General features: G+C 36.9%; 9 protein-coding genes across 18 annotated transcripts in view; 3 read left to right on the top strand and 6 right to left on the bottom strand.

The window, feature by feature from the left end:
* The window catches only part of LOC141619168 (mitochondrial import inner membrane translocase subunit TIM22-4), a 3,470-nt gene extending 628 nt beyond the window's left edge, over positions 1-2,842 (bottom strand). The window contains exons 1-3 of the mRNA XM_074436192.1: positions 2,432-2,842; positions 1,964-2,154; positions 373-445 (exon numbers count right to left, since the gene is read on the bottom strand). Of these exons, the coding sequence (XP_074292293.1) occupies positions 373-445; positions 1,964-2,154; positions 2,432-2,591 (424 nt within the window). The 5' untranslated portion in view covers positions 2,592-2,842. The remainder of the gene's footprint in view (positions 1-372; positions 446-1,963; positions 2,155-2,431) is intronic.
* Positions 2,843-3,854: 1,012 nt separating this feature from the next.
* Positions 3,855-7,283, bottom strand: LOC141619166 (uncharacterized). The gene is made up of 5 exons (XM_074436190.1): positions 6,973-7,283; positions 5,664-5,768; positions 4,879-4,935; positions 4,675-4,763; positions 3,855-4,559 (listed from the first exon to the last, which is right to left on the bottom strand). Exons 1-5 carry the CDS (start codon positions 7,192-7,194, stop codon positions 4,469-4,471), a joined length of 564 nt encoding a protein of 187 aa, XP_074292291.1. The 5' UTR covers positions 7,195-7,283; the 3' UTR covers positions 3,855-4,468.
* Positions 7,284-8,657: 1,374 nt separating this feature from the next.
* LOC141619165 (uncharacterized) lies at positions 8,658-12,629 on the top strand. The gene is made up of 5 exons (XM_074436189.1): positions 8,658-8,997; positions 9,160-9,297; positions 11,272-11,326; positions 11,753-12,006; positions 12,295-12,629. The coding sequence occupies exons 1-5, from the start codon at positions 8,705-8,707 to the stop codon at positions 12,368-12,370; spliced, it is 816 nt and encodes a 271-aa protein (XP_074292290.1). The 5' UTR covers positions 8,658-8,704; the 3' UTR covers positions 12,371-12,629.
* A 239-nt stretch (positions 12,630-12,868) lies between these two features.
* On the top strand, positions 12,869-17,218 carry LOC141619164 (GTP-binding protein OBGC, chloroplastic). Its single transcript, XM_074436188.1, has 6 exons — positions 12,869-13,917; positions 14,571-14,844; positions 15,069-15,360; positions 15,632-15,791; positions 16,176-16,284; positions 16,779-17,218. The coding sequence occupies exons 1-6, from the start codon at positions 12,902-12,904 to the stop codon at positions 16,899-16,901; spliced, it is 1,974 nt and encodes a 657-aa protein (XP_074292289.1). The 5' UTR covers positions 12,869-12,901; the 3' UTR covers positions 16,902-17,218.
* Positions 17,219-18,624: 1,406 nt separating this feature from the next.
* On the top strand, positions 18,625-32,292 carry LOC141619161 (protein ALWAYS EARLY 3). Of its 8 annotated transcripts, none has more exons than XM_074436181.1 (20): positions 18,625-18,888; positions 20,030-20,151; positions 20,732-20,830; positions 20,973-21,035; positions 21,879-21,956; positions 22,520-22,709; positions 22,858-23,123; positions 23,213-23,585; positions 23,800-23,874; positions 24,126-24,379; positions 24,480-24,533; positions 24,777-25,106; positions 25,201-25,379; positions 26,234-26,516; positions 26,664-26,903; positions 27,941-28,102; positions 28,484-28,612; positions 28,777-28,995; positions 30,300-30,545; positions 31,890-32,292. In XM_074436181.1, the coding sequence occupies exons 2-20, from the start codon at positions 20,047-20,049 to the stop codon at positions 32,052-32,054; spliced, it is 3,510 nt and encodes a 1,169-aa protein (XP_074292282.1). In that variant the 5' UTR covers positions 18,625-18,888; positions 20,030-20,046; the 3' UTR covers positions 32,055-32,292. The 8 variants fall into 8 exon arrangements, with proteins under 8 accessions (XP_074292282.1, XP_074292281.1, XP_074292283.1 ...); XM_074436180.1 differs by having other exon boundaries at positions 18,634-18,888; positions 24,477-24,533; XM_074436182.1 differs by having other exon boundaries at positions 18,634-18,888; positions 20,027-20,151.
* Positions 32,293-32,467: 175 nt separating this feature from the next.
* LOC141619162 (protein LATERAL BRANCHING OXIDOREDUCTASE 1) lies at positions 32,468-36,804 on the bottom strand. The gene is made up of 4 exons (XM_074436187.1): positions 36,489-36,804; positions 34,538-34,785; positions 33,198-33,525; positions 32,468-32,827 (listed from the first exon to the last, which is right to left on the bottom strand). The coding sequence occupies exons 1-4, from the start codon at positions 36,705-36,707 to the stop codon at positions 32,567-32,569; spliced, it is 1,056 nt and encodes a 351-aa protein (XP_074292288.1). The 5' UTR covers positions 36,708-36,804; the 3' UTR covers positions 32,468-32,566.
* Positions 36,805-40,636: 3,832 nt separating this feature from the next.
* LOC141622548 (uncharacterized) lies at positions 40,637-43,434 on the bottom strand. The gene is made up of 8 exons (XM_074438580.1): positions 43,263-43,434; positions 42,999-43,145; positions 42,312-42,430; positions 41,671-41,763; positions 41,396-41,498; positions 41,246-41,320; positions 41,063-41,158; positions 40,637-40,899 (listed from the first exon to the last, which is right to left on the bottom strand). Exons 1-8 carry the CDS (start codon positions 43,350-43,352, stop codon positions 40,840-40,842), a joined length of 783 nt encoding a protein of 260 aa, XP_074294681.1. The 5' UTR covers positions 43,353-43,434; the 3' UTR covers positions 40,637-40,839.
* A 2,707-nt stretch (positions 43,435-46,141) lies between these two features.
* LOC141622549 (transcription factor bHLH25-like) lies at positions 46,142-48,395 on the bottom strand. Of its 2 annotated transcripts, none has more exons than XM_074438581.1 (4): positions 48,300-48,395; positions 47,812-47,853; positions 47,123-47,350; positions 46,142-46,683 (listed from the first exon to the last, which is right to left on the bottom strand). In XM_074438581.1, exons 2-4 carry the CDS (start codon positions 47,836-47,838, stop codon positions 46,612-46,614), a joined length of 327 nt encoding a protein of 108 aa, XP_074294682.1. In that variant the 5' UTR covers positions 47,839-47,853; positions 48,300-48,395; the 3' UTR covers positions 46,142-46,611. The 2 variants fall into 2 exon arrangements, with proteins under 2 accessions (XP_074294682.1, XP_074294683.1); XM_074438582.1 differs by having other exon boundaries at positions 47,812-47,856; positions 48,300-48,392.
* A 14,631-nt stretch (positions 48,396-63,026) lies between these two features.
* On the bottom strand, positions 63,027-67,760 carry LOC141619157 (transcription factor bHLH25-like). Of its 2 annotated transcripts, none has more exons than XM_074436176.1 (4): positions 67,644-67,760; positions 67,212-67,267; positions 64,419-64,649; positions 63,027-63,386 (listed from the first exon to the last, which is right to left on the bottom strand). In XM_074436176.1, exons 2-4 carry the CDS (start codon positions 67,233-67,235, stop codon positions 63,312-63,314), a joined length of 330 nt encoding a protein of 109 aa, XP_074292277.1. In that variant the 5' UTR covers positions 67,236-67,267; positions 67,644-67,760; the 3' UTR covers positions 63,027-63,311. The 2 variants fall into 2 exon arrangements, with proteins under 2 accessions (XP_074292277.1, XP_074292276.1); XM_074436175.1 differs by having other exon boundaries at positions 67,212-67,264.
* Positions 67,761-68,982: the final 1,222 nt, after the last annotated feature.

Here is a 68,982-nt window from a genome sequence, read left to right as displayed (position 1 = left end):
CACAAGTGTTATTAACATTCAGATACGTAACACAGAAGAATATAATGACGGCCTCACAGGGGACATATACTGTTTTAACCCAACACTACTCAGCAACCGAACCTTAACAAGGCGATCTTTGGCTCTATACCCCCAATAAATATACTTTTGTTGATCGATCACATTAATAAAGGATTTGACCACTATGGAGCAAAGAAACCACATTAGTAGGGTGGCACAATGATTAATGGATATTCCACCATGCTTTGTAAACCATTGCACGAAATACCAATTACAAACTACGCTAAAGAATACCTCGTAACAACTAAAAGTGATCATCAAACAACCATATAGGGAAGAAGACAATTAGAAGAATAAAATAGAGAGGCCAACCTTTTGCAGCGAGGGCACCACCAGTGACGCATCCAGCAACTGCTGAATTGGTCGAATCATGTTTCGCCCGCCACTGCAACCGAAATAGTAATGAATAGTGCGTAATTTGTGAGCAGTTAAAGTTAAGGCAGACATAAGCATTATACAGTCGAACGAAGAAGGAAGAATGAACCTTTTCGATAATACATTCAGACGCAGAGAACATTAAACCCATAAGCAGTTAAAGTTAAGGCAGACAGAAGCATTTTACAGTCGAAGAAGGAAGAATGAACCTTTTCGATATACATTCAGACGCAGAGAACATTAAACCCATGAGCAGTTAAAGTTAAGGTAGACAGAAGCATTTTATAGTCGAACAAAGAAGGAAGAATGAACCTATTCGATAATACATTCAGACGCAGAGAACATTAAACCCATGAGCAGTTAAAGTTAAAGCGATGAACATTTTACACAGTCGAACGAAGAAGGAAGAATGAACCTTTTCAATAATACATTCGACGCAGAGAACATTAAACCCATGAGCATTAAAGTTAAAGGCGATGAAGCATTTTACGATCGATCGAAGAAGGAAGAATGAACCTTTTCAATAATACATTCAGACGCAGAGAACATTAAACCCATGAGCAGTTAAAGTTAAGGCAGACATAAGCATTTTACAGTCGAACGAAGAAGGAAGAATGAACCTTTTCGATAATACATTCAGACGCAGAGAACATTAAACCCATGAGCAGTTAAAGTTAAGGCAGACAGAAGCATTTTACAGTCGAACGAAGAAGGAAGAATGAACCTTTTCAATAATACATTCAGACGCAGAGAACATTAAACCCATGAGCAGTTAAAGTTAAGGCAGACATAAGCATTTTACAGTCGAACGAAGAAGGAAGAATGAACCTTTTCGATAATACATTCAGACGCAGAGAACATTAAACCCATGAGCAGTTAAAGTTAAGGCAGACAGAAGCATTTTACAGTCGAACGAAGAAGGAAGAATGAACCTTTTCAATAATACATTCAGACGCAGAGAACATTAAACCCATGAGCAGTTAAAGTTAAGGCAGACAGAAGCATTTTACAGTCGAACGAAGAAGGAAGAATGAACCTTTTCGATAATACATTCAGACGCAGAGAACATTAAACCCATGAGCAGTTAAAGTTAAGGCAGACAGAAGCATTTTACAGTCGAACGAAGAAGGAAGAATGAACCTTTTCAATAATACATTCAGACGCAGAGAACATTAAACCCATGAGCAGTTAAAGTTAAGGCAGACAGAAGCATTTTACAGTCGAACAAAGAAGGAAGAATGAACCTTTTCGATAATAGATTCAGACGCAGAGAACATTAAACCCATGAGCAGATAAAGTTAAGGCAGACAGAAGAAGAATGAACCTTTTCGATAATACATTCAGACGCAGAGAACATTAAACCCATGAGCAGTTAAAGTTAAGGCAGAAGCGTTTTACAGTCGAACAAAGAAGGAAGAATGAACCTTTTCGATAATAGATTCAGACGAAGAGAACATTAAACCCATGAGCAGTTAAAGCTAAGGCAGACAGAAGCATTTTACAGTCGAACAAAGAAGGAAGAATGAACCTTTTCGATAATACATTCAGACGCAGAGAACATTAAACCCATGAGCGCAAATGTCTTGCAGTTACTCCAACTCCTGGTACCCATCTGCTTAGCAGTATAAGCGAGTTGCTGTCGGGTTGTCATTGTATCTTGCATAATGGGATTGTCCAACGCTGCGAAAAAAATTCCCATCATCACTCCAAGTCCTCCTCCTACAAAAACCGCCAAACAAATCAACCATCACAACACTATCCTCCAACTACACGGTGCTAATCATTTGTTTACTTTTGATTAAAATACCGCTCACAAATAATAAACAGAAGGAGTAACATAAATAGCGGACTAAAACCAAAGAGGACTTTCGTCGAACAGTTGGTGTGCATTACCAAAATACATTTCCACCTACCTCCCCCACAGCTATACTGTGACGGGTATTTTGAAAAACGTAAACAATCAAATGGAACGGAGGAAATAATAAAATTGACGGACCCATAACACCACTCATTACGCTACGAACAGCGCAATTGTTCCAAATATCTTGTCCACGAATTTCCTCAGGAGTCATCATATGAAGCTGCTCAACTGGGGGTTTCTCCACTACTGCTGCTGCTGTTGTTGCTGCTGATTCTGCTCCGCCATTGTTGCTCATCTTCAATTTCTTCTTTTTTTACTAAATTTGTAAGCTTAAAGTCAATTTTTTTGCAATTCAATTGAATGAAGTTTCAAAAAGCTTGAATTTGGTAGCTTTGGAGCGTTAATGGCGGAAAAATTGAGAATTTGATTGAGTGCAATTGAAAGGAAAATTAGGAACCCTAATTATTTGGGGAATTTAAGATTTTAGTATCTGGAATTTTGATTTTGATTTGTAATTCATGGAGTTGTCTTTTAGCCCAAGTCATGCGAGAGTTGGGAATTGTGAACGGCACTTGCACATGGGTGAGTCGATTCTAAGGGACGGGGGAAGCCCGTCTCGCTGTTTGGGCGTAATGGGCTAAACTTTTTTGTGCATAGTGTCGTTTACGAGTCGTCTCGTTCATTAATTTGCCTAATTGCTAGATGTTGTCGACAAATTATGTGGCATGTCGACTTTTTTCCAATTTTTCCACCGTTGACTTTAACAACTCACTTTTATCTTGTGTGTTTTCCCTCTTCTATTCATAATAAAGGCAATAACCAACTAATTATTAATAATGAAACAATTCAACAAAGTTACACAAACTTAGCAATAGACCTAGACGGTGGGCCGGTTTGGGAGTGGTCCGAGTTGGGAGGGGGTGAGTCCGAGCCCATATCAAGGGCTGGGGTGGCGGGCTAGGGCAGGACGAGTTTGGAGCGAGCCGACCCTGAACCAGTCCTACTAGACATGGATTAGTGGGCCACGACCCCACGTAGGTTGGGAGTGTGGGATGGGGCCTAGGGTTTTTGCGAGCCGGGCTACACCATTCACAACTCGAGCCCGGACCGATGGAGATCACGGGTTTTGCGGACTGAGGAGAGATGAGGCCCGATTTGAAGAGCGGGCCAATGTGGGCACGGATGGCCACACTATTGTCCAAATCTAGTTAGCACTTGGTAGTAATAATATAATAAATTCACAAATTTACCTTACACGAAATAGTTAAACGAGTAAATTGTATCAACACATTATACGTTTAAAATAATTACAAGAACATATTTTATTTATTTTTTAAATAAATTAATCTAGGCCCCGAATGCAAGAGACCCATGTTTGAGCTTGACCGAGACATATAGCAAGAACCCGAACTTGGGAGATCCACCTATGAATTCGTCTCTTTCATTTTAGCATTATTTAAAACAGTTGAGAGTATCATCTTAACTTAAGACCGTAAGACTTTCTGTAAATTGTAAACTAGCACAAGGATAATAACCAATACTGGATATAAACACAAGATTAGTGAACAAACATAGTCTGTTATCACCAAGGCTCGAAATTATACAAAAATTATCGAGATAAAACACATGCCATATATTTTATACAATCTAATCCGATAACCTAAACTTGTAGCCTCCGACCCTCAGATAATCAAACCATACCTCAAAAACAACTCAAATGCCATATATTTTACACAATCTAATCCGATAACTTAAACTTGTAGCGTCCGACCCTCAGATAATCGAACCATAACTCAAAAACAACTCAAATGCCATATATTTTACACAATCTAATCCGATAACTTAAACTTGTAGCGTCTGACCCTCAGATAATCGAACCATAACCCAAAAACAACTGTTGGACTTCTTACACACAACCAACGAGACGGTTTATAGTAAACTAGTACACGGGCCCTGTTCCACTTTCCTTATCAGCATCGGGAATGCTGGAGTAACGAACGATAACATTCGACAAATTCCATCCCCAATCCCGCCTTCGCGACACTTTCATTCTGGGCCAACGGTTTACCCTTACATAGTTATCCCGAGTGATTCCGCCATCAACAGTAACACTAGTCACAACGGTGTACATACTCTCGTGACCACCCCATACTTTGTCTCCAGGGTCTGCACTTATACTCCCATCTTGATGAAAATAGCGACGTAACAGAGGACCCTCACCGGTCCAATATGGGTCGATGGTTCTCCAATAAGCTGGCGCAGTCTGACATTACATACGAGAAAGTGATTATTAGTACATGACGATGTTACTTAAAATTAAAGTAATTATTATTTCCTGGATGAAATAGTTTTAATCAAGAAAGTGATTAAATCGGTACCTGGTTTGAGTTTTGAAAACCGTTACTCTTTCCATCCCGAGATAAACGACCATTATCCAAAGAACCGATAAGAGTACATTGGAAGTGGCCTGGATATCATCATCACAACAGGAAATTCTTAATTTTATAACAAAACATCTATAGACGGAAATTCGATCAGCCGAATACAAAACTTATTCAATTCAATAGCTCTGATATATGTACCTCAGTAAAGTGGAAATTCCAAGCATGGTCACATAGATCATCCCGAGTTATACGAACCTATCAGTACGTAGGATTCTATTAGTATGACAATGATAGACGGAAAAAATGAGAGAAGAGTAAAAACGTATAGAGAAATTTTGCTTGCTTTTAAACTAACTCAATTAGCAATACGTATAGAAGCCTATTTATAGGCATCAGTGGCGGAGCCAGGATTTGAGGTTAGTGGGGACAAACAATTTCAGCGAGGGCGAACAAGTAATGCTATAAGACAAACTCGGAGAAAAATCGGAAATTTTAGCTAAAATTTGGGAGATTTTCATTTTTCAGCGGGCTCGCCCCCCCCTCCTAATTATAAATCCGTCACTGATACGCGCGGATGTACATGTTTTACATCATAAACACTAAGAGTCTAAGAGACTGTTTTCGGATGATCCATTAAGAAGAATCGTATCATGAAGCATCCAACTAATGATAACACTATAATACGATACAAATATGGAAACTTTTGCGCTGTTCCATCTAAAGCCGAAGAATACTACTCCATAGCCATAAAAAAACAGGGATAATGATAAGGCGTCACCGGGTGGCGCCGAGATTGGGCGTCACCCTCTTACATGCATTCTTTATTGTAGGGGTCCCCACTTATTGCATGTGAAAGAGTGGCGCCGAAATTGGGTGTCACGGGTGGCGCCAACTCATTTTCCAAAAAACAGAAAGACCAGAGTGCACCTACTACAAAAAGCTTAGTTTACTAAAAAAAAAAGAAAAAAAGTGAAATAACTCACCCGCTTACTATCAACGACTGCACGAGAGTAGCAAGCCAACTTGGACAACCCCGGGAGTTTTGAACGCCGTGGTATGTGGGCTTTTCCGACCCATAGTTGCTCACACTGAGATGAAGTGCGAAGATATATATATATACCTCTTCAAGTAATCCTCAACTTTCATGGAAAAAAGCTATAGTATTGTTCTACAATCATGGTTAATTTGCATGCAACATGAATTTACCTTAAAAGCATTACGGAGTATATTATAAAGGAAAATGAAAGGGCGTCACCGGGTGACACTCAATTTGGGCGTCACCCTCTCACATAGGGTGAGTGGGGACCCCTTCAATTAAAAATGTATGTGAGAGGGTAACACCCAATTTGGGTGTCACCCGGTGGCGCCCTATCACCATTTTTAAAAAAATTATAGGTTTTTATAAAACAAGAAAAAATTTAGAACAAAATAAAAAAAAAATTGATTTTTTTTTTTGTGATGAGGAAACCCGCAACCACATAAAATATTAACCAGCTTGAAGTCTATTAGGCATGGATTCATACCAATAATGCTCCACAAGATTTTGCTCTTGGAGAGGCTTGAATCTGGGTCTCCTGGGAATTTCTCCTGGGAGTTGATTTTTTTTCCTTCCTACTCCGTATAATTTTTCTTGAAAAAAGTTACTGTTAATTTTTCTTGGAGAAAGTAAAAAAAAAAAACTCAGCCGGGTTATTTCAGTCTTTTAGTCTCCCATACGGAAGTATCCGCTTCTATCTTAACTCTTAAGATATCCTACTCGAGCATATAAAACAAGAATATTTTTTTTTTCTTTTCATTATGTTTTTGTCTTATTCATACACTATTTAACTCGTCTTAAATTTAAAACGGATTACTTCCGTCTGTCTTAACTCTTAAGATATCCTACTCGAGCATATAAAACAAGAATATGTTTTTTTTTTTTCCTTATGCATTATGTTTCTGTCTTATTCATACATTATTTAACTCTTCTTAAAATTAAAACGAATTACTTCCGTCTGTCTTAACTCTTAAGATATCCTACTCGAGCATATAAAACAAGAATATGTTTTTTTTTTCCCTTATGCATTATGTTTCTGTCTTATTCATACACTATTTATTACTTCTGTTTGTCTTAACTCTTAAGATATCCTACTCGAGCATATAAAACGAATATGTTTTTTTCCCTTATGCATTATGTTTCTGTCTTCTTCATACATTATTTAACTCGTCCTAAACTTAAACGGAAAAGTCTTAAATGAAAATTTGTGTATTTCAGTAAAAACGAATGTTTAAGTAAAAGAAGAGAAGAAATACCACAGGAGACCAAAGAAGGTCAGAAGACGAAAGCGAAAACCAAGAGCGAGAGACAAGGAGCGAAAGCGCCAAGCTGTTTGCATCCAAAAACTCAAGACATCTCATCATTAGATCCTGACCTAACACCTCTAACGGATCAAAACCCGTGTCAGCATTAAGCATCTTACCTCGACTATTATTTCTCATGGTCTCACCTATCTCACCATGCATGCATGCATCCATTCAGATATATATAGTGTGTGAAGATGAGACAATGAGGAAACTTAGTTGCAGAACGGAAATAGATAACAATTAATCGGATTGGTGGAATATACCGTATATTACGGACAACATTACATTGTCATGCTTACTTGGATAGGTACCAGGAAGTTGTGATAGAGCCTTTTTTTGACACGTGCTGAATTTTTAGGCTTCACAAATAATCGCCGTCCAATTTTTGCATGTGTTGTGGGGCCCTTGGCCCGTGGGGGTTTACGACTAAGGGACACCGCTTCGTCTCTCGGGTCATAAATACAAATACAAATTGTGTTGTCAAATGGTCTTAAGTTAGGTAGGGGTAGAGATGGCAACGGATCCTGGACTCTATCCAGATTCGTGGATCCGGATCCTGATGGATAGGATATGGATCTTAATTTTCGGACTCCTTGGATATGGGTTGGATATGAAACCACTTATTTGAAAATGGATTTGGAAAATTTGGATCCGTCGGATATGGATTCAACGTTGGTGTGGCGGATATGGATCTGGATCCTATCGGACCCTACCCAGATACGGTCCATTGTCATCCCTACTAACACTACACAAACACAGTACACAAGTTGTAAGACGTAGGGGTGATCAATTTTAGGTCCGGCTCAGACTATTTGGTCTGGATTAGAATCGGGCCGAATTTTTAGGTCTGGTCCTCGATTCACATTGTTTTAGGTTTTGGATATCGGGCCGGTCTTTGGTTCACAAAACTCTTACTTCCGATTTTTAAGTCGGTTTGGTCCGATCTTAGATCGATGCTTAGTCCTAGCTATCAAAACGAGTCAATAGTCTCAAACTCATTTCTTCTATTGAACATTTGAACCCATAGCTAGGCTAACCTTTTACTTGTGCCACTTGAGTGATTCAGTTTCACGGCAATTTGATCAATTGTAGCGAGAGACAAATGCACTTGATTGGACCCGTTTTACCAAAAGATAAATCTAGCCACGGGTCGGGCTCACCCATTGAGACATCAAGCCCTTACACGGCTCGTGAATAAGGCAGCTTGGACTACAAGGGATGTGACCCAGGCCCGATTCATGGGGATTTTTACACGGGTCAGGCTGGCGGGCCTCTACTACTTTTCGTTTCGCCCCCTAAAATGGTGGGCCAATGGGCGGGCCAGCCTCAAAATATGGAGCTCGTACCCGGTCCGTGTATGGGACAACCCTAGCAGGTCAAGGGTAGGGCTATATGGATTGGGGCAAATTTGACCCGTGAGCCGGGTCGGGCCAGCCCCAACCTAGCTCATAGGCCACGTTTTTCCAAGCCTAATTCCCCGTCTGCCATGGCCCGCCTCCCCATCGGCTAGCCCAACCCATCCCAAGCCCAGCTCAAGCCTGAGTCAAGTTGGTCAGGTCCGCCTCCTCACCAACTGATTCAATGTCAAGTGAGCTAAACATAACCCGACTTGACTCGATTTCCGTGACTAGGACTATATATAAACTCAATTAAATTTGAACACGCTGAAAAACCCAATCAAATGGAGAGCTCTAAATCCCCAACACCATCAACCACCACAAAAACATGCCCAATATGCCTAACCGCCATCACAACCACCGCTAACGCCGCCGTACTAACCACCTGCTTACACACATACTGTCTCCGTTGCATTCTCCAGTGGTCAAACTACAAGCGCAATTGTCCTCTTTGCATTTCCCCCTTTGATTCCTACTTCTCTTCCTCTTCTTCTTTTCGCCGTCGCCACCGTCTTCCTCCTATTTCTCCTCCTCCTCCCCCTCCTACGCCTCCGTCTCGCTCTGTCGCGGTTCAGAGGTCAGTGGCGGAACCAGGATTTATAGTTAGATTGGCTCTATATAAATTGAAAATGATTATTTTTATTTCACATTTTACGACTTTATCAGCTAAGCTAGTTGAAAAAGATTATTTTATTTGATTTATTAATTCGATTAAAAATGTTGAATTTTTGTGATTCAGGGTAATTAGGAGGACAAGGGAAGTGTTTAATGCTGCGAATCGCCGGTCCAGACCGGTGCCACGTCTGCGGTCGTTTAGTCGGGTGAGGTCGGGTTCTGGTGATGTTATTCAAGAACGGGTTATTCAATGGCGGGCAAGGTAATTTTGTTGATTGTTGCGTTTCTTTGAGGTTCTAGTTATTGGAGTACTCGGTTTCGATCATTTGTTTACCTTTTTTGTTATTTGTAAGGACTAAGGTGTATTTTAATCGAAGGTAAACAAATTAGTTGGACGGAGTGAGTACTCTTTTTTGTAGTGCAAGATTTTAGGTGCTTAAATATCGCTTTGAGAGAATACTTGGTGGATGATGAATAAGTTGTAGGCTGTGAGTAGAAAATCTGGTAATTTGTTAATTTTGCTCGGAGTGTTTTAGTTTTGGAAGCGACTGGTGTTTGATTATTTCGTGGCGAGGGAGGGGGGGAGCATACATCCTTGATGCTTGGTCTTTGATTCATTTGTGGTGTTTGGTATCGACATCTTTGAAAATTTAACAGAGGTTTGAATTAATAGCAGTGAGTTAGGATGAGAGATTGGAAAGTCTAGAATTGCCTGACGACTTCTTTTAGAAATGCCTGAGCTTTGCTTTGAGTGCAATTAATAAGTTTTGTTATAGGGGGAACATTGTACGATGAGTCGATGACCAGCAAACTGTGGATGTAATTGGTTAAGTGATACGATTCCTGGTCAGTGCAAGGATCAGGAGTCGAACACGGGTGAGCAAGTTCATGTGGCATCGTTGGCATATTGTTTAATGAAGGTCCAATATCAAGCTAGATGGTGACGGGTTTGTTAGAGCTGAGTCCGAATTATAGGAAGTAATTTAGTTGAATAAAAACTGATCATTGATCAGATTTAGTTGTTAGGTTAAATGTGATAGATGAACCATCTCAACCAAAACCTTAAGGTGATGGTTGAAGCCCAACTATTATAATTATTCCTATTACGCTCCCTCACTCAAATGCCCGTTGGGCTTGAAGAGTGGCTAGTTGTGCACCGGCTCCCCCGTACCGTGTGTTGGGTTTCCACTTCGAGTTTTTGAGGAGTTTTGAGGTTGTCAGGATTTGAACCCGTGACCTTCGGTCACACTGGCTCTGATACCATGATAGATGAACCATCTCAACCAACGCAAGTTATTTGAAACGATTAGTTATTTAAGGATTGCTTTGTATTCTGTTTTAGGCATTGAACATTTAATAAGAATTCCAGAAAAAAAAACGATCAAAGGTTTTGATCAAAACTTCGATTTGAGATTGCACTTCAAATCTCCGTTTAGCAATCGAACAAGGTTCGTTTGTTAGGCACCATTAGTTTGCATTCAAGGTCGAATAAAGAACTAAATATCCTGTTTTATTTCGTTAATTACTGTTAGTTTGTCACGCTTATCACGTCTGGCAACATACTAGAGGAATGTAATACTTTGTTAAGGTGAACGGAGAAGACATATTTGATTGGGTTGGACTGTTGGTATCAGCCGTTCTTTTGACTGAGGTAGTAGCTTAGTGAATGGTGATATTGGCGTCAAACTCATATAGCAGTGAATATAAATGAGAGGTTCAAGCACGCATAATTAGATTTTGAGGAATGCTGACACCAAGGTAAACAAAGCTACTACCTCAGTAGCAGAGAGAACCCGACCCGAGAACGGGTGTAAGGCTAGTGAAGAAATCTAGGCCAGCATTTTTCATTGTGGTCTACCGATGAAATTTGATTTTGAGGAATGCTGACACCAAGGTAAACAAAGCTGCCTGCAACTCTGCAAGTAGCTAGACAGTTTTCAGGCTTTTTTTCATTGTGGTCTACTGATGAAATTAGATATTATAACATTACTTTTCATTACATCTGAAAATTTATTACGAGGTCTATGCAACTATCTCGGTAACTCATTTTTAACTGTTTAGTCTTGCTGAAACGCAACCTTGTAGAGGTTATAGGTTATTAAAATCCCCACAGTTGAAGGTTTTCATACTCTTCATTATCAAATATCAAGTGTAGTTCATCGGATTTTGTCGACAATATTGATTGGGAGAACTCTTTTCATGTTGCTCATGCTTTTCATTTTCGTGGTTTTGACAGCGTTTACAAGTGCGGCTTACGTGCTGTTCCTTTCCAAGAAAGAAATCTTAAGCTGGTATGAATAGCACTTGAGAAGTTGAGAGTACTTTTCTGTAATGTTTCACACTTAACTGATTTGTTATTGTTTTATTCAATTAAATTAAGTTCATACAATATCGATCGAAAGGTCCTAAAAAGGTTTGCAATAATGACATTTTCGCTCACCACAAATGATGATGATTTTAGAGATTTTTGAATGTTCAAGTTACAGTATATTTCAATCTCAGTAAATAGGTAGAACCTTTTATTTTGCCTGTAGACAGGCTTTTTAGATGATTTGTTTTTGTACTTGAGTATATAATCATATAGACGAGCTTCATGGTAAAATACGGTTCTCCCTTCGAGACGAGTGATATAATTATATGTTGGGAAATAGTAATTGCTGCATGGAACATTCCTTACTGTCCAAAATCTAATGCATGTTATTTCTTTCATAAATCAGAATGGATTGATGAATAGTTGCCATAGAGAAGAGATCCTGCGAAGAATCGAACCATGGATTCGGAGGGAGTTGCAAGCTGTTCTTGAAGACCCAGATCCAACTGTCATTGTTCACGTGGCTACGTCACTGTACTTGTCGAGTATTGAGAAGAAGCCTAGGGTGCCCTCATCTTGCAGTGATGAGGAAGACACCTTTCTTTCTCCATTGAGACCGTTTCTGGGTGAAATGACCAACAAGTTCTGGCACGAGCTTAGGTATTTTACTAATAAACAAATATGACTAATACCTAGAAACTTGGGTTGTTTGCTTAGACGATCGTTTTGGTAAATGACACCGTCTGTCCAAATCATTTGTTTACATTTCATTTTTCTTTGCGAGGGCATTTAAACAAATGTATACATATGATTGAGACGGAGGGGATAGTAAACTACTGTACTACTCTTTGTAACAAATAAATTTGCGCTCTTATTCTTGTGGTTTACGGAGTAGAGAAATGTAATGTGGCGGCTAAAGTTTTACTGACGAATTGGTTGCGGTTTCAGATGCTTTGCTGAGAGCTGTTTTAACATGGACACCTATGATGAGGTAGTGGAGTATAGGAACACACTGAATTGCTGAACAATTAAGGACATTGATCTCGGCTTTAACTATAGAGATCCATTGGCGGCCATCTTCGCTTCAGCCGTAAGCCTCTGAGCCTCAGTCGTAAACTTCAACTGCAGAAAGCATAATAGGATGAACCGGTGAAAAAATGGAAGCAAAGGATGAGGAGATGTACCATATATTATAGGCTTTATAGCCTAATTGTAAATTTGTAATCCGAAACCTCCTTTAGATTGAGTTATTATATGATTATATCTACGGTTAGTCTTGTGCAGAATATATAATACGCAGTAATAATAATATTAATTTTCTTCCGTAAAAGTGTATGTTCTACAAAATTTGATTGTACTAAAAAAAAAAAATACGAAATACATCAAAATAAATAAATTACCAAGTATTTGCAAAACAATAAAGCTATGAACAAATACGTGGTTACAAACTAGCACAAATGTCGAGAATTTAATCAACAAAAATAAGATATTGTAAAACCGTCTCACCTTACTTAAACACAAGCAGTTCGTTAGACTTAACAGACTTATCGCAAAAATGTCATCCTCTTCAGTAACCATATCCTTCTCTCCGTTCGCTTTATCTCGAATCAACAATAAACCTCGCAAAAAACCCTACCAAAACCCTAATCCCCAAATCAATTTAAAATCAAAATCAAAATCCAATTCCAAACCCAAATCAAAAACCCTTACATCGGACGATAAATTATCTTCATTTTCGGCAATTGAAGCTACTTCATACACTCGTTTACCGCCGAGAGAAGATTTTCTGGATTCTTCGATTGTTGATGCGTATAATGAGATTACAATCTCTGATTCAATCGTCGTATCGACAATTGAAAGTAATGTAGTGAAGAAAAGTAGCAATTTGGATGAATTTGCTGGGTTTGATTATGGTGATTATGAGCTTCCGGACGAAAATGTCGATGAAGACGAGGATGAGGAAGAGGGAAATTACGATTCGAGTGATTACGAGGATGAAATTGTGGGAGAATTGGACGAAATTGAGGAAATTGAGGGGTTTGAGGAATTGGGGTTAGATGATGATGATGATGAAGAGGATGAGGAGAAGGATAAAGGGGTGCCAGCAGTGATGAGATGTTTCGACAGAGCGAAAATATACGCGAAAGCGGGGAATGGAGGGAATGGGGTGGTTGCATTTAGGAGGGAAAAATATGTGCCATTTGGTGGGCCATCAGGAGGGGATGGGGGAAGAGGTGGGAATGTATATGTGGAAGTAGACGGGGCGATGAATTCGTTGTTGCCATTTAGGAATTGTTGTCATTTTAAGGCGGGGAGAGGAAGTCATGGGCAAGGGAGGAAGATGAATGGGGCTAAAGGGGAGGATGTTGTGGTTAAGGTTGCGCCAGGGACGGTGATTAGAGAGGTTAGGGATGATGGGAGTCATGGGGAGGTGTTGTTGGAGTTGTTGTATCCTGGACAAAAAGCTTTGCTTTTGCCTGGTGGACGCGGTGGTAGAGGAAATGCTGCGTTTAAGTCCGGGTTGAATAAGGTTCCTAAGATTGCTGAGAATGGTGAAGAAGGTCCTGAAATGTGAGTTCTTGCTTGTCTTAGATGCTAGGGTGTTAGAATTGAGGTTTAAGCATGTGATTTTGTTTTGTGAAGTATACTTTGTGTTATGATGGATGCAAAAAGGATAATTAAGAACGTAATTAAAGAATGTGTTAGCTACGTCCATAGGCACAGTAGAGTAAAGCTTTATTGATTGTAGGAAATTACAGAATAGAGTTAGGTTATGACCTGGAGAGTTTATATAGTACTCTCTAAAACAGATGCGGAAGGGGACTTGACTGATTCATGGCATATTCCGACACTTTGGATGGAGAGATTTCGCGCCAAATGGAGGGAAGATAATTCCCTTGTTTGGTTAGCAATAAGGTTGGAGGGATTCGATCCCTTTTTCCGTAAGCCAAAACTAAAATTCCTACGATATAGGAAAGATTTGGAGGGAAAACTCTCTTGATTCCCTGATCAATTCTCCCTTCCCTGAGTTCTCTCCATTACCATTCACTCACTCCTCTTTTTGTATCCAAAGAAAGGGTTACTGTTTCTGTGGAAAGTTTCTTCCTTTTACATGGTTTATTACTTCTACAGTTTTTTGTGTTCTTTCACTTGGCAAATCATGTTGCGTTCTTTTGGTTAAATAAATGTGACATCAAGCTGAGGATGGTGTAATTATGCATCAGGTGGTTGGAGTTGGAGCTGAAGCTAGTTGCGGATGTTGGAATTGTTGGTGCTCCAAATGCTGGGAAAAGCACACTTCTTAGTGTTATAAGTGCTGCTCAACCAAATATAGCAAACTATCCTTTCACTACATTGCTTCCGAATCTTGGTGTCGTTTCATTCGACTTTGATGCTACAATGGTTGTAGCAGATTTACCAGGTTTGCTTGAAGGTGCTCATCGAGGTTTTGGTTTAGGCCATGAATTTCTGCGGCACACTGAAAGATGTTCTGTCCTGGTAAATAAATACTGAAAGATTTCCTGTTCTTATGCATATCCTTCGTTTACCAAGAGATCGAGAGTGTGGATTGTGTATTATATTATTAGGGCTTGGTCAGACATTCCGTAACGTTTACGTATGTAGTAATTGGTAGTAAGTTTATGCCAGGCCTGCTTTCATTTCCATGCTTAAGCTTCTTTCTGCCTTTGCTCATTCGAGATTTGAACTGCTATTTGTGTCAGGTGCATGTTGTCGATGGTTCTTCCCAGCAGCCGGAATTGGAATACGATGCAATTCGTCTTGAGCTTGAATTATTTAACCCTGAACTTTCGGAAAAGCCTTATCTAGTCGCCTTTAATAAAATGGACCTTCCAGAAGCATCTGAAAGATGGGAGGCGTTCAGGGAACACTTGCTAGCAACAGGTGTTCAGCCTTTCTGCATGAGTGCTATTACTCAACAGGGGACGCGTGAAGTAGCATGTGCTGCCTTTGACCTTGTGCAGAAAATCAAGGAAGCTAATAAGGAGGTTGAAAGTAAGGACTATTGTATGACCTTGTGCTATTACTGTAATTATCTCGTAGTTATCAGGAGATATCAACATGAGTATTTGACCCTCTTGAATCCTCTGGCATCTCGGATTTTCTTTTAAATTTGCATTGTGTGCTTTACGTTTTGATAGACAACGACACAATGTATTACACTTTTACTCTAGCACGGAGCATTTAGAAAAAGATTTTATTCGTTTCACAAAATGTACGTACATATCTTTGGATCACTAACATGTGAATGCTGGCTCTTCTTCAGGTTGGGCTCCTGCTGTTAATCTCAACCACGTGGCTGAAAAGATAAAGAAGAGACGAGCTATCCCTATCAACGATTATACAATAACTCACGATAGTAGCTTAAAGACCTGGCATGTAATTGGAGATGGGTTAAGGCGTTTTGTTCAGATGACCAACTGGCGGTATGATTCGATAATATGTGCTTCTGTCTGATTGCATTTTTTATTTTTCAATGACAATGTAATTAATAGGGATAAACGTCTAAATTTTGGAACACAAGAATGGCTCAACATCCTTGGCTGCCAGTACAAAAAATCTGATTTTTTTTTTGTTGCCTCAAGCCCTCAAACTCAAATAGTTGGGTTTAGCTGAGATCCTACGCGATTTAAGTTGGTAAAGTTTTCGCAGTCATGTGAATATGACTATTTCAGTTAAATATTGGACTTAAAAGTCCTGAGTAATACTTTTGATAATGTCTTTATTCCATCTTGAATTAATTTGGCTCTAAAACTTAGTTGTTGCATCTCAATGCTATACAATGTTCTCAAGATATTGGGTTGGAGCAGGTACGTAGATTCTGAGAAGAGATTCCAACATGTTCTGGAGGCCAGTGGTGTCAACAAAGCTCTTAATGCTCGCGGTGTGAAGGAAGGTGACAATGTCAATGTGGCTGGGGTATGTCGCCTCACTTCTTTTTACCGCCTTAATATTCTTTTTAGATTGTGTTGATGGTGTTATTGGCGTCAATAACTTGATTAAGCCACCTGGCAACACCGCAGTGTCTTGGTTTCTGTCGGCGTCCTTTTTTTTTTTTTTTTTTTTTTTTTTATCATTCCTTTCACTTTGGGATTCATTACTCTTTGGTTCTGGATTATGATGGAATAAAGCAAAATGGCTCACTAAAGTGGCTGCGCTTCTTTCTCTTGTGAAGTAGTGGTCCTTCGATGCAATTCTCGACGCAATTTTCATCTTGGGTCATTCGGAAACAGCCTCTTTGTGTTGCTAACACAAGGGTAAGGCTGCGTACATCCGACCCCCCTTACCCTGCAATTTGCGGGAGCCATTGAGGCACTGGGGTAATATTGTTGTTGTATTCCTTTCACTTTGGAAATGTTCTGGTTTTGATCTGCGCTAACTTTTTCCTCGTGATAATCCATTTTCTATCACAGTTGGAGCTTGTATGGTACAATTCATCGGGAAGTGCTGGCACATCTGGAGCCAAGAACAGTTCAGCAGATTCAACCGCAAAGAATAAATCAACAGATTCAATTAGATGGCCGAATTGGAAGTGATCCATGCATACTGCACCACACAAGTAACATCAAGCGTAAGAGTAACATGGTTACACCATACAAGTAACATCAAGCTCATACGAAATTTTCCTCGAAGATCACTTATTGACAGACTCAGCCGGTTTCTGCAGTCTGTCAAGTCGTTTGTCATAATGCTTGCTTCTCTGATGTATCGGAAGCTCGAGAATTTCACAAACAAGTGATATTTATCTGTATGATGTATATTCTTGTGTTGTACTGTTGCTGTAATAGTCTTGTATAAGTGGATGTTATTTAATTGTATTTGATTATACTGGCATACTGCAGAATGCTTACCCCACCTTAGTCTGGCCAAAAATGTCATAAATTACCTGAAAACTGCTGTACATGCAAATGGCAAAAAAACCACGTTTTTTTAAACTATATTAGTCGAATTTCATACTTCCTCTATTTCATTGAATTGTTTACGTTTTTCAAAATATGTGAGGAAAATTTTGAAAAACGTAAGCAAATTAATGGAAAAGAGGAAGTATGATATGTTTTTCAACTTCTAAAGATTCTTCCTAAATAAAACTCCGGTTGGTAAAATTTTGAAATCATTCTTGTCCAACAAGTAGAGATTTAAAGTGGTCAGCTATCTCATTTACCCATTACATTCTCATGACCTGAGTTCAAATCCCGTCAATAACAAATTTGCCCTTGTGGCTCCCTTCACGCGCAAAAAAAAAAACAAATTCCATCATAACTTTATCCAATATGTTTTCAATAAAAATCGAATTAATTACTATGTATTGAAATGATTCAAATTTTGTATTCATAAATATTAAAAAAATACACACATTTAAACAACGAGGACAACATATTACTTCAAGTTAAGATTAAGTTAACAAACATGATGGATACGAGTAAATCCAATCGCAATCCACAAATCCTAATCCATGATAATATTCATATTTGTCTAACGAGATCTTCTTAATGTTAACATTTTGTAGTCCGTACAATACAACATTCACAACAAAAAATATCCTGTCTTAATAAATAAGATAACAATAGATTACAAGTTCGAACCCCTTCCTCCATAGCACTCAGTGACCTAAACCAAACCATCTATATAAGTCATTAACCACTACTTAAACGGTTAAATCCGTCACACTGACATCCCTCGAATGTCGAATCCGATGCAAATAGTGGAATACTAGGAGCTAGGTAGCACCAAAACGGACACGGACACGTGACACGGCATCCCAGGAAATTTAGGACACGGGACAAGTTATTTAAATTTAATAAAATATATATTTTGTCGTTATATATGTGTGATTTTATTTTTGAAAAAAGTATTTGATATTAAATTTAAATAAATGAAGGTAAAATTTGACGTTAAATATAACTTATTCTCATTTCTAAAACCAAAAACCAACTTATAATCAATTTATTTCTACATCTCATTACTTGTCTAAAGAACATCATTTGCCCACCAAATTCAACCATATAACAATTCACGCCATTTACCTTAAATTCAACTTTCCGTTTGAAGGTGTGTCCAAATACCATGGACACAACTCAAAATACCACGGACACGCGTCGGACACGTGCCCAAATAAAAGATGAATGTTAGACACGGCTTTAAAGGTGTCCGACACGTTTTGACGTGTGTCTGACGAGACACTGGTGTCCGACACGGAAACACCGATTAGGAGGAGTGTCCGTGCAACCTAGACTAGGAGTAGGACTCAAATAATTTGACAGCATAACAAAATTTAAAAATTTAAAAAATGTAAACCTGAAAAATCGAGAAAACGGAAAAGATAAAATCAAAAGCACTGAATTTCACAACAAAAATAATTCCACCATTTCTTTTCAACATTTCGCGCTTTTAAATCCCTAATTTCTTCCCCCTTTTCTCCTCTCTCTACACCATTTTAATCCCAATTCATATGAACTTTCTTCATTAATCGCTTAATTGATCATATAACTTACTTCTCACGCTTCCTTCTCACTGATTTCCGAGGTATTATACACTTAATTCTACTACTAATTTGTTTTGTTATGTTTGAATTAATATTTCTTAGGTTTTTGATTTTACTAAGTTTTATTGATTTGTTGATTTTATGATTGTATTTAGTTTGTGATTTTGTTTGATTGTTCGTGTTTTTGGTTGAAATGTGGTTGGTGAATTGTTAAAGTGAGTTGAATTTGATTCCTCATGCATGTGGATTGACTTAATTTGAATTTATTTTGTTCTGATTTTAGCTTTAATTGGTCATAAATTGGGTGTTTTGATACCCTCTTAATGTTTCGATGTCGATTTCGGGGTTAGAGGTTGAATAACTGAAGTACATTTGATTGTTGTTACTAATACATTGTGGAAATGCAGGTTTGAGCTCTAATGTTTAGGAAAGTCCCGATTTTTTTCGACTTATTGTTGGTTTTTGAATGTATTCTGTGTGAAACACATTGATTTAGTTGCTTTTTGAAATCACTTCATACTACCACTGATACTATTGCTAAGGGTGTGTTTGGATTGAGTGATTTGGAGGGAAAAGAAAGGGAGGGAGAGTAGGGTATTTAAAATCCCTTATTTGGATAGCAAATGAGGGTGGAGGGAAATGGAGGGGGAGAGATTTGGAGGGATCCAATTTCCCTCCTCCAAGCCTAATCAAAATCTCTCCACAATAGGCAAGATTTGGAGGGAAATTGTATCCAAACACCCACACTTCATTCCCCCTCCCCTTCCCTTCTCTCCCTTTCCCTTCCCTCATTCCCCCTCCCCTTCCTTTCCCTCCACTTTTGCTATCCAAACACACCCTAATTGTTTTGTTATGTTATGTTCAGTTAGGTATTTTATTCATTAATTTTCATTGATATTATGATTTTATTACGTGTTGATTTCGGGGATATAGGATGATTGTTGTTATTAACACATTGTGGAAATGCAGGTTTGAGCTCTACTGTTTATGAAAGTTCTGATTTTTTTCGTGTACTAGTCGCTTTTTAACTGTATTCTGTGTCAAGCATGTTGATTCAGCTGCTTTTTGAAATTATTATTCATTTAATCGGTCATTTTGTTTTAAAGCCTGTTTGTGTGATTATGGATTTCGGTTTGAGAGTAATGCTCAGTTCTGCTTGTGTTTTGTTTTGGTGTTTAGCAGCCAAGTAAAGCTCCACTATGGCTCCAGTGAGAAAATCAAGGAGTGTGAATAAGCGTCTCCCGTATACGAATGAGGTTTCACCCAGCAAAGGTGGAAATAGTCCTAGTAAAAGTAATAAGCGGGTGGGTGTTATATTATGTATTTTTACTTGTTGCATATTTTTTGTTTTAGTTTTAGCTGCCTACTTTTGGTGCGAATACCCCAAAGGTAACACAAATGTATAGTGTGGTGAGGTTACCGAGTGAAATGTATTACTTTACTGAAGTGCAAGCCTGCTTAGGAATGAGTGTGTGAAATATGGTTTTGTGGACTATTGTTCTAGGTACTCAGCTACGCGTTTCTCAATCTAGTGTTCTAGATTTCTAGGGTTATTCCCCCTCTATCTCGTTTATATTATCACTATTTGACTTTCGTGGTTAAATGATACCGACTTTGACCGACATTTTCTCACAGTAGAGACTAGCTACAACTTTTATATAAAATAATATGAAAATAAAGTGTGAGAAATCTTTAGATACATTATGCATTGATGCTACAAAATATTGGTGAAATTAATGGCCAAACTCAAACTGGGACAACAAAAGTGGGATAGAGGTGGTGATATATAATGCTTTGTGGCAGTAATTTGTTGCCCTTTTATTTTAATCCATGCTAATTTTTGGTATGTTTTCTAGTATTTAACTGCGTCTTTTGTATGCATAGAAGCGAAAGGTATCTGATATGTTAGGACCTCAGTGGAGCAAAGAAGAGCTTCAGCGCTTTTATGAGGCATATCGCAAATATGGGAAGGATTGGAAGAAGGTTGGATGAACATTCTCATTAATTTTGTTTACATTTTGCTCCCTTTTTTCACAACATTCTCTTTCCATCCTTCATGACTGTTGTATATTCTTTTCTAGAAATCATGTTCCAACAATTTAAACTTGCATTTATTGGTCCTTAGGTGGCTGCAGCGGTGCGTAACCGGTCTCTGGAAATGGTAGAGGCCCTATACACCATGAATAGGGTAAGAATGGTTGGGTGATAGCCAATTTTAAGCTTCACCATTTCATTTCCTAGTTTCCTATTGGATGTGCAGTGGTTTTTTACCCACTTGCTCCTGATGCTGGTTTATGGTGGCAGAGGGTTCCCGGTTTCTGCCAATAGAGACTGTACTTTGTACTGACCTTGTAGAATTAACTCCAACTGCTACAATTCATTTAATGGCCAGTCTACAGGAATATGATGCTATTCGTGCTTGCATTCATTTGTAAATTTGGTGCGTGAAATTAGTGTAATAACCGTGGTTATGCTATTTGCCTGGGATATATTTAAGTTTTGGGGTCTTCGATGTTGCACTGCTACTTCCACTTTACCTTGAAGAATTCACGTAGTGTAGTATGCATTTTGTGGAAGTCGGGATAAGATGCTATATTTCTATGGAACCATTACAGTATTATACTTTGTTTTGACCATAGGTTTGGATTTTTCATAGCTAGGCACCCCTATGTTAGCAGTACTTTCATCTATGTGACCTTCAATGTAATTCATCAATTCAAAGTGGATTGCTAACTTCTCACCGCACCAGAGCGATATTCCAGCGGGTTACAATTTTGTTGCTTGATAAGTTTGTACCTTGTTCTTTTTGTGAAGTGAATAAACAACGCTAATTTATATTTGAAATTTCTTCTTAGATATCAATATGTTTTCCTTTCGGTAGATTTTTTTTTATTTACTTAATTTAAATATTGCATTTGTCTTCTTAGTTGCTTTGTGTGGTGGTGGTTTTTATTGAATTTTATACTCTTGAATTCACAAAAGAGTTATCTTTTAAATGAAGCAACTGCTTAAGATTGCATATTTATTTCAGGCGTACTTGTCTCTTCCAGAAGGAACAGCATCTGTGGTTGGTTTAATAGCAATGATGACAGACCATTATTCTATCCTGGTGAGACTTGTGCTACAGATTGCTCTCTTTTATCGGCTAAGCCATCACCTTATTTACCTTTGCCATTGTTTCTTGGCTTCATATTACTTTGTAGTTTGTTCAATGTTTTTATATTATGGGCCTAATATGTCAACATCAGTGGCAGTCTGCAAGACCGTTGAGAGGCAAGATAGAGTACTCCATATTTGTTTTGCCAGACAGCATAATACCCTCTTCCACAGAACAAAAAAAAGAAAAAAGAAAAGAAAATGAGAAACGTGCTCTCCACATGTCCTCATTTTATGAACCCTCTTTTGCAGCAGGGCCCTAAAAAGTAAATTCCCTTATGAGGACCCCAAAGAGGGGACAATGAATTTACGAGTTTGGAAGTTGACTGGTTTGAGTTATCAATAGGCATCGCCCTTAAATTCAACTTCGGAATTCTATCAGCATAGGAGATAAGAGTATTTATCAAATGATATTTTGTAATACAGCCTTCTCTCTTATGAAAACTGTATGATTTGAGACTAAATGTAATGATAACCTTGATTTCACTGGCAAATTTCTTGGTTACAACCTTTCAGGAGGGAAGTGAGAGTGAGCAGGAGAGCAATGACGGTGTTGGAACAGTTCGAAAACCTCATAAGCGTCCTCGTGGAAAACTACAACCCAAAACGAGAGGATTGGATAGACATCTATCGGATGGGTCTCGTTCTCAGTCTCTGCCTACTTCTTATGGTTGTTTGTCACTGCTAAAGAAAAGGCGTCCTGATGGTAAAATCTCATTTGCATGAGTGGAATGATGTCCTCATTTTATTTAGATCGAAACTGAAATCATACTAGAGAATTTAGCGGGAATTACCATCAATGTCCATGACCACTTATGTTGTTCTGCATGTTTGTTTCATATTGCGACACTTAGGAAACCAGCCTAGAGCAGTTGGAAAAAGGACGCCTCGCATCCCCGTAAGATATACTCATGATAGCATTGAAAAGTATATTTCTCCTCCCAAACAAGGGCAAAAGTCAAAGTTGGATGCTGATAATGATGATGATGATGTTGCCCATGAGGTGGCACTGACGTTAGCTGAGGCATCACATAGGGGTGGTTCTCCTCAGGCCTCTCAAACACCTAATAGGAAAAAGGAGACTGCTACGACATCACCTGCTGCTTTTGGTGAAAGAAGGGTACTTTTTCAATAATTTTTTTGTGTCGCTTTAGTCTTAGTGTTTTATTATTATTAGCTTGAGGCCTTGATAAATGAATTATCTTGTAGTGTTCTGAATCAGAGATGTCGAGTGCAAAAAATACTGGAAACGAAATAGCTGATGATGCTTGTGAAGGAAGCCTGGGAAGTACAGAAGGCAATAATAAATTTCATAGAGAGAAACCTCACTTCACTGGCAGGAAAATAGGCGGTACATCAGTTCAACAGAATCCAAGGAAGTCCTATGGAAAGAAGGTAGAAATTGAAGACAGTGCAGACCATGATGTAGATGATATAAGGGAGGCGTGCAGTGGGACTGAAGAAGGTCAAAAGTTCAGCAGTTTTGATAGTAAACTGGGAGCTGAAAGTAGAAATCTTGCTTTTGTTCGACCACCGGGTCAGGCATCTAAAAAGAGGAGCAAAAAGGTTCTGTTTGGTGGAGGTATGCTTGCTTTCTAGATCTTTTTTAATTGCAATGGGTGTCCGTATATTAGTATACGACCATGGTACTGCCCTAGTGGTTTTTCTGAAGAGGTTGTTCCAACTTTTCCTACGCAGCTTCGACACCTCTTTTTCTTAAGTATAGAATTATGGTTGTCTTGTGCTTGAATCCTTTCTTAAAAGAAGAAGAGTAACCAATTCTTATCTTTGTGTAGATGAAAGTGTAGCTTTGGACGCGCTTCAAGCTTTAGCTGATTTGTCCTTCATGATGCCATCTACCGCCGAGGCAGGTATGAATTTCATTCTTCGAGGCACTTTTTTTTCGTAACTGAGAGAGACAAACTTATGTGTCAATCATAATATTCCTTTGATTTTGAATATACTATGTAAAAATATGTCTGCTTCTTTATACTGTTTCGTTCATGCTGTCTCGTAAAGATACAGTATCGACTTTTTACTACTCAATCCCTAGAGATTCCGAGCATTACTTACTAACTGATATGTTAATATCTATTACTAATCTGTTTAATTGTCTCTTCAGAATCGACTGTGCCGTTCAGGGAAGGAAAGGAGAGTGATATTGCCCAGTCCAGGCCACAAAAAATAGTTTTTGCTAGAACAAAACAACGAGCATCACCATCTAAGAATAAAAGAGATCAACCTGCTCACAACACTGAAGTTTTGGAGTCTAAAACAGTGAAATGTGGGAAATTCTCTGTTCCTGATTCAAGGCTCATAGAGGAAATGAAAGATCCAGGCATTCGGAGACGAAAACAAAAGTCCTCTGTGCTTAAAGTTAGTTCACCTGATGGTTTTGTTTTATTAATTTCAGATTGTTTTTTTCCCTGTTGACTTGTTATTTCTATATCGACTGGCTAATTATTTATCTTAGCAGACATCAGTGACAGATGTTAAAGCGGGTGCTGATGAAAGCTTTACACAGAAAGAGGTAAAATTTGTCTATTTAATTTTCTTTATCTTGAAGAACATTTTTGAAGCTTGTCGGAACTATGTGTGGCACTCGACAATCGGTCATGAGTATGACCTTTGAGTCTCGCACAAATCGTTTTTAAGCGAATGAAGATTTTGAGCTGTTTACTAAACGCCCTCTCTTGTTTGCGGGGTATCCAAGTTGCCATTTTTTCTATAAGCTGTAACTTGTATTTATTTGTGTTTCTTTTCTTGCTTTTAGCTTTCAGAACAGGGGATCAAGCCAGTTACAAAAAGTAGGCGTTCATCTCAAAATGCTTCTCGTCACTATCTTGGGCAGTTGGTGAAAAGTTCAGAACATTGTTCTTCAAGTACTGATATTAAGAAGGAAGGAGATGATCAGGCAGTATCGCATATGCAGGCTCCTGCAAATATCAATGTCAACTCGCTAACCAAATCTAGAAGCAGACGTAAATTGAACAAAGAACATATTAACAGGAATTCCAGAGATCTCAAGAACCTGGAGACTTTAGTTAATGACAAATCTAATGCATCAAGATTATTTAGCCTTGATAATATAGATCGGTTCAAGGTAAAACACTTTGTAAAGCGGTTTTTAGGAGTTGAGCTCTTAGGGTGGTTGTGGAGCTGCTTATTTTATTTAGTACTGGTTTCTGTGATTGCAGGAGAAGCTTACCAATTGTCTATCAAATTACCGTGTAAGACGATGGTGTGTCTGCGAGTGGTTTTACAGTGCAATTGACTACCCCTGGTTTGCCAAGAGTGAGTTTGTCGAGTACCTGTATCATGTGGGGCTGGGTCATGTCCCGAGGCTAACTCGTGTCGAGTGGGGAGTCATTAGAAGGTACTGTATGCAGTTCTTTTTTTTCCCTGCAATTCCTTGGATGTATTCTAATTTGTGACTAGTTACCCTTACAAACTGCAATTTATATCGTAATAGACTAATAGTAGCAATCATTTCGACGCAATTTTCGAGGCAATTTTGGATCAAGTGAACCATCCTCTTTGTGTTGGTCAGATAGAGTAGTGTGCGCACAATCCGACTACATTAGTCCATTACCCCTCATTTACAGGGGTGATATTGTTCTATAATTTTGTTCCTATTGAATCAGGTTTCATATTATACTTCATGGTATCCAACCAAATTTTATTATTGGTTTTGAATCTCAATACCTCTCTTGTGTTTTGATGGGTGTAATGTGATGGAAAATTGTCAGATATGAAATTTTTATATTCCTTGGCTGTATATGGACTTAAACTAAGCCTTAGAATCAACCCCTTGCAATTGTGGGGGTTCAAAGAGCCTGCTGGCCTTATACTAGATGCGTTTGTTCGGGTTTGCTTTGGAAGGAATACAAGCCTCTGGCTATATGTTCTGTTTGAAAATGATATAATATCTCAGTGCACAGTATCTGGTTATGTCTTTGAGCCCCCGATAAAAAAAACACCATTTGTTTGTTGTAGTCTATGCTTTTTGGCTAATACTTTTCCGCTGATTGCCAATAGCTTCATTAGAGCTGTATGTATAGTTGTATACACTATACAGAAGTCTTTAGTATACCTGTATCTTACGTTACACATACTTCCGTATAGCAAGCAAATATTCCACATAAGTGGTACTTTTGCATTTTTTGCACACTTTCAACATGCGGTTCATGCGAAATCATATAAAATTAGAACTTTCTGGTTTTAATGCAGCTCACTGGGAAAACCACGGAGGTTTTCAGAGCAATTTCTGAAAGAAGAAAAGGAGAAACTGAATTACTACCGTGAATCTGTTAGGCACCACTACACTGAACTGAGTATGGGCAAAAGAGAAGGACTACCAGCAGACTTGGCGCGCCCTTTAACCGTGGGCCAGCGTGTTATTTCTATTCATCCTCAAACAAGAGAGGTTCACAACGGAAGTATATTGACGGTAGATCACAATAGATGCCGGGTCCAGTTTGATAAGCCTGATCTCGGAGTTGAATTTGTCAAGGTACTTTATATGGCTGTTCATCGTCAGCTGCTAAATTTTGCATTTTCCAATTTCAATTTAGCTTAATTTTGATATTTTTGTACATCTAATTGATAATGTTGGGTGATTGGAAATTGAAAAGTTTTGATTGCCTATCGAATCATCCAGGACATTGATTGCATGCCCTTAAATCCTTTGGAAAATATGCCCACATCTCTGAAGAGACACAATATTGTCGTGGATAAGCTGTACGAAGCTTTAAAGCAGTTCAATGTTGCTGAAAGATCAGATGATAGGATGAAGGAAGATTTCAGTAAAATTACTCCGAGCCATAAGGTGGAAATTGTTGATGGTGCCTCAGATGTCTCTCCTGGTTTTCTTACAAACAATATGTCAAAGCACGCAAAGGTAAGTTGATTACGCTGGTCTTATGATTGAGTTCTCTTTAAAAAGTTTATAACCTCAGTAGCTAACCAAATAACCAATCTTCTACTGAAATCACATAATCGTCCCATATGCTTCTCAATAAAACTGAACACGAGCCTTCTATAAATATTTGAAGAACTTTTCTCAATGGTTAAACCTTGATGCGTGAAACTACTACTATAAGTTATTTTGGTATCTTGTGAGGCTTTTCCTGTTTTAGTGTTTTATATATAACTTGTGAATTGAATGAGTAGAGCCAATGTCAATACATTCATCCTTCCATAGTTGATATTTTTCTGCATTAGTAAGTAAACTAATCTGCCAGGAAATAATGTATTGGTATGTCAAACATTTTAATTCATTTGTTCTTTTGAGATTCAGGAGGCTTTCATTGTATAATGTGTCCTTCTGCACCTTTATAGTTTTTTCGATATTTATTAATAATATGTGGTAATGGTAATATAAAATAGTCCTCAGGTTGGGGAAACTACAACTAAGATCCTACGTACAAAAATTGATTGTGTTAATGAATTCTTTGTTTCCTTGAATGCAACCTTGCTAGGTGGTAATGGCAATATATGAGAAAATTAGAGGAGAGCTGATCCCTTCCCATTATGACAAGACATAATACCGTTACCTTAATTTATGACCTCTTTTTAGAACAATCTGCTATGTTTTGGAATTTCAAAGTGTCATGTCACGGATGTTATCTAAGTGAAAATGCGGCAGGCTTCTGCGTTGGTGTTGTTGAAGTAGAATGTTGACTTGTACTTTGCTACAAAACCATTATCGTAGCCTGCCGCTGGTGTGAATGTAGTATGTGATGTACATGTATGGATCCTTTTTTTCTTAAGAGTAAGCCACTTATAGATGATGATACTCATGTAGGCAGCAAATTCTGTACTGCAGCTAGTTTGGCAACTCTAGATGTCGAAGTCCTACTTGCCTTATTTGTTTAATATATATGTATGAAAAGCTGCGTTGCACTGATTCTTTTTTATATTTTTTCTTGTGCCAAGGAGGGTTTTGTAAGTCCAAATGCACATTGTAAGGTGGGGCATAGTGAACTTGTCAGCCCTCAGCAAGCAATTATTTATAAGCAGTCTGCTCTGTCCCAGATCCAAGCAAAGGAGGCTGATATCCGTGCTCTAGCAGAATTGACGCGTGCTCTCGATAAAAAGGTATATATGTAAGGATGTTACCACAAAGTTGTTACTGAATTTTGTTTCAGAATAATTCCGATGGCCTTCTTGCCAAAGCTGTCCTATTGAAGAGTTTGCCAGCATAATTATTTCGCTATGAAGTTTGGTTTATAGTGTGTGGGTGGGGGGAACAACCATGCCACCTTGCCATGTCAGCAATCCAACCATTTGGGATTGTTTGGATGGTGGAGTTTGGAAAACTCAACTATTTCATTCTCCCCTCCCTTTCCCTCCATCCCCTTTCCAAGCTCTTAATTGATTTAATCTAACTTGTGAAATTAACTTTATTAACTTATTGTCGCGTTTCTCTTTGCCAATCTATGTTGCTTAGCAGCTTAGCTATGCTATTGTGTTTTGCAGAATGCACTGGTGAATGAATTGAAACGCATGAATGACGATGTTTCTGAAAATAGCTCTCTTAAAGGCGTAGATTCTTTCAAGAAGCAATATGCGGCTGTGCTTGTGCAATTAAATGAGATTTTGGATCAGGCATGTTATATGGTTATGTATATACATTTTTCCTGGACTACATTATTGCTCTGTCAAAGAGATATGTCAATTGCAAGTTAGCTATGTAGTTACGTACTTGCATCATTCAAATTGTGTCCTGCAAACAAAGCGGTTTTTCTGATCTCTGTTCCCTTGTTCTGCAGGTTTCGTCAGCTTTATTATGCTTAAGACAGCGTAATACTTATCAAGGGAACTCTGGACTGACTGGCCATAAGCCGATGTCAATTTTAGAGCATCGTGGCAACATTGTTACCCCTCTCAATTGCTTGCCACCTGATTCTCAGGAGACAGGCTCCCAAGTTTACGAAATTGTTGATTCTTCCAGGGTAAATGCCCGAAAGATGGTTGATGCCGTGCTTCAGGTAAAACTATCTAGCTCTAGTCAGAGTGTCAGATTCTTCATTTTCATTATTCTATACCGGGGGATTATACTGTGAGAGGAGTTTGTTCATCTTACAATAACTTCTAGGAATGCTCTCCTCAATTGTGTGACTATCTATAAATTGTACTCCCTCCATCCACTTTTAAACTACCTCCTTTCCTTTTTTTGGCTGTCCATCTTTAAACTTTTTACGTTGGAATCTTTTCTCTTTTGTCTGTTTTCTGTGGCTATTATTGTTTCAACCCCACATCTTTACTCAAGTTCCATTTTAAACCAACATATTCCTAAAGCTCTTAAAGTCTTAAACTATGTGCCCAATGTACCATGAAGATTAAAAATGGATGGACAGAGTATCTGAGAGTATGTTAAATGTAGGAAGAAACATTCTGAATATCACACGTGACATCTCTTCATTTGAGTTTTACATTACTTGAATGTGAAGTTAAGGTGGTGTAGCTTTCTGAAGGATATGGTCATGTATGATGTCAGGAGCTAAAAACGCAAAACTGGTTGCATGGTATTGAGAAGTTGAAACACTCTGCAAGATTGTGAATATACGACCAACTTATTTGTTAGCGAGAAATGAGAGCTATATTAATATGATAGGTGTCATGGCATATACGCGAAGCTTTAGTTTTCTAAAGTATGTGTTCGACCAGAACACCACCTTCGACCAATAGTCCAATACTATTCTGGTGAATGATGATGTATTTGAGACATTGAGTTGGCCTCTAGTGTAATTCCCCTATCGAAGTAAAAATGCAAGTAATGTTCTCTTCTATTCCTGGGAACTATATCCAGGGGTCCATTGGTGGATTTTGGATTTTTGAACTATGGGAAATAGTCTCCTTTTTCACTAAGAATGATTTTGGCCCTTGTTGGCTTTGCCTGTGAGGTCACTACGTGATAGGTATTGGATGTGCATAATTTAAGTATTTTCGTCCTTCATGCTTGGCACAAGGTGGTTTTGTCCTTCAATGGGTTAGGCTTGGTTTGTTTACTTTCATAGTAAAAGAAAGATGCATGGATTTATTGATGGACCTTCATGCTTGGCACAAGGTGGTTTTGTCCTTCAATGGTGACGGTTGTACAGAATTATGTGTGAAATTTTCTTTAAAAATCATGATTGTGCTTTTGTTTGGATGGTAAATTGCCATAATGCCAAGTTCCAGGATAGCTATTGTGTCGGAGTTCGATCTCATACTAAAACTATGCTTGATCTAGTGGCTCGTGTTTTCTAAATTGTTGGCCACTGGTCATTTAACCTCTTGTCACTTGTTCCAGGTCGTTTCTCAACTAAAGGAAGCAGCAAATCTAAGTCATAAGGTTGCTAATGATGCAGATCGTGTGACTAATTGGCCTTCGGTTGACAAATCCACTCTGCCACTGCAAGCCACTGAACTTAACGGGAGTTTATCTTGTCAGAATCAAGCATATGGTGTCTGTTCAAACAAAGTATCTTCTGATGGAGAAGCACAAGTTCCCTCAGAGCTCATCTCAAATTGTGTGTCTACATTGCTAATGATTCAGGTATGTTTTAATATTTGCTTCCTACTGGTTGTATTTGGCTTTAGTATTGTGATTGTTACTATTTCTCCATGAACACAACATGCCATCTACAAGAATTAAATGGAAGTTATTGTTGCATGCTAAACCCGTCCATCTAAGGTTCTACATGATGACCTAGTATGATTAACAAAGTTGGTTGCCTCACAAGGCTGTGGCGGATTTTGTTCAGGGTCTGACAGGCCTGTAAACGGCCGATTATTATCAATCCCTTATCTGGCCCTTGCCCACCTGCCCATCTCTGACTGCCAGGGAGAGGAGCAGAGGAACTTGCCATACTTTAGAAAGGCCTTTATTAAGAATGTTATGTGCATATAGTTCGTCATATAAGGAGAAAATACTGGTTTTCTGCCATCAAATGCAAATTTAATCATTTGGGTATATAATTTCTATACCTATTTAGAAAAAAGTACGACTGTGTTACGTGTCTGACTGTCGCTGGCTACCTGGCTCGCTGCACCTTTCCTTTGTCCATGGTCCCTTTTGGATGGTGTTTTACCCTTAGGCATGCTCCCTTTGTTTCAGAGTAAGATTCACATGTAATATAGTAAAATAATAAACAATGAAGGCAAGTGGACAAATATGGTGCAATTTCTGTAATTAGAAACCAGGACGAAATCGTCCAACTCCAAAGCATTTACCACCCATTAAGTAAACAGAAAAAATTCCAGTGTGAAGCTTTTTTTGTTTTTGTTTTATGACATCTCAAATGTGAACCTTATCCTAAGAAGCTATATGCAAAGCATCTAAAAAATGATAGTACCTTCCATAGTATTAAAGCTTGATTTGCTATTGCAATCGGTCAAACGTGCTTGATTTCGTTCAATTTGCTATAAAATACGGTCGAGTAAACTAAAATATCTTGATAACTCGATCACATATAGTGTCGCAGTCAATATTTTAAACCATGCTGCCTTTATAATAATTGCAATATGCAAGAATGAGCATGATGTGATGGTGAAATACAAGTTCTGGCTGCAGATGTTTAAGCATTCTATGGGTTTTCTTATGAGTTTATTTATCTCTGTCCTTGGTAATCTCATTAAGAAATACTGTATGTGACAAAATAGTGCTTGTGTTTCTTAGGGCACAAATTATCATTATAGACGGACACTATCCGTCTATAGCTATAGACGGATAGTGTCCCTCTCACAAATGAAAGTGGGTAGTGCAAGTGGGTGGGAAATGGATACCCCCACTTGCCCTCCCACTTTAATTTTGTGAGAGGGCCACTATCCGTCTACCGGATTGTAGGGAGGGAATACGGAGTATTTGATTTTGTGATTTAACAGTTCATGCATATTGCAGAAATGTACAGAGCGTCAGTTCCCGCCAGCTGAGGTCGCACAGATACTAGACTTCGCTGTCACAAGTCTGCAACCGCGCTGTTCACAAAACCTTCCTGTATATTCAGAGATACAGAAATGCATGGGAATCATCCGAAACCAAATACTGGCTCTTATACCGACTTAATCCCACACTTTCGCCCAACCTTTGTATTCTATGTAAATAAATTCATAAGTTGTAGATGCAATTCATAAGATATGGGGTGCATGAACTAGCTCAAGTTATCCCCCCTTGAAAATTTCTGTATCATTTACCATATGATTGTGTGCAAAATCGGAAATATTACTCGAATCAATATATATTTTCTCATTCATTGTAACGATTCACTGCTTCGGAAATAAAAGGTACTTATCCTATTTTCTAATAATATTCCAGTAATTTTTATTTTTTTATTTTTTTATTTTGATAGTAAAAAAAAATTGTTACTATTCATGAATAATACTTGTAATAATACATAATAAGTTTTTACAAATTACAATCCAAACCGTTGTCATAATGCTATATTTGCATATTACTGGAGCATAGAGTTTTTTTTTTTTTTGGCAGCGGATTACGGAGTACTATTTACAGCGTAGATAACAAATTCGAGACCATCTACTTGCGCTTGTTGCAGGGTTTGAGATCGATATCTTAGCAGGTCACGCCATTGCATCAGTTGTCAGTTTCGCAAACTCTAGTGTCCTCTTCCCCTGGAGCTTACGGGATACATAGTGTCGACTGTACTCTCCATGGTTATAGTACCTGTACTTGACCGGATTGTTTTGATTCACAAACTCGGACATTGGTCCGAGTTCCACTTGGTAGCTTGGAGCATAAAAGGTGACTATTGATAGCCTGTCTTTCACCTCATTCGTCACTGCTCTATGCTCGACACTCTTGTATTTCCCGTTTGTTAAAACCTACACACGACGACAGCCATCAGATTACTGTAAAAACACAAATACTATCCTACAACCAGTTGTATAGTAGCATTGTACAACCGCCTCAAAGTTATTGAGCTCTTACACATAGTTGTTGAGCTATTTTACAAGTTATTGAACTATTTTACAAAGTTATTGAGCTTAATAATTATTCTGTTAAGCTCGATAACTTTGTATCATAGCTCGATAATTTTGTTAGTAGAGCTCAATAACTTTATAACAAAGTTCAACTACATTGAATAAGTTGTATATAGAACCAGTTGTATAATACAATAACTGCTGTAAAAACATCAAAACTTGAAAATACGGAGTAACAGTCAGGTAATGCAATTATCGTCAAATTCCTTACTTCGATAGTATCTCCAATGTTGACGACAAGACTATTTGGGACCGGCTGAAGCGAAACCCAGTTGTTTTCTTTGAGGAATTGAAGTCCAACAGAGCTGTCTTTTTTCTGGTGTAAAATGGTGATCGCGCTTCCATCAGAATGCGGGCTGAGGCCTAAAACAAGGTCGGGTCTCGGACATGGTGGATAATAATTCATCCTAATTGCCTGCACATTTTCTCCAAATATTTCCTCAAAGACTTCAGCTCTTACATTAAGGCTCATTGCTATGTACCTTAACACCTTCTTGCATAGCTTCCCTATCTCACTTTGGTACAACTCAATTGTTTCACTACAACATATATCGAATATGGTTAACAACAACACTACCACAAAGCCTCAGAGGGAGAAAAAGGATTATACATCGGATGTATTACATCAGACTCCATATATATTTGAGTTTTTGTGTATTTTTTTCGAGCTTTATAAAGTTAAAAGTTACATGTTAGTTTTTTGACGTCAAAACTCAAATTTTTCTGAGGTTATATGTAATATTTTTGAGTTATATTGTAATTTTTATAGTTTTATGTTGAAAAGAATAAACTCAAAAACTTTCTAATAAAACTCATAATTTTTAAAACAAAACTCAAAAACTTTATCTTAATGCTCAAAAACTATACCATCTGATGTATAATCCACTTACTGAAAAGTATCACAAGACGATAATATGATTACGTACGTAATACTCCCTCCCATTCATCAGATTCTTTACATTTTCCTTTTTAAGCATAACCCAACCCACTACCCTTAAAAGTCAAATGCACGCGAGTTCTTTAAAATCCGCACCAAAAAGCAAATGTAAACAATTTGATGAATGGGAGGGAGCATATAACTATCGTTTATGAAAACGCGTAATTTAGATTACGATATATATTTAACATTTACAAATGTTAAATAGAATGAATAAGACAAAATCAGAATGCACCAAGCCAGAAAAGCCAAAGATTTGTCTAAAAAGTTCGAGTGAGATGATAATTGACCCGTTTTAATGTTAAGCCGGATATATCCGTCTTAAGAAAGACTAATTGTATACTCCCTCCATTCAACTCTACTTTACAACTTTCTATTTTGCGCACTATTCACAAGCGGACATTCAACTTCAATTTTCTCTCGATACATAAGTGAAAATATATTCATGTGGAATCTTATTTGATTCGTCTTTAAAAGTACATTAAAAATATTTAACTTTTATAATTTTTGCAAATACGCAGCTAATGATATTTATCGTGTAAAAGCTGCGTTGACAAACGTGATAAAATAAAGTTGGAAAGTGGAGTTGAATGGAGGGAGTAACATTTTAATACCTGAAGTTGGGTGGATTTGTAGGCCAAAGATTAGGGTTCCTTATGAAAGGAGGGTCCACACCAAGAGCAAACATGTTGCACCAATCTAACTTTTGTTGATCAGAGAAAACAAAGGCTTGACCATAACCTTGAAAAGCTCCAGGAGTCATTTCATATTTTTGCTTTTCTTGTAATGGAAGCATGAAGAATTCCATAGCCTTGTTCTCTATATTATCAAGCAATTTCTCTCCAATACCATGGTTTATAACCTAATGCAAATAAATGTTTTGTAATACATGGCATGAATCTTATCTTTATTAATTCAGAAGACAATACTCAATCCAGGACGCGCCACCTCATTAATTCAGCCTTTTTTTTTAATTCATGTTATGATGGGACCCGTTAGTGTGCAAATGAGTATATTTCTTTAGAATTCCGTCAATACAAATATCCTACAAATTCCGTCGTAGAAGAAATATTATGAAATAATTTTATACATTCCGAATAAATGATATTAATAGCATATAAGCGGTATGAAGTACAAATTAGAATAAATGAAAATAATACTATGAAATAATTTTATACATTCCGAATAGTTTGATAAAACTATATTTATACATATGCAATAAATTTACTAACAACGAGTTCAAAGCGATAATAGCCCAAGCTTTACACTTGATTTTATTTGTATACAGATTATTAATTTTATTTTAACAATTCGAAATTTTATGATAAATACGACATCTTTGAATTTGTTAGTTAAAAATAATAAATATTTAATTATCAAAACAAAATACAAAGTATTATTTATCGATCCATGTACTTCATTGTATATGGGCTTACTAACACACACTAATTTCACCAATAAATCATATAAGTTTTGACATTTGATGTTAGACTAAGCCGTGTTAAAGTAGATTATTAAATTATATTTTTTTATTCGGGGTGTAAAGTTTTTTATGTATGCAAATTTTATTTACAATAGTATATTACCTTATTTCCTCTTAAACCATTACATTTGAACACGTAGTTGAAACGAGTGTAAACATATTATGTAGATCGCTGATTTAGACCAACTAGATAATTACAATAGAAATGCAACAAAAAAAAATCATCCAAAATCATTAATATCGGCCCAAATACATACCCGTGCAATTTTGCACGGGCTTAAAACTAGTAATATTGTTAAATGATGGCACATTTTGACTAGAAATGATATTCATGCAAGCATAGTATTAAATCTCGGTTTCAGTCAGGTTCACTCTTATTGTACTGACTATTACAGGCTTACAGCCTAGACAATCTCGTAAAATATGGCTTTTGTTAGTTATTTTGAACAAAAATGCTATTGGGTTATTCTATGTGGTACTCCTGTTTTTTTTCAAAATCTACGTGATAGCCCTGTGTTTTTGAAAACATAAGTGGTACTCCTAACCTTTGTAAAATGTTCTCAAGATAACTAAACTACTAAAAATCACATTTTTAAATAGTTAAATTTTGTAAAGAAAATATGTTTACGATTGACTAAACAATGTTTATGTATATGGCATGACAAATTATTGCCAAAACAAGCAATGCAAAATGTATAAACTAAACAATTAAAAGAGGCGGATTAGAGTATTTTGGGCATTTTAAGATGTTTTCATTAAGTTCAGGGGTACTACTAATATTTTTGAAAAGCAAGGAATACCACGTAGAATTTGAAAAAGTACAAGGGTACCACGTAGAAAAACCCAAAAATATTTATGCAAGTTGCATAGTATTAAATCTCGGTTTCAGTCAGGGTCTATTATATTGACTATTTTGGGGTGCAACCTTGATTATATTTAAGACCTTGCATGCATGTTCATTTAAGTAAACCAACTTTTTTGGTTGCACAAGTATATCATAAGATTGTGTATAAATAAAAAAAACTCCTCCGTCCAGCAAACAAACGTAAACAAATGACTAAGACGGAGATAGTATTTAGTACCTGAAAGAATCCCCAATCTTGGCAAGCAACTGCTAAATTAGCGATTTCACTTAAATCACCATCATTTATCTTTGCAAGGTCAATTATGGGAACTTGATTAAGTATATTATTGTTAGAAAATGTTGGTAGAAGTGGTCTCTCATGTAAATCTCTTACAAATCTATCAGGAATAATTGTGTTTTTGAGTTCTTGCACATCATGTATGTTACTTGTCTTCATATTTTGGGTTGTTATATGTTAAATTTGATGTATATTGTCTTGCACAAATTAATTGGAGGGCCTAAGCCTAAAACATTTAGCATCCTTTATTTATAATATAATGTGGGAAAGTAAAAGCACAAAATAATTTGGAGCATGATGCATAAAACTTGTCCCTTTTTTCAATCTTTGCGGCATGGGGATCCCACGTTGATCGCACTAATAATAATAAGGGGTACAAAAATGAGATGATGTCACTATATCGAGTCCCTCAGTATCACTCTCTTACATATCTTATACAGAATTTATTACATACTTCATTTATTCCCGTAATTAGTTTACATTTGCTCTATTTTATGAGAGGAAATAAAGCAAATGTAAATTATTGGCTAAAAAGGAGGGAATAGTAGCTGTGAAAGGGTGATACCGAGACTTGATAATGGCTGGACTAACCATATCATTATAACATTAATAATAAATTGAATTAAACTTCAAAAAAATATAAGTGGAGAAACCATTTTTTGTGTTCAATATATAGAGTGTTAGGACTCCACTTAAAATATATTTCAGTAATTATAATTCTATGGAGTATTTTTTTTAACGGGTTAAATGACTTTATATTCACATTTTAAGAATTTAAGTGAATGATCAAGGTACAAAATATTGTAAAGAAAAGTTTTCTATTTCTACATAATTTTGACCTCACTTAATTTTGATATTAGCTAGATAAAATGGTACTTATTGTTTTATTAAGGACTAAAATATCAAAGTACCGTAATTTATAAAATAAAGAATTCTCAAGAGATTCAGGTCCAAGCCTCTCCAAGAGCAAAATTTTGTGGAGCATTTTTAGCCTGAATTTATGCCTACTAGACTTTGAGTCTGTCATCCTCGAGTGACTTACCTGGTATACGTGGTTTGCAGACTATCACATACACCCGAGGATTTACCCAGTGTGTACCGAAGGTAACGGCTGCGGGTTCCCTCGTTATTAAAAAAAAAAAAAGGTTGAGGCCTTAGGTTAGGTTTTAGATGACCTATGTAAGATTCGGTATTTGATTCTATGACTTGGAGAGAACAGCTAGTCTTGCTTGTGACGGGCTAATCCCGTCACAAACTTGTGACCTCTCATAAAAAGGGAGAGGGGGCAAGGTGGGGCACCCCCCATGTGCTTCCCACTCACCTCTCAATGGACATTTTGTGAGAAAAAACGGTATCCATCATAAGCTTGTGACGGATATCGCCCGCCTTCAGTGAGATTTTGTGTTGAGAGAAATCATAGTTCGGTAATGAAAATGACCTACAAACTATATAATGAATCTAGATTCTAGATGCATGAGTAAGGAATAAAGGTACGTCTTAAAAAGTCTGCGACCGTCCCATCATTTTCCAAAGACAATGGCATGGCGTGGTCCATGGAGTCGTAGAGGCATCTTAAAATCGTCCAATTTAGACGGTTAGGAATGCATTAAGATGCATCAATAGTATTAGAATCGGAAAGAGGGGAAAACATAAAGGGAATCGTTGTATTATTGATGATAATCGTTCGTGTCTGAAACAGTTACATTGATATCGCATTTATACTAGTCTAAAGATCCGAAGATAATAATCGTATCTTCTAATATTAGTAGCATAATATACTTTATTCTATAATATTATATTATTCTGATTACGGTATATTACAATATACCGTAATATCTTCGACAAATAGTAACACATCCCAGCTTTTTGGGGGTCCAAAAATTAGTGAAAGTGGAATTCTAAAACACATTTGGTCATATTCCATTACTAGTGCATGAGTTCACATAATGCATCTGTATAAACGTAAAATGGGTCAAATAGTTATGAGAAAAAAAAAACATTTCAGCTTTGAAAATTCTATCTAACAATAATAAGATTGAGAATCGGTCCAAAATCGGATAGAACCGAACCGAACCAAAAACCAAATATAAAAATTTAGTGGACCGAAGACCGGACCTAAAACGTTCGGTCTTGAACCGGACCACACTCGAAATATTTGGTCCGGTTCGGTCTTGGACCTAAATGGACCTAAAATTAGTTTTTTTTCACTATTTCGAACCCGATAATTATAGTTTAATTCCGCTAAATAAAATGCATTTAAATAATTAGACGACTTTTTTTTTATGAAAATCATTGACAATATTTTAATGTTGCATCATTAAAAACATGAAATTTGGTCCATTCGATCCGGGCCTAAATTAACCGGTCTTGGACCGGACCGGACCGAAGACCAAACCTTGAAAAAATGAGGACCGAGGACCGGGCCAAAATAATTCGGTCCTGATTTGGTCCGGTCCGGACCTAAATTTGCTCACCCCTAAACAATATGAGTTAGGCTTTGTTTGTAAACAACGGATTAATATTAGCAGAAGTAGATTTAGAAAGCAGATTTGACTAGCATAATGATTTAGCATGTTTGACTAGTATATTTATTTAGTAGAATTGTTTTACAGGTGTTTGGTAATTGGCAGTTTTAGATTAGCAGATTGTTTAGATTCTTTGTAAAATGACAAATAAAGATATGAATAAATTATTTATTAAATATATTAAAGGAAGGTTAATATTTTTTAAGGGGTAAACAAGACTATTTTTTTTTTCTTTCTAATCCGCTAACCCAATATGCTGGTAGGAGCAGCATGTTGCAAAATAGCATATTAGATCCCAATATGCTATTTCAATATGTCATTAACCAAACGCTCTAAATAGCATATTCGTAAGTCAAACATGCTAAACCTCTCCAATATGCTGAAATTTGACTAATATGCCATTTACCAAACAGAACCTTAGTTTTAGGTGAGATCAACTGATAATGAAAACTAACAATATTCCGTCAATTTTTTACATTCTTTTATATGGTATCTCAATCATTTCTTACATTTTCGTTTTAAGTATGTACATGCTCTTAATCTTATATTTCAACATATACATCTTACTTTTTCACTTTCTATATTTCTTAACAATAGGTCTTGGTATAGACGGGTAGAGCGAACAGACGGATAAAGACCTTTAATAAAATGGGTATGGGGGACAAGGTGGGGCACCCCCATGTGCTTCCCACCTTATGGCAAATGGGTATTTTGTGAGAGGAAATGGTATCCGTCTATACGTATAGACGGATAGTGTCCGTCTATAATGAGAATTTGTGATTTCTTAAAACGGAGTATTTTTCCTTTTTTTTTGGTTTTTGTGCTTAAAAAACATAAAGAAATAATCGAAATGGAAGAAGCAGCCGTTACCGTTAATTGGTTAATCGTTAGATCATTAAAGAATTGACAAGATATAAAACATTATTCTGGTATCAATCAGTGAAATTCTTGATGATGGAAGATGAAAGTAGCTTAGGATGGGGCCGGGCCGGCCACCATCCATCGCACTCGGAGACTTGATCGTTGTCTTCTCAGGACATTTTCATTCATTTTCCGTTGTCTTAGGAAAAGCTTCCTACTAAAGCTACCACCTTTTCCTTAAGTGGAATTTACGCTTTCTTCGTCTCAACTCTCAACTCTCGAGTTGGAGATAGTTCGACCGTAATATCTTAAGAGTTCGCTAGTTTCACTTAGGTACGTAATGCAGTTGGTAAAGTCATGAGTAGAGTTGTTCAACGGTGCAGGCCAGCTCGGCCCAACCCGCATTAGTGGGTCGTTTTTCTAGCCCAGCCAGCCCGCATGCCAGCCCAGCCCATCCCTCTACCTGGGCCGGGCCAGTGTCCCAAATTTTTGGCCCAGCCTAACTTGGCCCGTAAAGAACACTAAAAAACACTATATGGGTCGGGCCCGGGCCATGTATTATGGAGCTCAGTCCGGCCCAGCCCAGCCCAACTCCTTTTTAATGCCGGGCTAGGGCCACAAATTGACAGCCCAGCCCAGTGTACTCCCCTAGTCACGAGGGGTGATACTCAGGACCATGTAAGATGCAAAAAGTTTCTCCGGTTTTCTGCAGAAATGTTGCATGATTTCAGTATTTCAGTAGGTATACTGTATCCATATCGAAATGATACATATTATTCAGTATTCATCACCAAAGAACCATATCGAAAGAAAATTGTTGTACATCAATGATAAATCCAAAGCGGTTCAAGAATATGAAGCTTTCTACGACTAAGATTTAATTTGATATATCCGGTGTGGCGCTGTTAGACGCTGATGTTGTAGAAAACTTTTGTCGTTCCTTTCTTCATACGAATCTGTGATATCTGCACACGCATCAACCAACAGAACTTATTAACAATTGGTAAATACTGCAGCGCACAGTGTTTACTACACGAATCAGAGTTTCAGACAAACCCAGCTAGATAACAGCAACAATAAGAGATATACTCAGTTATATTCAGTTAAGATCGAAGTTCGAACAATTACCTTAATAGTTCTTACATCTGCAATATCCTGAACATGAGTTCCGCCACAAGGGCATCCAAGATTCTCACCTAGCTGCACAATACGCGGGTTGCTGTCCTGCAAGAATTAGATAGCTGAGCATTAGCGTATACTGATATCGACTTCAACCAGCTGCAGACTTTGGTTGAAAGTATAAATGTCAACCTTAGGAATGTAATGAGGAAGCTGACCGCCACAGAGCTTAGCAGCTTCATCGTATGGCAACACTGCAACAGTAACCTGTAAAATATCGAGAATTTTAGAAATGAAAATATCCAAGGCATATCTGGCTCAGGAGATTCGATGAGTCAATACCTTTCCTCCTCTAAACACTAAAGCATTGACATCCGTCTCTAACTCATCTTGCTTAGTTTTCAGCTCAGTCTGTGGAAATATACCTTTATATTCAACCCATGGTCTGTTGAAACAAAAGCGCAAACGGATTAAGGATCAATGCCACAATATGCAGGCTCATCCTAAACATTACTCTGTAGTACTCAGTACTGTACTGAAGCCGTCCCACAAAACAAGAAAATGTCTTGGGGTGACTAAGGAAGAATTGAAACGGATGAAATTCTGCGCATACATACCCATCAGGAAAGTGATTGGCTTTGCCGGGCTCCAGGTGTCCTAAACCAACATTCCGTATGGATATATCCAGCAAATGACCTGCTGAGTGTAACCTGTAAGAAAGGAGAATAGCCCTAGAATGTTAATGTTCTGCTTCATTGCACTATAGTTCGAGTACAGCTCCCCATAACATATCGGAAATCCTGAGACAGTGGGTGGACTAGTAGGGGCATAGTACCTCACAACTCCCACCACAAACCGATTCAAATTCTATGCGAACAGTTCATAACAATGCAAGCTGCTAGCCTAGAGCAAAATAATAGGGAAGCACAGGGGAAATAAAGATTTACGCAATTAGGCATAGGCATCACAGAGCGGATTCAGTATTTCAGAAGCATATGAGCTCTTCAGACCATTTGAAAGTTAAAACTCGTCTGAAAGTTAAAACTCGTCTAAAGGCTTAAGGCTCCTGTAAGAATATCACGGAGAATACAGCAGAATACGGTAACATCAGAAGACAACAAGAAGCTAATATGAGCTTTCAAATTGATTCAAAGTTACAATCAGAAGACATGGAAGAAACTACAAAGACAGACGGTAGACATGAACAAACATTCATCAAGAACACAAGTTCAGAAGTGAACAGTAGTCATCAACTCACCTAGAATTAAGATTACGGCGAGACTCGTCCACCTGCAACTGAACACTAGTTCCTTCCTTAATTGTCCACTCAGGTTCTGCACTGCCCTCCAATTTTCCAACATGTCCATAATGATAAACCTATCAATATCAACAAAAACAGAATTACAGCAACAAATAACTCCATGTTTCAAATACCCACAAACCAAATATGAATCTAAGATCAAAACACATGCCTAATTATTACTCCCTCTGTCCCGGTCATTTGTTGTCCTTTTTCATATTAGGGTGTCTCGGTCAATTGTTATCCTTTCTATTTTAAGAAGAATAAGTTTGATGAACAATTTGATCATTCACCCTCAATTTATTCCACTTGTCATTTAGTAATTGGCCCCCTCCTCTTTCCTTGGTCTTTGTGCCAAAACCAAAGGACAACAAATGACCGGAACGGTGGGAGTACTGAAAAACTAAACAAGGGAAGATTAAATCTTTGAAATACCCGTATCCAACACTCGACCCTCGGACCAGGGTATGACACACGGCCACCTCATTTTAAACCAAAAAGTGTATATATTTCAACTTGGACAAGCACTCATGTTCGATACTTCTAAACGAGTCTAACATACCCCACAAATAAAACATGTAATCTAATATAAAAAATTACCTAATAAATAAATAAAAAGTAAAAAGGTGAAAGATATTAACTTACAATTCCATTAATGGACCTAACATCTTGTACAACAAAATGAATGTCAGAATTTTGGACAGTAATGAAACCAGTATCTGAAGGCTGCCCACCTCCTTGAGGATGAAATATAGTTGACTCCAATATCAATGCTTGTCTACCATCTTCAGTCTGTCAATGTCAATACAAATTATATTACTCAAAATTACGCGAAACCCTTATAGTTTTTTAATTTGTATCTAAGGACACGTGTTAGAAAAACCGAATTAATAAATAAGTTATAGAAACCTGAGTAATAGAGAGAAAGGTGGATTGAGAGTTGAGTTTCCACATGTTGTCATAGTATTCTAGTTTTGTTGGTGTATTTTGATGATCCATGTTTTATTTTTTCAATTTGCAATTTTGTGGAGGGAATCATAAATTGCATCAACTGAATATTTCTGTTCTTAATTTTTAGGTGTCTTGTGTTTTACTAGTGCGGTTCATAAGACCTGGTAAAGCCCAGGTAGCACGGACACGTGTCCATGACATTTGGACATCATTTTGAGTTAATGATATTTTTTAAATGAGAAATGAATTGTCAAAAAATATTGATTAGAAGATGCATTTGGTTAGCAAATGAAAACGAGTTATAATAAAGGGTAAGTTTACTTTCACTTATTTAAATTAATATCAAATACTTTTATAAAAATAAAATCTAACGTTTATAATTATAAAATATATATATTTTTTTAAATTTAAATAACGTGTCCCGTGTCTTAAATTTCATAGGATGTCATGTCACGTGTCCGTGTCCGTATTCGTGTCCGTGTCCGTTTTGGTGCTACCTAGGGTAAAACTGGCCCGAGACGATGAGCTTAATTATAGAAGAAGTCGATTTGAATTGAATAACTTGAATTGAGCCGTCCAAATTTGATTGAAACAGTAATCGACTTTAGAGGTGATTAACTTGACCCAAAACTATTTGACCAATTTACCCGAAATGACGTGTAAAACTGTAGATGATGTAATGATCTGAGTCAACCCTACTTTATTAGACTTTGTAATCACTAACACAAAATAAATTAACTAGAATCGGGCTTGATAATAACTGTGCAAATATCAAGCCTGAATTTAAAATGAATTGACCCGAAATATAAAACACAATCCAAAATAACTCGACTCAAATCATTCAATTAAGGAAGATAAGAAATTCTTACTTGACGGGTGCTCAAGTCCTACAATTGAAGAATTAACGGCAGAATATTCTTGTAAATGTTACAAATCAAAATATTTTAACATACATACTAATATACAATCTCGGTTTCTCACAAATACAAACTGTGGCAAGAGTGCGCGATCAATTAACATTGTTAACATGAAAATACCTAAATAATTTACGTTTATTTTATTTTTCCAAATAATTGGAGGGTTGGTTTTATTAGAATCAAAATCGTCGAAAGATTGTCGATTGTATTATTCGTATTTATTAGGAAGAAAATAAAGACAAACATTTCTATCCGCAATCCTAGTTATACCGAAATACTTTTCATATCACAAGTATATCTTAGATATACTATCGTATATTGTTTCTTAATCGTATTAGGTTTCAATAAATTTTCCTCTATCGAGCGCTAGTATGATATATTTACCTTTATTAAACTCTATCGAGCGCTAGTATGATATATTTACCTTTATTAAAGGAACATCTTCTTGACATGTACGAGTATATGGCTAAATTAATGGAAGCAATCTAGCAAACAAAAGAATCACTTATTTTAACAAAATTTTCCTTAATTTTCTCCATAACATCCATTAATTTCTCTCATCTCATAACCTTTTCAATTAATTACCTTCCTTATTTCCATCTCCTCCCCTCCAAAATCCTCCACAACAACATTACACACACGTAAAACTATGAACACAAAACATAACAATAACAACAACAACAATAACAACAACGATGAAAATCCTCAATCATCAATCCGAGAACAACAAAAAATCATCATGGCAAGGCGGGCACTTCGGTCTCTAATTATATCCCTTATAGCAAACATAACATTACCAATTACAATCATTCTATTATTCGGGTCAGGTCAGCGTTACCACGACTTACACAACAAACCAATATGGTTCCCTCCATTATGGATAATCCATATTTCTACAATTTGTTCATCTTTTTTAATGGGCCTCGCCGCATGGCTAATTTGGGCCGATGGTGGATTTCATATTAATTCTGAAGTATTACCAATTTATGTGGCCCAAATCTCATTAAATGTGACATGGTATCCACTTGTTTTGGTTATGGGTATGGTTCATATGGGATTAATTTTTTGGGCTATTAATTTTGTTTCCATTGTTACATGTTATTTTAATTTTACAAAAATTAATCATATTGCAGGAAGTTTAGTTAAACCTTGTGTGTTTTGGGCTGGTTTTCTTCTTGTTGTTACTTTTAAAATGTATCTTCTATGAATAATAATAAAAGTTGTTTTTGTTTTGTATAATGTTATTATTACCTATTTACCGATGCGAAATTATTTATATCAGACTCCTCAGTTATGTTATAAATCTATCGTCGTAAATGTGGATGGATTAGATTTTTGAGTTTATTGCTAATTAATTAATTGCGAAATAATCCTCCCTCTGTCCTGATCAATAGTTATCATTGTTAGAAATTCTACATTCAAATTTTAGCACCACTTTTTTTTGTGGAGCAATATTTAATTAATGCAAGTGATTAAATAAAAATGTTATTAAAAATTACTCATGAATGTCATTTTTAAATCCTTGAATGCGTTTAATTAAGTTATAATATTATATATACAACTTTTTTATGTAAAGGAATATAGATGGGTAAATTCAATGCGATCACAAATAAGATTATACATCCAGATGTATATACATCCAGATGTATATACATCCAGATGTATAAGAGCATGGTACATCCAATACAAATCTAATTGAGCTTATATGCAATCTTTTCAAGCTTTTAAAATTTTTGAGTTACATTTTAATTTTTAAGGAGTTAAAATTAAAATCTAATCGAGCTTATATGTACTATTTTTGAGTTTCATTATAAAATTTAAAATTTAAAATTTATATAAATGCGTTCAGGTCCTTTTCAATAAAGCCCGTAAAATGTGCATATAAACTCAAATAATTTATTATAAAGTTAAAAAAAATATTACAAGTCATAAATACTTCTTATAATTTTACCGATTAGAGCATCCACAATGGTGAGCAACAACTCAACTAGCTTAACTTTCCACATCACCTTTTTGAGCTATAACACTTTTAAGCTACAAACTCCTCCAATGGTTACGCTATAAGAGTTGTTGCTTAGATGAACTCAAATACATTTATTTAATTGGCATATATCACTTTGTGGGTCCATGGAGCTAGTTGCTCAAATTAAGCTAGTTAATGTGGAGCTCTCCAATGGTTGAGCACCTAGCTTGAAACTTTAATAATTTGTAAGCAAGTCATTTTGCTCAACCATTTGAGATGCTCTTAAGCAGGCTGACAACTGAATATAAATTAGAAATATTAAAAAGCCCAATTTTGCAACAAGTGTCTAGCATTATTGAGGATCCTTCCCAAAACAACATGGATATTTATTGGTTCATTACCAAACTTTTACAATAAAAAATGCCAATTACGGCAATTGAAGGACTGAATAAAGTGCTTCCACCAGACTTTTCACTTGGCCCCTGCATCCAACTCCCATCTACAAAATCACATTTAGCACAAACTAAATAATTAATTAATTAATCAAAAAAAATTCTTATAGAATATTAAAATAACAGTCCGTCTCATTATAAACGACCACTATCCGTCTATACCCCGGTTGTCCTCCCACTTTAATTTTGTTAAAGGGTTACTATCCTTTTATAATTATAGACGGATAGAGTCAGACTATAATGAGAATTTGTGTTAAAAAAAATTTAATTTAATTTATTATTCTCTTTTTATTAATTCAATTATCTTCATTCGATTCTTCTATAAAAGCGCGCTTTTTAGATCAACGAGTTCACATAAAATACCGTAAAGTTTACTAGTTTTCGTGATTTTATTATCTTACACAGAATATTCTGTATGTGGTATGGTTACCTTAAAAAAAAAAAATAACTATTAGTTGGGACAGAGGAAGTATGTTTTCACTTTACCTCACCGACCATAGTAATATCCAAGGCGGTCGGACCAAAGGCCATGACATTGCTATTAAGCAAACTCAGATCATATTTCTCAGCCTCAGTAAATAATTTGGACAAAATTCCTTGTTGTTTCTCACATTGAACTTTAACTAACAATGTGTTGTTGAAAATCTTAACTTCAACTTGTGGAAGTGTAGTATCACTTATTTCTCCCTCGTTCTTCTCTTCTGCCTCGACTTCCTGCATGAGAAACCAATTACGATAAATAACTATTGATCGGGACAGAGTATGTCTTATTACTTTATTAGATTAAATTTATATTTCCTTCTGTTTCTTCAATTTTTAAGATTTATAGTAAGATTATATAAACCATGCAATCAATTACGTTACTTTTTTTTTCCATGCAACTTAGTGATCTAATAAATATTAGGGCAATGGAGAAAGTGATCATCTACTTTTAATAATTTTATAAAAAAATAGCTATAAAATTCCCAATATTTTTATTATGGGATATACATAGTAATCTTTACTATATTTTCAAATATACATGAGAAACTTTTTTTTTCCTATAAATAAAAGTATACTCTTTAAATACACTTACATATATGAATCTAATGATATAATTTTCGTAACTAGAATTATTATCATAACGTACGGATCCTCACGACTTCTTAATAAAAATAAATATAGTAAATACGTACCCGTTCATCAGATCTTAGTGCTTCCATTGTTGATGGCTAATTCTGCTTGAAAGCCATGAACAAGTTTAATTAGGTTAGATGTGAATAATGTGAATAAACCTTTTTTTTTTTAAGTTAAGGGGGATTAAAAGTATTTTAATTCAAATCTAACATGAACACAATCACGATATAATTATATATCGAAAAAAGGAATAAACTATGGTAACAACATAGTGTTATTATAAGATCAGGCAAATTGGCCACTGATTTCAGTCGCCCGTTTGGTTATTTCAGTCGCCAAACTGGTGACCGTTAATTATGCCATTTCTATATATATTCCGTCACAAATAAGGGAAAACTCGTCGCAAATGTAGTTTAAGCTACTTATAATAATAACACTATGTTATTCATCTGTAAAACAATAATTATTGTAATAAAAAAAACTATAATCTTCATCAATTAGCATAAGAAGAAATAATTATAAAGTGAATATTGTGATGTAAAAATACCTCAAATATTACAAATATATATATGAGAAATTAAAGAAGATACAAATGAAAATTAGAGAGCTTCTATATATATATATATATTACTTTCTTTTTTCATTTATGTTTTTATTATAATATTTGAGGTATTTTTATTAAAGTATAATAATTTTAAGAATGTAAGCGAGGGCTGTTAACGAAGATCCCGTGCAACGCATGGCTCAGCCAGCATGGCCCCACTTATAGCTTCTCTTATTCATCTATCTGACTATCTCCTTTCGATGCTCTAAAGTCTAACCTAATCTTTTTTTTCTAATCTATCACTAGTATAGATCCCGCGCAAATGCGCGATTTTTTAGATAGGAATATTAGAGAATATAACAATTATACTATTGGTATTTAATAGTGTAAATCCCGCACATTTGTGGTATATATAGAAGTTTTGTTTTTAGTTATTGTTTAAATATTTTAAATTGATACATTATTAATTTTCATATTTTTCATATACCCAATTGTATTTCGATATGAGAAAAAAAATGAACTATGAACTAATCAAGAGAATTTAGTAAAGTTATAAAATATGTTTAATGATTTTTTTCTTTAATATAAAACTAATGTTTACAAATAATAAATTTTCTCAAATTATGTTAATGATTTTTTATTTTTTTTTGTGATGAAGCTAATAATATCAGTTTAATATTTTGTTTTATACAAAATGTGTCAAGTCATTATTCTCTCATATATAATAATACATAACAAAAATTTAGAAATTTATAGTTTATAAAATTATAGTAAATTTATCTTCTTTAATTAAAATATTATGATTAAGATTTTCAAAGAAAATACTATTATTTGATTAAAAGGTTATATTTTGATGAAATGATAATAATTTAAAGAAAAAAGTATTTTTGTTTTCTTATTTAGCTTAATACCTTTTGGAGGAAAATTGGGGAGAATTTTATTCTCTTAGTATATACCCCTAGGAGGATTCATTCCAAATTTTATACCTTCAAATTTTTATATTTCACCTAATTGTATTTTAATATGAGAAAAAAAAAATGTAGTATGCCATGTTTTTCTTTTTAACATAAAGAATGATTTTTTTTTATAACTTTGCTTAAATTATCTTAATGAGTTTTTTCACATAGCTAATAATATTATTTTATTTTTTTATACATGATGGGGCCCCTCCCGCTACGGGGGGAGGAGCCAGGTTAGGGATGCGAGGAGCCGATCGCCGCGTGTCGTTCGACACGTGGTTAGGCAGCCCCTCAACGCCTACGTCCTAGAAGTCCCGGTGCCAACTAAGCTCAAGTTGCCACCTATTTCATACAAAGGAGATAGTGATCCATCCGACCACGCTGAGGCTTTCGAGTCTTACATGTCGGTATGGGAACAACTGATGAGGTCCGTGCCGAGTTTTCCCAACAACTTTGCATGGGATGGCTCGGAGCCGGTACAAAGGGCTTCCCGACGGCTCGGTGTACTATTACGCCGACCAAGGACGCTTTCCTAGCCCAAAGATTCCCGCAACAAGAGAAGAGCCGTAGAGACATCCGACCTCCCGACTATCGAGACGGGAGGGAGGCGAGTCTCTCCGGAGCTATGTGAAGAGGTTTGATGGAAAGGTCCAGCAGATTTGAGAAATTAATCCCGAGCTGGCGGCCTTCGCGCTGATGAAGGGCCTCCCAAGGGGAGCCTTAAAAATGAGCTCATCAAGAGCGGAGGCCTGGGCTTGACGCCGCCAGAAGTTGGCCGACCAAGCCATCAAGGTGGAGGACTATCACAAGACCTGGGTAGATCCCGGCGAGGCCGAGCACTCGAAAAGAAGAGTCGCGGGAGGACAACCCGACGAAAAACGCCGTGACAACAACGGGTCGCGGTCCGATGAAAGACGCCGTGAGAATAATAGGTCACGGTCGGACGATCCGACCGGAACAGGACTCGGCGGGCGCCGGGTGGAATTCGAGAACGTACCACCGGAGGCGGTATAGTGAAAAAACCCCTCTCGTCGTATCGCCGCCGAGGTCTTCGCCCGAGCAAAACGAGGGCCGGAAGTGGGAGAGACCCCCAAGCCAAAAAGTGACGGTGACACGAGCCAAGATCTTGTGAGTACCACGGCCACACCGCCATTTAACCAACGATCGCCGCCATCCGAAGAATGCCATAGAGGAACTGATCCGGAAGGGAAGCCTCGGCAAGTACGTTGCAAAAGGCCAAAAGTCCGACGCCGCGATTCGATAAGAAGTCCGTCTTCGAGCGGATAGGAGTGATTCATGTTGTCATCGGGGCAACGAAAACGGAGGGTCGCTCATGGGCACAAACGACACCCGAACGAGCTATATCGGGCCATCAACTTTGTGCCCAACTCGGGGATCCCCTCGCAAATATCCCCGATATGACTATTGGAAGAAAGGACTACGAAAGGGGCCATCGCTCCTCACAGCGACCCGCTTGTAGTCAATTTGGACATATCCAACCACCTGGTCAAGAGGTGCCTGGTTGACACAGGCGCATACACGAACATCATGTTCCGAGAGTGCTTTCTCGGCCTCGGCCAAGATCAAGGACTTGAGCCCCCGCACCAACCCCTATACACTTCTCTCGGGGCCGGCCTGGTACCGCTGGGATCAATCAGACTCCCGGTGACGTTCGGCGACAAGAATGCGGCTAAAAACGTCCTAGCTGAGTTCGTGGTCATCGACGGCTCGTCCGCCTACAACGTTCTCATAGGCCGGGTCACCCTGAGCGAGGCCGACGCAGTGATGTCCATCCGGGCCCTAACACTGATGTATGTCTCGGACCGAAGGGAAGCGCATAAGCTCGTCTCCAAATACGAGAAGGATGAGGTGGTCAACGTCCAGATAGCTGCCCGAGGATGCAACATGCAATCCCTCAAAGAGGCGAGGAAGTCCGAAAAAGGAAAAAGTCCGTCCTTACAGCAGAGGGCGACCTCATGGATACAACTAGTGGTGGGCGATCGGGAAGGTGTGCCTGTGATGAGCCATTAGGGCATTGGTAATCTCGTGAAAATTTATGTAGCGGCGGAGGTGTCCAAAATAGCTGTGGACACCCCAACGCATGTTTTTACCTAATGAAAAACCATCCAAGCCTTCCATCAAAGTAAATTTTTCCCATCAGTTATTTAAAAGAAGCCGACGCCGGCTCACACTGTCATACCGACAAGAGCGGCAGTCCGTATCAAGAAATAGACGCCGGCTCACACTGTCATACCGACAAGAGCAACAGTCAATATCAAGAAATGACGCGCTCACACATCACACACCGACAAGAGCGGCGATCGCTATGAAGAAATACAGCGCCGTCGCAGTCACCCCAAGTAGTAGACGCCACGGCAGTCACCCCAAGAGGTAGACGCCGTCGCAGTCACTCCAAGTGGTAGACGCCACGTAACACGCTATCAAAAACAGACGCCGCTCACACTTTGTCACACCGACAAGAGCGGCGGTCGCTATGAAGAAATACAACACCGCCGTAGCAGTCACCCCAGTAGTAAACGCCACTAGTCACCCCAAGAGGTAGACGCCGTCGCAATCACTCCAAGTGGTAGACGCCACGTAACACGCTATCAAGAAATGTACGCCGGCTCACACTTTGTCACACCGACAAGAGCGGCAATGCGCTATGAAGAAATACAAATTGCCGCAGCACACCCCAAGTAGTAGACGCCACTAGCCACCCCAAGAGGTAGACGCCGTCGCAGGCACTCCAAGTGGTAGACGCCACGTAACACGCTATCAAGAAACAGTACGCCGCTCACACTGCTTGTCACACCGACAAGAGCGGCGGTCGCTATGAAGAAATAAAGCGCCGTCGCAGCCACCCCAAGTAGTAGACGCCACTAGATCACCCCAAGAGGTAGACGCCGTCGCAGCCACTCCAAGTGGTAGACGCCACGTAACACGCTATCAAGAAACATGTACGCCGCTCACACTGTCACACCGACAAGAGCGGCAACAAGATCAAGAAATAGACGCGCTCACACTCACATACCGACAAGAGCGGCAGCAAGAATATGGAGCACTCGCGGCTGACACCGTCACACCGGCAAGAATGGCAATCACACTCAGAAATAAACACCTCGACGGTCACGACCACGCGAGTTGATACTCGCAAAACGATCAAAACGCCTCAGAAGCGTTGCACATCTGAGGAACGCACTCTAAGACTGCCTCGACCAGGCCAAGGCGGAAGCAGAGGAGGCGCCCAGTTAATAACATAAAAAAAAAAAAAAAATCAGACAAGGATGAGAAAAGACCTCGGCCAAGCCGGAGGCAGAGGAAACGAGCTCTTATTAAATATGTTTCAGCAAATTACAAAGAATACAGACAATGGCCGTCCCCATTGGGATGAGCCAAAACACAACCTGCCAAAGTTGTACAAACTACAAGGAAAGAAAAGCAAAAGTTACAGGTATATCATTTGAAGCGCCAAAAGATGGCAGAGAGGAAGGGTTTAGTATTTGGCCCCGAACGGTGAAAAACAGATCTGCAGTAAACTTGTTCTCATCAAGCGACCCATAGTAGTGTGTGAAGAGATAAGGCAATCCGAGACGCCAGGGTGAGCCTAGTGACCGCCGCCCGTCTCCCTATGACTTGCTTGCCATCGCGCGGTAGCCGCATCTTCTTCAAGGGGCAACCCAAAGAGCTTTTCTAGCGACCTCGGCCTTGGCCTCGGCATCATCACCGCCCTCATCCTCTCGGCTTCCTCCTTGGCCGCCTTAGCCTTCTCAAAGAAGAGTCGCTTTCTCCGCGGCCGCCTCCCTCTCCATCTTCGCCCTCACCGCCTCCTTGGCCTTCTCCGCCACGGCTTTCTCCTTAGCCTCGAGCTTATCATCAAGCAGCTCGTCAAATTGGCCCCACGGAAAGGAACCATCAAGAGGGAAAAGCTCCCCGATCACTTCCCTAGCAGCTCCTTCGGCCAAATCCGGAATTCAAATGCACGGTTTGGGGAGCATGACGGTTTGGAGCATCTCAATGTCCTCCTCCTTTTGCTTGATGATGGCCTCTTTGCCCCGAACCACCTCCGCCCGAGCCTTAAACAGGCCCCGGATTCGTCCCTCTCGCTGGAGATAGAGGTCGGCACGCCTCGAACAAGGTTACATTTCTCCAAAGCGGCTTCGCGGCTTAGGTCGCCGCAGACCTCGGCCTTGGCTCTCTCAAAGAAGGACCTCCTTTTCGCGCCCTCCCGAGTTTTCTCTCGGCCAAGAGCGCCTTCTCGCATCTCCCCTAAGCCTCCGCTCATTAAGGAGATCCAACTTCGCCGACGCAGCCACCACTTAGTGGCATTACGCTCAAAAACAGCTTGAGCAACGGCCTTCTCTCTGCTCCATGAGACGAGCACCGGAACCACGTTCCACCTCGCCGGCTCCTTAATCGCCTTCGTACCTTCCTCTATAAGCCGGGAGACGGAAGCCTTCGGGATGAGGGGACGGTGGTGACACTTTGACCACCACCGCCTGCAGCTGCACCGAGAGAGGGAAGCCTTCTGGGATGAAGAGTTGACAATGTGACGCCCGATCACCGACCTGCGCAGAGATCCCCTCCACTTGCTGCCCAATGAGAGCGAAAGTCGGCAGCGGTTGATCTACAAAAATTTAATAAAGGCATCAGCATCAACATTTTTCAACTAAATTTGAGCCACAGGATAGATAGATACCATGTTTGACCTTCTTGACCGGAGGAGGCACCTCCTTGCCAGCGGTAGAGGCCGTCCTTTTCCTCTTACAGATAAGGGGAGATCCCTCCGCATCAGAGTCCCCCTCATCGGAAATATCAACAATCTCCACCTTCTTAAGGGAGGGGATGGGAGTTGGAACCGGGGTCGACGCCGTTGTCGCTGAAGGCTTTGTTTTCCGCGACCGACGCACTACGCCGCTAACAACCCTCGCCTGCGCCTCCTCCTTGCTCAAAACCTTCAGCCGCTGTTCCATAAGATCATTCGGCGACGTCCTGCGGTCATGAGCTAGAGCCTTGGGATGCAAGTTAGCAACGGTTTTATCTTTGTGCAGCCCCATTCTCCGAAGGATATCCTCAGATAGGTCCGGTCCAAAGTGGTCTGCAAAAGAAACAAAGCAGGAGTCAAGTAGAGGAAATAAATCGAGGTTCGAAAAGCAGGAACATTGAGAGCGGTGATGGGCCTCACACCGACCCCACTCACCCCGTGCTAGGGCCGGTATGAGGCCGACATAGCAAAGCGGCTCATCCCAAGAATGATCTCGTCGGGAATCCATCTTTTCGGCATCCCACTCTTGTCCACCTCAAAGAGCCTCATTGCCACCTCTCATCCTCCTTGAGAACGACCACTTAGCATCCATTTTAAGATGCTTCCGAGTGACCCATCTGTCATGCTCCGCCCTAGTCTCACACCGCAAATTAACCTGGTCTTTGGAAGGAGCGGGGCAAATGGATAGTCATCCCAAGACTTTAACGTACACCCACCGACCTTGCCAGTCCTTGCAAGAAGAAAGTTTGTCAACAGAGACATAACCCTGCTCCGTTTGCACACTGTACCATCCGACGCGGCCAGGGATTGATGGTTTAAGATGATGAAGTCGGCGGAATAAATTCACCGTCGGAGCCTCTCCCTTAAAGAGACAAAGCCAGACAAAACCGATTATGGTTCTCATAGCCAGCGGGTGCAGTTGGGCAACGGCAACGTTCATGGCTCTAATTATGGCCATAACGTACCCATTCAGCGGAAACCGGAGCCCGTACTCCAAATGCCGCATATATACGCCAGTATAGCCCGGCGGAGGACAACATACGGCCTGACCCTCCTCAGGGATAACAATTTTGTATCCCCTACCAAAGAAAAAATGGTCCTCGAAAAGTTTCCCGCCGGAACAACTGGCAAGCTTATGGGACCAAGCACGGTCAAGACGAACCTTACAGACATCGCCGTGATCCATGACATACTGTCTCCCCTCATTAGGACGAGAACTTTCCGCATCGTCGCCAAAGTCATCACCAAAATCACCTAAAGAATCATCATCTTCCCATTCCTCCAGAATTTGAGGATCAACTTCGGGAGAAGGAGACCTAGGGCCCCCCGACGCAGGTGTACTAGTCCCGGCATAAGCAGAAGACATGTTCACAACAATTACTAACGAAATAAGAGATGAAAAAATTCGTTTGTTTACCTTAAAAGAAAAATACTCGCCGGATCAAAGACTGAAGATTGGAAGAAAAGGAAGCCCTTGAAAGTTTAGAAAGATGAAGATTTTGGAAAAATTTGAGAAAACGAAATTGGTGGCCAAAATCACGGAAAAACTGCCCTATTTATAGGGAAAAAGCCCATGAAGAAGGACCAATCGAGCACGACCCATGAAGCGACGGCCAATCGGCGAAAGCGGACACGTGTCGAGCATGCAACCACGGAATGTCAATCGTCGCAACAGTTAAACGTCAATCAATGCAACAGTGACCAAGCGTCTTCAAACACGCCCGTTCACATCTCTTCGACTATTCATTTTCCTCAACAAATTCCTAGGTATCTAGTCTCCGCCGGCCACCTGATCAACCAAGCTAGGAAGCACCGGCCGGGGGCAATCAAAATCAACCTAAGACTCTCACCCTGGTCTCGGCCGGCGTCATGTTTCTTTTCCACATCGGATGCCCTTTACGCATCCATGTGGAGGGGGATATGGTATATGGTACGGCCTAACAAGAGCCACGCCGATGCACAAGAAGAAGCCGATACTGAGAAAAATTTGCGAAAATTACTTGTGCGAATATATGTTCAAGATACATCGGAGCCCATACCACGGCATAGACTACGCTGGGGGCAAATTGATGGGGCATATTCTGCACCGTTGACCAAGTCAACACACTGAGCAAGGTCAGAGACATCCACAGCAAAGTCAACATATCAGACAGCTAGCCTAGCCGACGCAATCCATCGGCCTGTCACCTGGGTCCCGGCCTGGCACCTAGCTAGCCGGGAGACATATCCGCGTACTCATATCCAAGACCCGTCGGCCGGCCTGCCATAGGTCCATCGGCCGAGGGTAGAACGGTCTTTCCACCTGCTAGCCACTTGGCCACTTGGCCACTACGTGACAAAAGGTGAAAGTCTATAAATACTCCTCAACCTTCATTGAGGAAAAGATCCCACAACTTAACCTAAATACACTATTCATCTGGTAATATCCTCTTTATCTCTCTACAATACATACCTAGCCAAGTAATACAACTTAATCCTTTAAGTTTACTGACTTGAGCGTCGGAGTGAGTACGCTTGGCACAAAGCCAAGCCCTCAGTTCGTTCATTGTTGCAGGAGAGGCCGTGAGGAAAGATAGAAGAAAGAAGGGTTCAACTGAAGACATTATTCTACAAGCCACGGGTGGTAACGATACTTGCTCTGGAATTACACCCGGAACAATACAGTTTAAGTACGCATTAAGTCATTTTCGGAAAAAAATTAACGATTTTTTATTTTATAATTTTATACTCCTTTTATTTTATTTTGATTAAAACATTATATAATTATAGTTTAGAATTTAATAAAAAGAGTCATGCTTTAAGAAAAAAATTATAGTTTAATGAAAAAATTTTATTTCTTTCCTTATATAAGTAGGTGGAGTTTGGAGGGAAAACTTTTGAGAATTTTTATTCTCTTAGTAGTAGGGGGATTCAATTTCGTCCGAATTTTTCGATTGAAAGAACTAAATTAGACTCAAATGAACTGAACTGAATAACGTTGAGCTGAATAATAAAGTTAAAATTAGAGTTAATTTGAGTAAAGCACAATCAAACTTTGAGCTGAAATAAATGGAGACATGGAGCTAAGTTGAGCTTAATTGAGCTGAAATAAAAACAGAAAGAACGCGACCTTTGTCTGAATTTGGCTCGATGAGGAGTTTAGGACCACAAGGATGGTAAAGTAGCCTAGTAGCTATGCCTCAAGATTTCTTAACATTGCTGAATTTTCATGGTTTAAACCCAAGACATGCATGTGGATAATTAAATTAAAACGTCTTATTATTTATCTAAGTGCTCATGAATTCTAACATAATCTTATAATAATCCACCTTAAACTAAAAGAATAAGAGATTCTCAAGTTTTCCCGCCTAAATGAGTTGCTCAATATTAGGCTTTGAGCTTCATTATATCTTATCTTTGACTAGGCCATATTGATTTATTTCATACAATAAATAATTCTATGACATTTAAAAAGGGGGTAAGTTTATTTACTACTAAGGGCTTGCCTGGAATCCATGGAAGTATTAAGGGGTAAGTTTTATTGTGCGATAATTACTGGGGAAATTAATTAGTGGGGTAATGAGTTCCTTGATGATATGTTTGGCATAAGAAGAAGTAATGATTACTGAGTAAATCTTTTACTCCCTTAATCATTACCCAGGAGGGAGGGTGGGTAATGTATTACCCCTTCACAAGGGTAATAATTCCAGGAGGTGAATAATTACCCGCATACCAAACATGGGAAATACACCTCACATATTACTCCCTTATTCATTCTCCTCCTATTACCCTCAATCCAAGTAAGCCCTAAAGAGAATAAATTTTTTCAATAGTTTTTCCTCCAAAAAGAAGTTGGCTAAATAAGGAAACAAAACTTTATTTTTATTAAATTATTATCTTTTAGTTAAGATATAATCTTTAATCATTATAAATTTTTTAATTAAATTATAATCTTTTAATTTAAAAATAAAACAAAACTGGTATAAATCTAAAATTCGTATATGAAAACCCGAAAAATTTGATATTCTTAGTTTAGCATAATTTTTTTTTACCAAGTACGAGTATTTAGTTCGTATAAAAAAATTATAAGCTTATATTATTAATTTCTTGACAAAAAAAATCTTTAAAATTATTTGAGATAATTTATAAATTGAAATCATTAGTTTTGTGATGAAAAATTTCATTAAAATATATATTTCATGAATTTACTTAATTCTTTAATTAATTTTCCGTTTCAAATTTTTTATCCGCATATTAAAATATGAAAAATTAATAATACGTCAATTTTAAATCTTAAATAATACATTATAAAGTATGTAAAAGATCTATGAATACCGCGCATGTATGCGCGGGATCCATACTAGTACGAAATTAACTTGCAAAGTAACTATTTGTACGTCTTTGTCTCTTCATTTTTGTCCTTAGCCTAAATTCAATACATTATATTCTCTTCCTTAGTTATTTATATCAATATCTAATTCTTTTTTAATTCAGAATGATAAAATTGTGAAACTTTCCAATTGTACTTCAAATTAATTAACACTTTGACATTAGATAAATTAAATTTCCTAACAAAACCCTAGCATTTATTCGACAAGGCGCTATTAAACCAATCAATATTTATGGTAAGTCCCATATACTTCAAGTTAATTATTTGATACTCACTTCATTCAACTTCACATCTTACTTAATGCTTTTCACATTTGTCAATTCAACTAAATTATAAAAATTTGATATTTTTAATGTATTCTTAAAAACAAATATAACAAGATCAGACATAATTTATTTTATCTTATACTCCCTTCCATCCAAACCAAAGGTAATAAACTAATAACACTTGCTTTTTGGCACTATTCCGTAGCGAATCTTTAATATTATTCTTAATCTATAAGATAAAATATATTGACGTGAGATTTTATTTGATTTATCGTCATGAATGCTATAAGAATATCAAATTTTTATAATTTTTAATAATGTGTAACTAAAGATATTCATCACGTTGCAAGACGTGCCTCGATAAGTGTAATAAAACAACTGTTATACTCATATTTGGTTTGATTTGGTTTGGAGGAAGTATATTAGAAGAAAATAAAAAAATTATTGTGGTCTTATTGCCACTATAGAAATTATTTATTTCTAGTTTTGCCATTGTAAAAATAATTTTTCTATAATTGTCATTATAGACTTAGGTCACCTAAGTTAATTGCCATCATGCTACTTGTTTAACCTTCTATAACAGGTTATTATTGAACCATTATATTTTTTTTAAGGTCATCCCTTGTAATTATATTTCGAAATAGAAATTACTTAATTTCTCCAAAATTCTTGTAAATTAAGAATTCGACTATAAATCTATTTTCTATGTTCTGTCTCACACTAAATGGAGACGGTATCTCAGAAAGCCTACTAATAATCACAAAATAATTGAATCCGTCAAATTACGTTTGAAAAATTGAAATCACCAAAATGAAGTTTTATCCTGAATTTCTAAAAAACTTAAAGGTTCATTTAAGGATAAATATTTTCTCTAAAAGTTAATTACTACCAAAATCATTTTTTTATTTATTGTAGTATTATTTTTTAACTTAATCTTTCTAAGAATAAAATAACAAACATATATAATAAGAAATTTTGACATATATAAATAAGTTCTAGCAAGGACAAAAAATTTGGTGTCTATTAATAAATTTTAGCCGTCATTTTTTCATGAAAAAAACCATTTAAATTACAAAATAATGAATTTTGTTTATTCATAAAGTTAACAGAAAAGCAGTTAACACTACTGACACCGGTTTGATTTTGGTTTAGAAATTTGCCCGAACAAAAATTTTGATTAACCGACAAAAAATATAGTTGGGCAATTAATCATTTGCACACCATACAACTTGCCTGTAAACGATAAAACAAGAAATAACCAGTAAAGTAGAATATTCAAGTTGTTTTAACGTCAAATATGTTTTTTTACTAATGTTAAAATATGTAAAATTAATTATGTTTACCTGATAAACAGGTTAATGGGTTATAAAGTGGCAATGAAATAACTTAGGTACCTTATTGAATGACAACGATAGAAAATAATAACTTACAATGACAATTTTAGAAAAAATAAGATTTTACAATGGCAAAAGATACTTTTAACTCGAGAAAATGAATAAAGGCAACAATGTTGTACCGGGACATATGATATGATGTTGTGAGACTTGTGACGATGCATGACAATATGACATGATGATGTGACCACCTTTTTATACGTCATTTTACATGTCTTAGCTTCCACAAATTATAGAATAAGAGAATATTACGGTCTCACACTTTGAGACGGTGTATTTTAATAAAACTGTTATTTTTATTGCAAATAAATGAGTTATCTTTTTACATAATGAGACTGTCTCTTTATAATTGGCGGCCTCATATCGTGTATACTTGGCATAGTACATAAATACAAGTGCGCCCAGAGCAGACCTAGTAAAAATTGAACCTACCCAATATAATCTTACCCAAATATTTATTATCACATCGAATATTATTCATAAAAACTTAATAATAGTTGACCCGAACTAAAATGACTCGACTTGTTTCGGACTCTTAGCTTGTTAACTTGAAATTGATCCAACCCGGTTGACCTGTTTACCGGGCCTAACCCTTAAGGTATTTTAGAGGGACAATCTATTAAGTTTAATTTTTTTAATTTTTTTCAGGATTTGGAGGGAGACAATTTCCTTTGTTTGGATAACAAAATGGTATGAAGGAAAGGAAAAATAATGTTTCCCCTCTAACATAGGAACGATTTGGAGGGAAAACTCTCACCCGCCACCATTCCACCTCCCCTTTCGTTCCCTCCGTTTCCCTTCCCCCTCTCTTTCTCTCCATTTTTGGTATCCAAACAAGGCTTTAGGGTACTAATAACACCTCGCGGACTTCGCTCATAGTCCCATTAAGCTTATACTTGTATAAGATGTACAACATAATTAGTGGCAGAGTAAGAATTTAAAATGTATCAAAAATATGGCAAGTCGGCAAGAATGCAACGGTATGAGAATAGGGCGTACGTCGTATGTAGGAGATGAGGATAAAAGAACAAAGACCAAATTAAAATTATATTCATTTACTCTTTTTTTCACTGTTTTTGGAAAGGAAACAATCTCCATTATTTCTAGTGTACGGCGTGATTTATTTATAGTAATAGGACACATTATCAACGGCAAGTGGTCCGAATGATAGTGATTGTCCTTTAACTCTTTCTTTCATAAGAAAATGACATTTTCGTACATTTTGAAAAATCTGAAAAGAATATAAATTTTTAGTTAAACATTTACTTTCGTATCTTCTCCTTTTTTCGGCGCCATCGGGTGGCGTCCAATTTTGACGCCACCCTCTCACATGCACCTCTTATTATTAGGGTTTCCACTTATTCTATAGAATGTATCCATTATTTTATGGGTCCCCATTTATTATATGTGAGTGGGTGGCGCCGCGATTGGGCGCCACCGGGTGACGCTAACTCATTTTCCTTCACAAATAAATAAACTAATATTCTTTCTCAAGAAAATGACTTTTTCAGATCTTCTCCATATCACGAAAAGTGGTGATTGGTGAAAGTTATTTTAGTGGATCAATTAGATAAATGATCACCTGATTTGACAATAATATCTATGTAAAACAGTTTTATACAAGAATTATTGATAATGAAAATATAATACATTTTACTCCTTACAATTCACAATTATTATCTTCCAATACGAAAATTGTACGATTTAATGAGTATAAATATACTCCGTAAACAATAAGGATCGCATATGAAGATACAAGTAAATCAAATGGGGTAATTGTGTGAATATGTGAGCGGTGTGACTGTGATGAAATGTAAATGGGATACTGGGAGATAATTCAGAATCAACTAAATAGTGAAAAATGAAATGTAATAGTCTTTAACATTTGCTCTAAATTTATAGATTAAATCGGTCTATAGTGTATGTATAAGAGTCCTATAATTATTTATAGCAAAATATTTGTGTCCTCCGAGAGGACGCCCCCCTTACACTTAAAGGAGGAGGAGGAGGACTCCTCCTTTAAGTGTAAGGGGGACGTCCCCCGGAAGACACATGTATTTCTTTTATTTTTGTACGTTATTTTTTAACATTAAATGAGGTGAAATAAGTTTATTATTCCGTCCACCCATTTTATTTTCTGCATTTATTCCGTCCAATGTACATGAAGTGAAGCCTTACATGTTAGACAAGTCAAGTTTATTCAAAACATACATGAATTAAAATTTGAGTTTTATTTAGCATTAGCCAAATTTTAATTTAGGAATTAAGAACGAAATTACACATTAACCAATACATTTAATGCATATATCAAGAATTTATTTCCTCTTTTGGTTTCTTAAATACAGTACAATGAATTGTATTTATCATTACCCTTAAAATTTCATAGAATAGTCAATTTTTTTCATATTAACTAAACAACAAATTTAATTTTGGTCATTTTATATTTTAACTTGTATGCGCTGATTTTATTCGATTTTTGCAGATGTAATGTCAGTCTAGCTATACGACTGTAGGTATCTTTTGTTGATCACCTTATTTGTCTTTAATTATTTAGGACGTGCTATTTCCTACGCGAACTTCATTTACATAATTTATAAAAAAATTAAACTTTAAAATTTACACTTACTTCGTCTTTTTCAATAGTTATTTATTATTTTTAACACCAACTAATAAAATGAGAGTGAATGATTTTGTATCCCACAAATCATCAATCTCCATCTCCACTTACACATGAAAAAGGCCACCAAAAACATACTAAAATTAGAAATATATAACTATTAACTAATATAACCCAAAACAAAAATCAAAGCATCTTAATCCCGTCACAAGCTGAACACCTCTCACAAAAAGGGAGAGGGGACAAGGTGGGGCAACCCCATGTGTTCCCCCACTCCCTCTCATTGATATTTTGTGACGGATATCGCCGTCTTCAATGAGATTTTGTGAACAAAAATAGATAACCCCTCACCCGGACGAATGAAGTACAAAAGTACTGACTTTATTCTTCTCATTTCATACACACAAACAAACAACCCTTTAAAAAGAGAGAAAAAAGGCCACCAGCTGACCGGCGACGTAAAAGAGTCACGGATCACCGACGACAACCACATCCCCTCTTTTTCAACCACTGGTTTCCAAACCCTAATTATACAAACATAAAATATAAACTGCATAAATAATTAAAATAGATATGACCCATAGAAAAAGTGGTTCAGTTTTGGCTAAAACACCAACCCAAATTTTACAATGAAATAAAGGCAAATTATAATGCCATTTGAAGAACTGAATAAAGTGCTTCCACAAGACTTTTCACTTGTCCCCTGCATCCATCTCCCATCTACAAAATCACATTTACCACAAATTAAATAATTAATTTAATCAAAAAAATTCTTATAAACTTTGAAAACAATCCCCTATTTACTAAAAAAATAGACGAAACTCCAATATTTCCCGCCTATAACATATTTTTTAGAATAGTGAGGGCTAGGTATTATGGGGATCACTAATTCTTGTTTCAGACGGACACTTTTGGTCTTATTTGTCAGACGGATAAAATGTTACCATTTTTTAAGAAAATGTAACCAATTAATTCACAAAATGTTATGACTAGAGGTGTCATTTTTTACCTTGAACATGATGTGAACAATAATGGTAACATGTTATCAAAAAATAACAACATTTTATTGTAAAATGATGACATGTTACCCGTCTTATTTCAGACCAAAAACAATGGTCTTAAGAAAAACGGACCGTATTGGGATATATTATAGGTATGTATGTACATGATAGGTTATAAATGGACACAATCTTTTGTATTTAAAAGATTAAACATTCAATATTTCACATCTTGCACAAATTTATCTCTAATGTTTTTATAATAAAGATTTTTTTTTTTTTTACAGAACTTTATGATAAAAACTCATTTTTTTTATTATAAAAGTTGCAGTTACAAAATATTTTATTAGTAAATATTTGTTAAAAATTCATTGATCTTTTATGATAAAAAGTTGCGGCTAAAAAATATATTGTTAGTAAAATATTTGTAAATTGACATCATTAATTTATCAGTAAAACAAACAAACAAAAACTGTCAAAAAAAAAAATACTCATTTCATTGCTACTTACGATTTAATTTTTTTATTTCTATAATCAAAATACAATGAGTAACATGAAAAATAAATGAATTGTCAATTAAAATTTCATAAATAATACATTAAAAAATAAAATTGTATAGATACCGTGCATACATTGCACGGGTCTATACTAGTTTTAATTTAATTATTTAGTCTCTTTGTGATATTGTTTCCTAAAAAAAAAAAAAAAAAAAAATAACTATTGATCGAGATGGAGGAAGTATGTTTTGATTTACCTGGCCAACGATGGTAATATCCACGGCGGTAGGGCCAAAGGCCATGACACTGCTATTAAGCAAACCCAGATCATATTTCTCAACCTCAGTAAATAATTTGGGCAATATTCCTCTTTGTTTCATACATTGGACTTTAATTAGCAATGTTTTGTTGAAAATTTTCACTTCGACTTGTGGTAGTGTAGTATCACTCATCTCTTCCTCATTCGTCTTTTGTTCCGCTTCGACTCCCTGCATGAGGATATGAATTTCGATAAATAACTATTGATCGGGATAGAGGATGCCTTCTTAGATCTATGTTTCCTTCTGTTTCTTCAAAATTTAAGATTTATTTATCGTAAGATTATAAACCATGCAATTACGTTACTTTTTTTGCATGCAAATTAGTGATTTAATATATGCTAGAAAGTTGAAGTTTTACAAATTAAAATGTATTTATTGTGTTCATGTACTATGTAGGTCACTTTTCGTCTGAAACTTCAGACGGATATATGTGACCATTTTATGGTTAAATATAACCACAATGGTACAGTCAGTGTTATAGCTTATGATAACTTGTTTTTTAATAGTGGTCACATTTAGCTGTAAAATGGTTACAAAATTCCATCTTATTGTTTCAGATCAAAATAGTCCGTCTGAAGCAAGACCGGCCAACTGAAGATATTATTATACAAAATTGTTGTAAAAGATGCCTTTATAGTGCATTTAATTTGTTCTTATACATATGTACTATGTACTATGTACTATGTACTATGTAGGTAGTCGGCCAAATGACCAAATTGGTAAAAAAAAAAGTAGGGGTTAAGTGACAAATTGGTAAAAAAAACTTAGGAAAGTGACATGTTGGTAAAAAAAAGTTGATGGCAAGCGACAAATTGGTAAAAAAACATTTTCGAGGACAATTTGACGGAAAATTGGTAAAATAAATATTTCGGAGGATAATTTGACGAAAAATAAAACATTAGTTAGACTAACTTATTACCGGATTGTTCCGACCATAAAACCGTCTTATAAAACTTTCAAATGGGTCCATCTACTATTTCTTATTCTAATTCCTCCGTAAACTCCATTTCGCTAAAGACTTAGGTTGATTTATGACCTCATTTTAACATTTTTTTTTTTAAATTCTCTTTCGAAACAGATCAACTTTAGAGTTAACTTTCGGGTCATGTTCGCCTTTCCAAAGTCTAATAGTTTGTTTGGCTAGACAAAGAGGAAGGACATGGCGGATTGGCGAGGAGGAATGAAAAAAAAATAATTTGCAGGTGTGAAATGTTGTGTTTCTCCTCCAAATACCTTCAGTTTAAACTTGGCTCAAATCTTTAAAACTTGTTATGTAATGTCATAAAATCGTCTAATCTTTATTTAAAAAAAATCGGGCAAAATCGTTGATCACGGGTTTATTATGTTTTATGGAGTATATATCTTTGTAATAGTAAGTCGCATGCGAAATAACAACTATAGTGTAATAAAAATTCAATCTAACATTTAGTGACTTCGTACCAAGTTTGGAAAAGAAACAATGAACATATGTCCATTATACTTATAGTGTAATAAAAATTCAATCTAACATTTAGTGACTTCGTACCAAGTTTGGAAAAGAAACAATGAACATATGTCCATTATACTCATAGTAAACATTTTCAGTTCAACCCCATTTACGCAATTATCTTGTCTCCCAATTAAAAAAAAAAAAACTTAATTTCATCATAATTGTAGTTTTTCAAGGGTTAAAAAATTTATCATTTCATATTTTTCAACATAAGAAAATTCAACATAAAGAAAAAAGAAAAAAATAATGATTATATTTCATCATGTTTTTTGTCGAATAAACGCAAGTACTTTGACAAACAATGATAAAAGTTGCTTTTACATAAAAATATTTGATAGAGAAATGTTTACTTATTTGGAAAACAAAATTGTAAAATAAAAAATATTTGTAATATTACCGTGTTTTATATTCGGTTAAATTATCCTCGGAAATGTTTTTTTACTAATTTGTCACTTATTATCCACTTTTTTTACCAATTTGTCACTTTGCTTAGTTTTTTTACCAATTTGTCACTTATCCCCTACTTTTTTTACCAATTTGGTCATTTGGCCGTAGGTAGTCTAAGATATTACGCAAATTCTTGTTTCAGACGGACACTTTTCGTATGAAGTTTCAGACGCGCATATGTGACCATTTTGTGGTTAAATGTAACCACGATGGTACAGTCAGTGTTACAACTTATGGTAACTTGTTTTTCAATAATGGTCACATTTGGCTGTAAAATGGTTACAAAATCCCGTTTTATTGTTTTAGACCAAAATGACCTGTCTGAAGCAAGACCAACTGAAGATATTATTATCTATGACCATTCACTATTTATACAAAATTGTTGTATAAGACGCCCTTATAGGCTTATTATAGTGCATTTTTTGTTTTTATACAAAAAAGTTTGTGAAACGGATTTTAAATAACTACGTGTATAACATTTTATTTAAAAGGGTCATGATCATATTATCTTCATGTAGATCCGTTTTACAATTTATGGTAACTTTTTTTTACGTATATCTAAAAGTATACTCTTTTACACTTAAGTACATGTATGAATTTAATGATATAAGTTTCATAATTATAATCTTTCTTACAACTCCTTGGCGACTTCTTTATAAAAATGAATATAAGTATATATACGCGTACTCCCTTCTATTCACTGGATTCATAACATTTGAATAAAATAATTTTTACATATATTCAACACATGTACGAATTTAGTGAATGAGAGGGAGTAGCTAGTAAATACGTACCCGTTTGGATCTCCCTGCTTCCATGATGGATTTTGATGAATAAAATATTATTCCTGCTTGAAAACCATGAAAAACTTTAGGTTAGACGATATCATAATGTGAATAAACCACTTTTTATGTGGAATTGAACTGAATAGAGCTGAATTGAACTGAATGAAACTAAATGGAACTGAATTAAACTGAATTATACTGAAATAAGCTGAAATCAAGTCCAAAAGAACAAGTCCAGTAATTTATGTGAAAAACACTAGGTTTAGCTATATTCCGTCACAAACAAGAGAAAATTTGTCGCAAATGGTCATCTGTAGTGTAAGCTAGCTACTTGTAATATCTAAACCAATAGGTATTGTAAGAAAAACTATAATCTTCATGAATTAGCATAGGAAGAAATATATAAATTGAAATAAATTGGATATTGTGATGTAAAAATACCTCAAATATTACAAATTGAAACAATAAAATGATAAAAGAAGATAAAAATGAACACAAGAAAGCTTCCATATACGAACATATATATATTACTCCATTTTTTATTTATGTTTTTATTATAATATTTGAGGTATTTTTTATTTTTATTATAATAGTTTTAGAGTGTAAGCGAGGGTTGTAAACGAAGATCCCGTGCAACGCATGGCTCAACCAGCATGGCCCCACTTATAGCTTCTCTTATTCATCTATCTCCTCACGATGCTCTAACCTTTTTTTTTTTTTTTTTTTTTTTTTTGGTGTAATCATACAATTTCGTCCGGTTTTTCGGTTGAAAGGAATAACTGAATTAGACTAAAATGAACTGAATGACGTTGAGCTGAAAAACGGAGATGAAATTAGAGTTAATTTGAGTAGATCAGCAGAGTCGAACTTTGAGCCGAACTAATTAAATGGTGATATGGAGCTAAGTTGAACTAAATTGAGTTGAAATAAAAATAGAAAGAACGTGACCTTTGTCTGAATTTGACTCGATGAGGAATTTAGGACTACCAGTAGAGATCATCTGTCTCAATTTTATGTCTCATCTTGTATCTTATTCCCTTAAAATCTTGACATATCACACTTGAAATAATAAAAACGGTAATATTGTATATCAAAGTGCTAATGTGTCTTTAAGAGAGATAATGGGACACAAGATGGAACATGAAATGAGACAAAAGATCTGCTCTGATTTATCTAAGTGCTAATGAATTCTAACTGTAACTATTTTTACGTCTTTGTCTCTTCATTTTTGTCCTTAGCCTAAATTCAAGACATTATACTCTCTTCCTTAATCATTTATCACAAATTCTAATTATAGACGGACATTATCCATCTATACGTATAGACGGATACCATTTCTCCCTCACAAAATACCCATTTGTCATAAAGTGGGAAGCACCTGGGAGGTGCCCCACCTTGTCCCCCCTACCCATTTTATTAGAGGTCTTTACCCGTCTGTTCGCCCCACCCGTCTATACCAAGACCTACTGATCATTTATATCAATATCAAATCTTATCTTTATTAATACAAAAGACAATATTTAATCCTCAGCGTGACACGTCATTAATGCAGTTTTTTTTTTTTTGGAAATTCTTGTTATGGTGGGACCCGTGAGTGTGCAATGTATTTATTTATTCAGATTTCCGTCTTTTCAAACATGCGATAAATTCCGTCTTATAACAAATTCTATGAAATAATATTATGAAAAAATTCTATGAATTAATATTATGAAATAATTTTATACATTCCGTGTAAATAAAATTAATATCATTCGATTTAGTCCGAATTTAAGTCCGTTAG

The sequence above is a fragment of the Silene latifolia genome, chromosome X (genome assembly GCF_048544455.1).
Source record: "Silene latifolia isolate original U9 population chromosome X, ASM4854445v1, whole genome shotgun sequence".
NCBI classification, from domain to species: Eukaryota; Viridiplantae; Streptophyta; class Magnoliopsida; order Caryophyllales; family Caryophyllaceae; genus Silene; species Silene latifolia.
This window is presented reverse-complemented; position numbering and strand designations above follow the sequence as displayed.

Bases quoted from the DNA above. Each gene is read 5' to 3' on its own strand.
- LOC141619166 (XM_074436190.1), bottom strand. From the start codon at position 7,194: ATGGATGCATGCATGCATGGTGAGATAGGTGAGACCATGAGAAATAAT. The intron at 4,936-5,663 runs GTGAGTTATTTC...ACGTACTGATAG, and splicing joins CAGTCGTTGATAGTAAGCGG to GTTCGTATAACTCGGGATGA. The intron at 4,764-4,878 runs GTACATATATCA...GATGATATCCAG, and splicing joins GGAATTTCCACTTTACTGAG to GCCACTTCCAATGTACTCTT.
- LOC141619165 (XM_074436189.1), top strand. From the start codon at position 8,705: ATGGAGAGCTCTAAATCCCCAACACCATCAACCACCACAAAAACATGC. The intron at 8,998-9,159 runs GTCAGTGGCGGA...TTTGTGATTCAG, and splicing joins CGCTCTGTCGCGGTTCAGAG to GGTAATTAGGAGGACAAGGG. The intron at 9,298-11,271 runs GTAATTTTGTTG...TGGTTTTGACAG, and splicing joins GTTATTCAATGGCGGGCAAG to CGTTTACAAGTGCGGCTTAC.
- LOC141619164 (XM_074436188.1), top strand. From the start codon at position 12,902: ATGTCATCCTCTTCAGTAACCATATCCTTCTCTCCGTTCGCTTTATCT. The intron at 13,918-14,570 runs GTGAGTTCTTGC...ATTATGCATCAG, and splicing joins GGTGAAGAAGGTCCTGAAAT to GTGGTTGGAGTTGGAGCTGA. The intron at 15,361-15,631 runs GTAAGGACTATT...GCTCTTCTTCAG, and splicing joins AGCTAATAAGGAGGTTGAAA to GTTGGGCTCCTGCTGTTAAT.
- LOC141619161 (XM_074436180.1), top strand. From the start codon at position 20,047: ATGGCTCCAGTGAGAAAATCAAGGAGTGTGAATAAGCGTCTCCCGTAT. The intron at 20,152-20,731 runs GTGGGTGTTATA...TTGTATGCATAG, and splicing joins CTAGTAAAAGTAATAAGCGG to AAGCGAAAGGTATCTGATAT. The intron at 28,996-30,299 runs GTAAAACTATCT...CACTTGTTCCAG, and splicing joins TGGTTGATGCCGTGCTTCAG to GTCGTTTCTCAACTAAAGGA.
- LOC141619162 (XM_074436187.1), bottom strand. From the start codon at position 36,707: ATGAAGACAAGTAACATACATGATGTGCAAGAACTCAAAAACACAATT. The intron at 34,786-36,488 runs GTACTAAATACT...TATTTGCATTAG, and splicing joins AAGATTGGGGATTCTTTCAG to GTTATAAACCATGGTATTGG. The intron at 33,526-34,537 runs GTATTAAAATGT...TATATGTTGTAG, and splicing joins ACAAATCCACCCAACTTCAG to TGAAACAATTGAGTTGTACC.
- LOC141622548 (XM_074438580.1), bottom strand. From the start codon at position 43,352: ATGGATCATCAAAATACACCAACAAAACTAGAATACTATGACAACATG. The intron at 41,764-42,311 runs GTGAGTTGATGA...CCTTTCTTACAG, and splicing joins CGCCGTAATCTTAATTCTAG to GTTACACTCAGCAGGTCATT. The intron at 41,499-41,670 runs GTATGTATGCGC...TTGTTTCAACAG, and splicing joins GCCAATCACTTTCCTGATGG to ACCATGGGTTGAATATAAAG.
- LOC141622549 (XM_074438581.1), bottom strand. From the start codon at position 47,838: ATGGAAGCACTAAGATCTGATGAACGG. The intron at 47,351-47,811 runs GTACGTATTTAC...TTTCTCATGCAG, and splicing joins CACTAAGATCTGATGAACGG to GAAGTCGAGGCAGAAGAGAA. The intron at 46,684-47,122 runs GTAAAGTGAAAA...GTGATTTTGTAG, and splicing joins ATATTACTATGGTCGGTGAG to ATGGGAGTTGGATGCAGGGG.
- LOC141619157 (XM_074436176.1), bottom strand. From the start codon at position 67,235: ATGGAAGCAGGGAGATCCAAACGG. The intron at 64,650-67,211 runs GTACGTATTTAC...ATCCTCATGCAG, and splicing joins AAGCAGGGAGATCCAAACGG to GGAGTCGAAGCGGAACAAAA. The intron at 63,387-64,418 runs GTAAATCAAAAC...GTGATTTTGTAG, and splicing joins ATATTACCATCGTTGGCCAG to ATGGGAGATGGATGCAGGGG.